Source organism: Tachypleus tridentatus, chromosome 13, assembly GCF_004210375.1.
Source record: "Tachypleus tridentatus isolate NWPU-2018 chromosome 13, ASM421037v1, whole genome shotgun sequence".
NCBI lineage: Eukaryota > Metazoa > Arthropoda > Merostomata > Xiphosura > Limulidae > Tachypleus > Tachypleus tridentatus.
The window spans coordinates 266,122,443-266,194,531 of record NC_134837.1 but is presented as its reverse complement, the minus strand read 5'-3'; the positions used below and the strand labels follow the sequence as shown (position 1 = coordinate 266,194,531).

The 72,089-nt window shown below is 35.5% G+C and overlaps 4 long non-coding RNA genes across 5 annotated transcripts in view; 1 reads left to right on the top strand and 3 right to left on the bottom strand.

Moving 5' to 3' along the window:
- LOC143237959 (uncharacterized) overlaps positions 1–320 on the bottom strand; it is a 4,024-nt gene extending 3,704 nt beyond the window's left edge. Inside the window, exon 1 of the long non-coding RNA XR_013020352.1 lies at positions 169–320. This is a non-coding gene — a long non-coding RNA (uncharacterized LOC143237959). The remainder of the gene's footprint in view (positions 1–168) is intronic.
- A 13,556-nt stretch (positions 321–13,876) lies between these two features.
- On the bottom strand, positions 13,877–18,502 carry LOC143238499 (uncharacterized). The gene is made up of 4 exons (XR_013020606.1): positions 18,350–18,502; positions 17,459–17,566; positions 14,188–14,295; positions 13,877–14,051 (listed from the first exon to the last, which is right to left on the bottom strand). It is a non-coding gene; the product is annotated as an uncharacterized LOC143238499 (long non-coding RNA).
- Positions 18,503–34,202: 15,700 nt separating this feature from the next.
- Positions 34,203–38,765, bottom strand: LOC143238326 (uncharacterized). Its single transcript, XR_013020528.1, has 4 exons — positions 38,658–38,765; positions 37,764–37,871; positions 34,514–34,621; positions 34,203–34,377 (listed from the first exon to the last, which is right to left on the bottom strand). It is a non-coding gene; the product is annotated as an uncharacterized LOC143238326 (long non-coding RNA).
- Positions 38,766–63,444: 24,679 nt separating this feature from the next.
- On the top strand, positions 63,445–67,445 carry LOC143238206 (uncharacterized). Of its 2 annotated transcripts, none has more exons than XR_013020456.1 (4): positions 63,445–63,578; positions 64,320–64,412; positions 67,028–67,135; positions 67,272–67,445. It is a non-coding gene; the product is annotated as an uncharacterized LOC143238206 (long non-coding RNA). The 2 variants fall into 2 exon arrangements; XR_013020455.1 differs by having other exon boundaries at positions 64,320–64,427.
- Positions 67,446–72,089: the final 4,644 nt, after the last annotated feature.

Genomic DNA, 72,089 nt, shown 5'->3' with positions numbered 1-72,089 from the left:
TTAAACCAAACTCTGATACAAACATTTATTAATCGAATTCAACTTACATTTAGACTATCACTACTTCTCTCAATACTATTTAACACAAATTAATTACCAAATAAACTAGACGTACACCTTAATATACCCATCATAACATAACAAAACAAAACAAAACTTCAAACCTACCACCACACTGACAAGCTACGTCCGTCATTATTTACAACTTAAAACGTTATTACAATACGTCCTCTTCAAACTGTAATTCCCATCTCAACTTACTGTGGTTGAAGTTTTTATTTTACTCGTGTAAACGATTCGTGTGCAAAATGAACAACAACGTACCGTGTGTTATTTCTAACCAATCGTGATGAACAAACATTTCTTAATTACCATAAACAGTAATATATCTAAATATTTCATATAACTGGTCTGACCTTGTAAAATAAAGTTTAAAACTAGTTCACTATAACGTCTACTATTGGTGATAAAACACACGTAACTACACAAGTTAGATGTATTGGTTTCTAATGTTTTTTTGTTTTTTTTTCCATTTTCTAGTGTTAAACCTAAAGATGATACAAATACCTCATGTCCACCTCATCAGTTGTAAGATTGTAGTCTCTAAGAGCTAAAAACCGGGTTTGAAAACAAACAAACGAAAACACAACGTAATAACTAGGACACAAAATTAAAAGGACGAAAGTTACTATGTAAGTGTCAAGTGATGTTAATAAAGTGTTACAAATCTCACGTCAGATTTATAATTTAATTTATTAACAATAATACAGTTACCAAGATCCAATCAACTGGTTACATAAGGATAGTCTATGATGTAAGAAAAGCTCCATTGTTAATAACATAAATAATTGACACATAAAACTGGTTAATATATAATGATGACAAGTTTATTAAAATTATTCTTTGAATTTCTTACTCAGACCGGTAAATTATTGTAACTTCAAACTGTTGACTTTATCCGCTGTATTAAATATTGGTGGACGTGTCATTGAACACTTTTAATATTATAACGTCTTTTGAGTTGTATCACCCCACACTCATATTTTCTAGTTTATCACAAAAAAGAGCAATATTTCACAAACTAAAGTTTGATTCCTCTGGTGTCCAGGTTTGTACTTATACAAACAGACAAACTGTTCTCATTTCTGTCATTTCAAAACAGGACTGCCACTTCCTCTGGTTTTTATTAGAATCATTGGTTTAGGTGTTTCTCTTCATTTTGACATTTGGTGATATTATGTCCGACAGTTGAACTTTGAAGAGTGTGTGTGTTTTCATATAGCAAAGTCACATCGAGCTATCTGCTGAGCTCACCGAGAGGAATCGAACCCCTGATTTTACGTTGTAAATCCGTAGACTTACCGCTATACTAGCGGGTGCGTACTTTAAAGAACAGAAAAGAAACGCCGGTAACACCCAGTATTTGTGTCCACATATGGACGTAGTTTCAACAGTTGTTGTTGTTGTTTTTGGAATTTTGCACAAAGCTACTCGAGGGCTATCTGTGCTAGCCGTCCCTAATTTAGCAGTGTAAGACTAGAGGGAAGGCAGCTAGTCATCACCACCCACCGCCAACTCTTGGGCTACTCTTTTACCAACGAATAGTGGGACTGACCGTCACATTATAACGCCCCCACGGCTGGGAGGGCGAGCATGTTTGGCACGACTCGGGCGCGAACCCGCGACCCTCAGATTACGAAGCGCACGCCTTAACGCGCTAGGCCATGCCAGGCCAGTTTCAACAGATCACCTAATGTTGTTGATTTGGTCACAAAGACTGATGTAGTTAGAGAGAATTTAGACTTTTAGTGTTTTTTATGTTCTGTGTCTGTGACAAATAACACTACTAATACCATACTAATAACAGTAGTAATACCGTACTAATACGTGTTTTACCTGATAATGGGACTGCTTAATCATTGTGGTAGAAGTTGGTATAGCTAAGTTTTCTGTAAAAAATTATAAAAAATGAAACTTAACTCTCCAAAATTATCTGCACCTTCTCAAAAGTTCGAGATGAATGTAAGTGAAAATCCGTGCAAGGCTCTTACTTTAATGTTGGATAATCGCCTATGTATTATAGAAATCACATTGTCCAGTGTTCCCACTTTACCTCCTATGTTGTCTAAACACAATCTGTCATTGAGGTGTTTAAAACGAAACAACCTGACGAGCGCTGGAACATCTAACCCTAATCACTGAATAGATTCAGATAAACTTCACAAATATAAAATGTCTCTTAATTACATAATGTTTTAACAAACTGTATGGCTTTAAAATGTGCTACACTAAACAGCACATTGTTGGACTATGTACATGATTTGAGATGGTTTGGTGATTTGGTGGACAGAGTAGTCTTTACAAGTCAAGATTCCAGCAACCACGAATGAACGTTCTGATGCTGCTAAGAAGTCTAAAGGTGTCCTCTTCCTTGGATCAAAATATTATTGTTGTAATGGTTTCTGGTGGTTAGTCTTAGGAATCCATTAACATGGTATAATCTTAACATTACCAAAACTGGTGACTGTAACTATAATAAGAAAGCAAAATTCGAATACATCAACCATGTAGTTTAGGTCTTGAAACAATGCACATGTTTTACGACATGTGATTATGACACAGTATAATAGCAAAATAATCAGAAGACATCAAGAACAATGATTAATGTACAGATAACTTAATTATCACTAAAATATTGGATATCGTGAAATATGTAAGTATGGTGGAACGAAGTCTATAATATAACCATCAAACAGGTGTTTCACTTAATAATATCTAAATCTTAGACGCTTGACTGTATTCCTTTGATTATCTGACCAAAGCTTTGCTAGAAGTTTTCAATAAGAGAAGCCATTGTCCACTTTACAGGACACCAGGAGAAAATACAACATATCTACTTTATAGATTACATTTCTAAGTTTATTTCTGGTGAAAATATGTATTATAAATAGAGATCTCTTTAATTTGTAGCTTTATAATTTTTAATTTGATTAACCTGTAGTTCTATGAATATTGTATTTATTATAGACTTTAAAAAACCCTGTTGGTGAAAGTCGGAAATATATTTGTGTGGCTATTCTTTTGTTAACTTTTCTATTCACTGATTCATCAATACTATTTATAACTTGTATATCAAATATGGGGGACTGATCCCCACTATGAACAAGTTCTACATAACTCATTTTATAACTTTAACACAAACGTTAAAACTAGCTTTTTACTTCCTCTAAGTAAATGTTTCGTTTCTTTCTGTAATTGGTCGAAGCCAATCATTATCAAAATGAGAGGTGCTTTTTATTTGTTCTTATTGTGATCATAATATATTTTGTAAAGATAAGTAAGTAATGTACATTATTTATATGCAAAAACGGCTCGTTTGGGTTGAGAAAATATTTTACATATATTAATATAATAAAATAAATAAAATTATATATTCAAACATCTAATACCGCCCTCTACGTTCCGACGCTCAGTTACACAACCCCTTTCAAACATGAGGTCAACTTCCGGTCTGTTACCTCTTTTCATGTTAACCTGACGATGACCGAAGAAGGTCGAAACGTTGTTCGCTCTTCTATGTAAAATATTTTCTCAACCCAAACGAGCCGTTTTTGCATAGAAATCTCTCAACAAGTGGGTTTCTCGACATCACTAATGCACATTATTCCCAAAGTGTAGTCCACATTTTCCGCTTCATAACCAGGATACAATTTCTCAGTAGAATTCACTGACAATTAACAGTCCATTGATGAGTGTAACTTGCGCCTCTGATATGTTGAGAGTCTGGATCTCAAATACTTTATTTATTGTCAAACTTTCTTCGTTTTTATTATCATGTTGTTGATTTCTTTGATGTTGTTATCTTTGACACTAACGCCATCTATCTTTCAATTTTTGTCACCAGGATTACGTATCACGGTGAGCGAAATCATTGTTTGAAAATCACCCGGATCATAAACTCAAATGAAGCTATTAAAACAATATATACTTTGTAGTGATTTTTACCTATTAGTGCGTCTCTCTACCAAAGTAAAATTCATCTAAAATAGCTAACTTCTTTTGTTGAACGATGTTAGTGAGGTAAGACACGAATACAAAATAGCTTGACAAAAGTATTGTCCATATAAGGAAACAAAATGCTTAAATATTTAGATCACGTTAACCAATTAAAATGCTCCTATATTTAAATTATCTTATTCTTGTTGATGATTAGACAGTTGAGTTTGTTAAAACTGCTTGTTTTTCCTATTACTCTTTATCATTTACTACAGGTGAGGATTTCCGAAACTGACAATTCAATGTTTCTAACAAATTAATCATAATAGTTATATTGAATGCTGTTCAACTATTTTTGACACAAAAGAGAAAAACAACAAATTGCGTCTTGTGTTTTTCTTCTTCTGAACTATTATACAAACTTTAGTTTTCAAACTTTTAACGCAAAGTGTAAAACTAATGTAAAGATTGTTTTGTTCTGAAATTCGCTGAAAGATACACGATGGCTATCTGCGCTAACCGTCTCTAATTTAGCAGTGTAAGACTAGAAGGAAGACAGCTAGTCATCACGACCCACAGCCAACTTTTCAGTTATCTAGAAATTGGTTGGCCTTCGGAATGGGTTATCTTCTGTTATTGAAGAAGCAGTAATTGAGAGTTTAGATACAATCTTTGATAAGTATATGAATGATAACGGCTGGTTTTAATTTTGTTTGAATTCTTCTAATTTCGTTTAGACGATGAGACAACCGACATTGACTAATGTTGTCCGAAAATGCTATGTTAACACACGTATTATTGTGTGTATGTCATATTGCAAAATCTGTGTTGTGAGAAAATTAATAAATTGTTACAAGAGATGTGTCCAGATTATTTTATTGTAATCATGTTACTGAAGATCATTATTGATTTAGTTTAATATTTAATATTACGTTTTAATAGTTCTACAGCATCATCCATTTACAGAATGATTTAATTGAATGGTAAGGAAAGGTAATTATCTGGTAAATTACTGATTTAAACTGATTGTATTAATTATATTCATGTTCATCAAATATGTACTAGTCCGGCTTTGTGGAACTATGACGTTTTGTCAACAGTTATGCTAACCTTGTAACACTTCCTCTGGTGACAAGAGCAAGACATAAAATTTGGCACATAATGATGCGAGACAGGGAAGGATATAACGGTACAACGATACGAGGGTATTCTAGTGACAACTGAACCAGGTATCTAAAGACAGTTACATTTTTTAATCAACTCGTCCGTCAGGGCTAAAAAACTGTTATACTCAGTGAAGCTTTGTTCAGAAATTATATTTCTTTCTAGATTAATTCCTCTGCAGCAAGTTGATTTTGAATTCTGTGGGTTGTATTTAATATTTTCACCAATAAAATCCGATATAAATTTGTGTAGAATACATTTAATACAATGAGGAATACAATTTAATCTTTTCTTAATTTATTATTTTACAATACTAAACATGAAACGTAACACATACAGGTGCACAGAGTATTACTATTTACAATGAAAACGCCATTCGAAGTTATTTTGCTTATTTGTGTATTCTGTTGTCTTTCCGATTCGAACGAGACAGGTTGTCAAACTTTCTTCGTTTTTATTATCATGTTGTTGATTTCTGTGATGTTCTTATCTTTGACACTAGCGCCCCCCGATAGTACAGTGGTATGTCTCCAGATATACAACGCTTAAATCAGGGGTTCGATTCCCCTCGGTGGGCTCAGCAGATAGCCCGATGTGGCTTTGCTACAACAAAAACACAAACACACTATGACACTATCCCCATCTATCGTTCGACTTTTGTCACCAGGATTACGTATCACGGTGAGCGAAATCATTGTTTGAAAATCACCCGGATCATAAACTCAATAGAAGCTATTAAAGCAATATATATACAATATGTACTTTGTAGTGATTTTTACCTATTAGTGCGTCTCTCTACCAAACTAAAATTCATCTAAAAATAGCTAACTTCTTTTGTTGAACGATGTTAGTGAGGTAAGACACGAATACAAAATAGCTTGACAAAAGTATTGTCCATATAAGGAACAAAACGCTTGAAGATTTAGATTGCGTTAACCAATTAAAATGCTCCCATATTTAAATTATCTTATTCTTGTTGATGATTAGACAGTTGAGTTTGTTAAAACTTCTTGTTTTTCCTATTACTCTTTATCATTTACTACAGGTGAGGATTTCCGAAACTGACAATTCAATGTTTCTAACAAATTAATCATAATAGTTATATTGAATGCTGTTCAACTATTTTTGACACAAAAGAGAAAAACAACAAATTGCGTCTTGTGTTTTTCTTCTTCTGAACTATTATACAAACCTTAGTTTTCAAACCTTCTAACGCAAAGTGTAAACCTAATGTAAAAATTGTTTATTTCTGAAATTCGCTGAAAGGTACACGAGGGCTATCTGCGTTAACCGTCCCTAATTTAGCAGTGTAAGACTAGAAGGAAGACAGCGAGTCATCACCACCCACAGCCAATTTTTGAGCTACTCTTTTACCAACGAATAGTGGGATTGGTCGTAGGTTGTAACGGCGTCACAGTTGAAGGGGCGAACTCTCGACCCTCGGATTACGAGTCGAATGCGTTAACCATCCGGCCATGCCAGATCCAAAACTATTAAAATGAAATTTAAAAACTTTAAGATAAAATTGTTTCAGTTACGATTCAAAACCTGCTACAGTAAATAATTAAATTCAAAACACAATAACAAGAAGTTATACACAAGGTTAATTATAACTTCAATAACTACATCATATCGACCTTTAATATGGCATGATCATCATCATTTCAAAATTTTTGTTATTTTATATTAACAGTTACCTTATTTTATACCGGATTGCGTCATGATAATTTTGCTACCTTATGTTATACCAGATTGCGTCATGATAATTTTGCTACCTTATTTTATACCGGATTGAGTCATGATAATTTTGCTACCTTATTTTATACCGGATTATGTCATGATAATTTTGTTTTCCCTCTAATTAATTAACCTAAAATTGATGTATGGAACACATAATTATTTCATCTTTGTTTAGATTTCCACTCACTAAATATATTAATATGCTAGATGTTTGGTGAAGAGTCTTTCAACGTATTTTGTTTCAATAACATATAAGAACAAAATGTTTTACATTTGTACTCTGTTCTTATTTTGATAATAATATATCTTTTGAAGTTAAGTAAATTATGACAAATAAATACCAAAGTCCAGTCCAGATTTTGCATTTCAGAATTATTATACAATTTGTCAATAGAGCTCACTGACAATTAGCTGTTCATTGCCAAGTATAACTTGCGCCTTCGATGTATTGAGAATCTGTATCTCATATAATATATTTGATAATTTGTGATGAACTATACCGTTTTAATATGTTCAATATATTATGTTTAGAATAAATGTCATGTAAAGTATTGCAAAAATTCTCACAATTTTTATTAATCAATCTGAGCCAGTAAATATATAAATCACATATAACAACTGGGTAAAGGAACATTTTAAATGAAAATGTTACATTGTTGTACTAAGTTTAATTTCATAATTACAGTTTTGATGGTGTTTGTATAATAGAAGAAAAATTAACATTTTCATAGGACGTTTCAAGACAGACATATTAGAAACAATGCAGTGTTTCTCTATTCGAATAAACATTTTGTTTGTATTTTTAGATACCACGAACAGTCAGAACATAAAGCACTATACCACAGATTCATCTGTGAATTCACACACCTGGACAATGAAATTGCAAAAACTTGCAAGTGATTGAAGATGTAAACAAGACACAACGACAAAGTCATTACACGTGCATAGTCTGCTTTTATCGTTCTAATACAAAAAACAATATTTCGCTTCCATACTCGTGACATCCATAAAATAACTTCAATGTTGCGGTTCCCATTTCTCCAATAAAGCTACCTTTCGTCCACACATGGCGGTGGGTGCAGGTGAGATTTGTGTTTCGTTCTTTTTGTAGTAAAGCACTCTTTCGATGACGTACAAGTGTTCACAATGATCACAAATATTTCTTTTGTGCGCACTTTAATTATTTATGTAGTTACAAGAGCAACTTGGAACGTCACAACTTGAAGCTTCATGGTATTCAAAAGAAAGTAATAAAAACAAAGGAGAAGAAGACGGGAACATCATCCACTCTACTTCAATCACCGAAAGATGAGCGATGTCCAGAAGATAGAAATTCACAGTTTATTCACACGTGTTCGTCAATGCCAGTGAATTTCAACAAAATTCTTTTATCTACTAAAATACGAACCATCTTCTACCAGCAACCTAGTGTATCGAATAAATCCAATGAACTATATCCACAATACAACTGAATGAAATAAGTGAACTCCAAGACTGAAATAATTTCTTCAGGAGTTTCAGAGAGTAAAATCTTTCGTTTCAGCAGTAAATACAATAGATGCAAAGTAACCTTTTCTTGAGAAAAGGACATTTATTAAAACAACTGAATGTCGATCAGTATCTTTACTATCTGAAGTCTTAACAGATTTTAAGATTCGCTGTGTATGATACGAACAATGATCAAAAATCATCGTACTGAAGATCACGTGCCACATCTTTAAACATTAGTTTCGATTCATAAAAATTAGAGGCTAGCGAGATTGACTGTATAACTTACGAGTTTCACAGTACTCCCATATGTATAGATAATACATCCCACCCAGTCAGTTAATAATAAGACATCCGAGCAGAATCATATATGGTCATCTTTGGGTCCTTCAAATCCTTTTCTCGAGAATTTGCCTGTTTTTTTCTGTTCGAGAGAAAGATATTTTCGGGAATATTGTTTCTTTCTGTGTAGTTACAAAATTCTAAAACTCCCCGAAGAAACCCATCTCCAATTGATCTTAGAATACAAAGATTTGCAGCTGGTTCTGCCACTACTGGACCGTTTTCTGAAGATACCTGAAATACATCGTCACATCTTACCATAGAGTTGAAAAGAGGATTCAAAAGAAATAAAGAAACTACATGTCAACATGTTCACTTGGTTTATAACAAAAATAATGACTTTATATGTTTGAAGATTTGCAGATGATATAATTTCTAAGAGTAAGAACTAAGAGGTGTGTGTACTGATTTTGTTAATCAAGTGTTTCTATCACTCGGTGTAGTAACAAAAACAAAACTCCTTTTTATACAGAGTCCATACCTGTAGTATTGGTAGATGTTGTGTGGGATAATGGAGTCGAGGGTGAAGTTATCAACTTCCCTAGTTCTCCTGTCCCTTTTGTACATTCTATTTGCCAGTTTGTATAACATGTCCTGAAATAATTAAGATGGTCCAGTGGTTATCAGAGTGACATGACCTCTCACCTTCCGCATCCCAGGTGGATGATTTTGCTAAGTTTATCAAATTAGTATGAAACGCATCTTTAGATAAATTGTTTAGGCAGAGTATTCATGATGAAACCTTGTAGAATGGACGGCAACTGTCTATTGTGGAGACAAGTGTGGAAGAAGACTTTCGAAACGACGTCCTCTACATTTGTGTCTCCACAATAGACAGTTGCCGTCCATTCTACAAAGTTTCATCATAGTTTGAAACGTGTTCACAACTCCTCATTACTCGATGTAACAATCACACTGAAAGGGTACATAGTTTGTTAAATGATTCTGTAATAAAAGCTGCACGTACTTTGACTGACTTAAATCGTCAATATTCCCGTAATTTGTCGTGTTTCGAAAAATATGCGACAATAGTTTCCTTTCCTTTTCAAAATGTATTCTTGTACTATTTTAATATACCAAACTTATCAGTGTATAAATTATATATATTAAAAATTATTGTTTTATGGTGTTATACGAACCTTCTCTACGTTTCTTTGTAATTTTCGTACTGACAAACATTTAAGATTCTGTAATATTACTTATTAATATAATATTTTATTCATTAGATTATCTCAAGTATCTCGAACTCTTATTGAATTACTTGCATATTTAACGAAAAGACAACTAATTATATTTGTCTGACATATCTATTCTATTTATACTATTAATAATATGTGGTAAGTGCGTTTTAAGGAAGACTTTGTCTCCTTACTAAACAAAGCAGGCATTTAGCATTAATAAACCCGCTACCTTATCCTACGAAGCAAGGATACTTTAACAGCTTTACTTCATCTCAGGGTAAATCAATGAATCAATAGATATTTTTACACATTGATTGGATTCAGGAGGACATACGCTTCGAATATATTAAGCTGTTCGGGTCTTCGAGCGTTTCTAATTCGATGGAGTCATTGAATCTCACAAATGTCAGTTGAGTTGTATTGTGCAAGGAACGGGAGATGTCTAAAAACAAACTTGTTGTGGGAAGGTGGTCATCTGTCCATTGTCCATGGACATGGCGGACGGACATCTTTGACACGTGTTTTGCCTACTATATGCCAGGCATGGCCAGGTGGGTTAAGGCGTTCGACTCGTTATCCGAGGGTCGTGGGTTCGAATTCCTGTCACACCAAATATGCTCGCCCTTTCTGCCGTGGGGGCGTTATAATGTGACGGTCAATACCACTATTCGTTGGTAAAATGTAGCCCAAGAGTTGGCGGTGGGTGATGATGACTAGCTGTCTTCCCTCTAGTCTTACACTGCTAAATTACGTACAGCTAGCGCATATAGCCCTTGAGTAGTTTTGTACCAAATTCAAAATAAACAATTGCCTCCTTTTGTCAAATATATTCAGCTTCCCCTGTGGATAAGATGATTTAACATGACATTGAACAATTGTTACCAGTCTTGTTACCCATTACCTTGGGTGTATGTTTGGCAGCTATCCACTCCATATCATTTTTATAAGTGTCTGGGGCCGGATTGTTTGCCAATGGAATTCTATTCCCACGTGTGGCATATTAATAATTAGAACTCCTGTTGTTAATTTTTAATGACTGTCTGATCCCGAGCTCCATTCTGTCGGTTAAACAGGATGTGTTATTTACATTAATTTTGTAAGGACCCCACCCACTCTGCAATTGTTTGTTCTTGATGTCCATATCACTCGTTCATGTAGATGGAAAAATTGTGTCCAGGGTTATGGGTACACGTTTCAGTACTGTTATGCCTAGTTCTGTTCTTAGCACTCGAACGTGTTTAGTGCTGGGTAGAAGTACCTAACAATATTCGATACTTCTGGGATATTTTTGGTTGTATCACACAGAAATATCTCGGCAATATTTGTTTCGCTCGACCAGATTTATGCCTTGTGATATGTTTTGGAGAGGTATGGGTTTTAATGAACTGATACTAAATGGCTCACTTTCACATAACTCAGGATGTTCGTCAGGGATGTCCACTATCACCTTACTTGTGATAAAGTACCTACTTTCTAGCTTGTATCCCATTCAGTGATGTCGAGAAAACCCACTTGTAGAGAAATTTATATGCAAAAACGGCTCGTTTGGGTTGAGAGAATATTTTACATATAAGAGCGAACAACGTTTCGACTTTCTTCGGTCATCGTCAGGTTCACAAAGAAAGAGGTAACTGACCGGAAGCTGACCACATGATTGAAAAGGGTTGTGTAACTGAGTGTCGGAATGTAGAGGGCGGTGTTAGATGTTTGAATACATAATCTTATTTATTTTATTATATTAATATAGGTATAAAGGCGTTCCATCAGATTGGTTTATTTTGGGTTTAAGTTGTTGTATAAGTAACGCTTCTTTAATTTTGCGTTGGTTTATGTTTGTTTCTTTATTTAGTATTTAAGTGTTTTCTATGGTTATGTTGTGTTTATTTGACTTGCAGTGTTCGAAAACGTGTGAAGGTGACTTTTGATGTTCTTTGAATCTGGTTTCCATTTTTCTACTTGTTTCTCCAATTTAGAAGTCGTGGAAGTTATCACATTGTATTTTATAAATAATGTTGGTGTGGTGTTTGTCAGTGTAGTTTTTACATAGTATAGACCTTAGTTTTGTGCCTGGTTTTTGAATAAATTTGATATTAACTGGAATGTCATTTTGTTACTAGTTTTTGCGAAATGTTGGTTATTTTTCTGCTGATGTCAGGAATATATGGTATGCAGCAGTATACGGTTTCGTGATTTTTTTAATTCGTGGGAAATACTTACTTTTGTGGGTTGATTTTGCTTTATGTCTAGGTGTGTGCGTATAACGATTTATACGGTTTGTAGAGGAAACTTATTGATGTTGATGAAGTATTGTTTTATTTTGTCTGATTCATCGTTAATTTTATCTGGTGAGCATAGATTTATGGCTGTGTTTATTTAGTTTCTTAGTATGTTGAGTTTTTGTCTCCGAGCGAGAGTAGCGGAACTGCGAGTGATACTGATAACTCGCAGGCCGGTTGAGAGTCCGTCATACCTCCAGTGGAAGAATGGTAAGCTTAACTCATGACAAATATAGTCCACTTTCCAGACAAGGAGAAATCAAGGTTTCACCGACTTTCAGGAGTCACAAATGCAAAACACGCTAATTATCCAGTTAACTTCTTCAAAACCTTGTACTTTAGATTATATTATACTAGTTATTGTTTATCGATTTATACTGCAGACGTGCCTGTAAGTTTGTTCTTTTCGTGATGGCAAGGGAAAGGTTCTGAATAGTATAACCTGTATGCTGCAGACTGAGGTCAGTCCTCAGCTCTATACGAGGAAAGATGGTGAGAACGATCCCGTCTACCGCCGATGGTTTTTTTAGTCTCAACCTGCCTGGCTTGAAACCCACGGAACGCAAAACAGTGGGATCCAGCACAAAACAGAGCGTTCAAAGTGATCTTGAGAAAGCTTTGCATGGTGGGAATGAGTTCAGTTCTTCCTTTTAACAGTTTGCACCCACTGTCGACCTTATCCGTTCCTTCTACTTGCACGGAAACGAAAAGAAATTTTTGCCCGATGCCGAACCGTTTTTTAAAACCATAAGCAACGCAATAAAACATGTTATCGTAAAATAAAGTAGCAATATCAAGACAAAAATAGCCTCAAAGTATGTAATCCTACAAAAGCACCGATAGATTTATATAAACCACCAGCATTGATAGGAACACAAGGGTCAGAGCACTACGAAGACCTTTTGGCAACTATTACGTCATAGTTGTAAAACGTCACGGCAACAGGCAAACGACCTAGAGGAATTCGAGTTCGAGGACACGCATATTTTGTTTTAATTTTTACTTAGAAACTGAAAGTGTTTAAAAATATGGTAACTAAAGGAATTATACCTAACCAAAGTACACTTTCTAATGCAATTATTAAATGTAATGAAAATTCACCTTTAACAACACGTTGCGTTTCGCTATTGCAAGTTAGGTAGTCTCCTCCTTTTAAAGGAGATTTGATCTATAGTGAATACAGCTATATCCTATTATCCATATGAAAAGACTGCACTAGTTGAAACAACCAGATATTAGGTAGTTTAATTCCGTCACAATGAATGTTAACCGTGACAAGTAATAGTATTTTATGTTCGGTATAGGTTGATACATGTTTAGCGTATATTAATATATAGAATTATAGGATGTATTTGTGCTGTATTGTTTGTTTGAAGGAGGAGGCGAGATATTAAAGAGGGTAGGATGTAGTTTAAACACTTTTAGTCGGAGCAAGAATATCTAGGAAAACAGATTTAAATAGAGATGAAATTGTGATTATGTTTGAACGTATTAGAAAACCATTTCTATACACTAGCTAATGGTTAGTGTTCTAACCAAACGTTAAGTACAAGTCTAATTTTGTATAGATTTCTAAAAAGGATGGAAGTCCTCGCTACCGAAGTAATTATATGTAGTATTGCTAAAACGATTAAGTCACATACAGTGAATGTTTATGTAGTTTCAGTTAAATGATTTTCAGATTAATAATTACACCGGAATAAAGTTAAATTTATTAAGTTCCAAAAGGAAAAATAGAAAGTAACAAATGTAATAAAGTAAACAATCTAATAAAATTCATTAAACAGGAACCAGACCAATACGTATAGGGAAATTCATTCCGTCTTACTACACGTGCAGGACGTACAGCCACAGGTTTCTCCTTCTATTGAGAGAATAAGATCACATGTGTAATAAAAATTGAAGTTTATAAGAACAAACATTAGTAACGAATGAAAATATAAACGTTTAGGGTTAAAGTTCAATTCCATACAGTATGGACTACATAAGATTACACATACCTGTGCACTTACATCGATCTTCAGTGTCGGATTTTTTGTTGCATGTAGTGCACTTACAACCGTCTTCTTTACCACAGGTGCACTTCTCGATACATGTGCACGTAGAATCTTAAAGAGAAATGTGGCACAAATTAATTTGGTGTAATCATAGATTGAAGTTCATTTTGATATTTGGTTATGTCAGGAACGTTACTTTGTGGTTCATATGATGTCAAACAACGAACGTAAAGTTTAATCTTCGTAATGCACACAATATTAACTCCCATACTGAATGCGAGTCTAGTGTAGTTGTGTTATGATACTTCGTTAAGGATACGTCATTATGATAAGATTGTTGAAACAGGAGGCGAAGTCGTGGTTTAGTAGAGTTACAACTGGAAGTTTTAACAATGTTAAAATTGCTAATGAAAAACTTGCACCGTCTTTTAGATCGAGATGTCAGACAACAGGATTAGCTTTCATGACCCAATATCACATTTAGATAAACGGGACAAGTTAAGTAGTGTTAAACCTTCGAAATCAGTTTATTTCAGTGGTACATTAGGAAGTCAGTGGGAGGGGAGAAATCCCGCTAAAGTGAGAGGATTACTATTGGTCCAACACAAACTGTCTTAATAGCTGTTGGTAAATAACAGTAACATTCCGTTAAAGCCACAAGAAATATGGTAATTCTGTGTATAATTTGTTACAAATATGACTCAGGTTGATAAACCTATTGTTTATATAAAGTTTGTCTGCCAGTTTATTTTGTAACCCAATTTCCATATGACAAACTACATCTATATCAACGGTTACAGCCCATGGTAATTAGGGCTGGTTGTGTTCTAAAGGTAGTTTAGGTGATAGTTCATTAAATATCTTGTTTCTGAATTTTATTTTCATATAAAACCTTATTACAGTAAGGGGTAACTGATAAATATTTAGTAAATAATGGATTCACGCAACTTCTTTAACTCTATGTTAAACTACGAAATCGTATAGAAGGACATTTAGACAGTATCGTTAAATAGGTAAGCTGCTAAATGTGAATATTTAGATTAATATAATTAAGAGACATCTGGTACTTAATTCTAGAGGGAGTAGGAAACACGACGAGAGAGAAAGTTGTGGAACGAAGTGCAGCAGTATACGTCCGAGATGAAGTTGTGGACAGTAACTGCCGACCTTCAGGGTAAGTAGTGTTACGAGATGCTGCACCTCTTATTCCAACCATTTAGGGCATGAACGAAAGAAAAACGGGAGAGAGCCGTTGTAATTGAGGCAATGAGTCCGATTTATACTTATACGCATCATTGTTCTTGCCACCACAAGGAGCACATGTAATGGAACCACATGACGTATTTGAGTCACTGAAACTCTGCAAGAGTTTTTGGTATGTATAGCCGCATGCTGGAATAACGATAACCTGTCTTGATGGTAACAGGTGGACGTGTTGCTTTAAATACATGAACGAGGATATTAATCGGCATCATAATTCCATATATGCGAATGGAAATACGCCTCACTGCAGAAACTTCTTCAGCATAGAAACCAGCGAGAATTTGACTCAATAGTTCTGAACCATGAGTCATTGTGATGAATTCAAAGTAGCATGAGGTGCAAGCTCAATAGGGGTATCCCCAAGTGACTGAATTCAAGAGGATTTCCCAGTGTTGTGGATGTTTCCACCAATATGTCACCAGATCAAACAGACGACAATTATTTTTTTTTTTTTTTTATTTACAGACTTTAGAAAGACACCGTGACCTTCCATTGCGTTCTAAATAAAAAGGGAGACATTTGCTTAAAATGTTTGTCTCCAAGAGAATGTAGGATTAGAAAATTAGGTACAAAAGATATAGATATTGAAGATTGCCGCTCAGAAACTTAAAGACTTAGTGGTTCAGCTCTGGACTGATTTTACTATTTTAAAAGGTTTTATTCGGAGGATCATTGATAAAAACACACGGAAATTTCAGTTTACACGTACCCCCTTCCCCACCACATAGTCCTTTCAGTGCACATGTACCCCCACCCTAGAGTCCTACGAGAGGATGCTCTAAAAATGTTAAAGGTCACATCAATAATGCGAATGTTTCGTGAATACTATAACCAAACACCAGCATCAGATAGGATGTCCCAAATATTTGTTAAGAACAACCCAATACTGGTGCTTTTTTGACACTAGCACAAGTGGACCAGCCAATTGACTAAGGGGCGGCCACAAGGTCGCCCGTCTACAGGAATTGAAGGCCAAATTTGTGGGCAAGGGTTGGAAAACCCAACCATAAGAATGCTCTCTTTTCACGTGGGGGGATCTTTAGGTCCCATAAGAGGTGAAGTGAACATTCCCTGGGGGTACGTCCCCTCATTAAGTACATGAAGCCACACCAAGGGGAAATATTTGTGGAAGGTTCGTTGTTAAATAAACCAGAAATATTCTTACCCCTTTCTATTTACATCTCCAAAGTTCTCACCACGTTACGAAAAGAATTAATAGACTAAAAGAACGAAAATATAAAAAATACAATAAAACATTTATTGTATGATATATACTGTAATAAATAAAAGAAATTATAGAGGAAACATACTTCAAGGAAAGAAAGCTTTCCATGTAGAAATACTCACCGCTTCTGCACCGGCCATTACTTCTATGTTTACCGTACAAATTATCCGAATTTCAACTAAACGAAATGTTTGGTAATGTCCATGTTACAGTACTATCGGTTCTTCTCCCCATTAACTAAAACGTATTAAAAGCAGGTCAGGGCTCTATGCAAATAGACATTTGGAGTTTATTTTTGAAAGATATGCCGTGTGATCAAAATCAGATATCCAGAGATACTTCTGATCATATTAGTAAGCCAGCCCGGACATAGATTCCTTAGACCGGGACGAATGGTTAGCTTATTTTTAAGAGTGTTCCTATACTATTGTTGTTGCAATGATTGGTTGACATTTACCATTGTTGCTACAGCGTTATTTAGTCTTCAATAGCGTTAGTTTATATTAACGTGTGTAGCTGTTATTAACCGATAGCTCTATCAGAAATTAGATTAGTTCGTTATTTGCGAGTAGAACACGCATTTCAGTGGACGTGCACAAGTGCAGAGGGATTACACTTAGCAGAGTAAAAGGAAAAAACAAAAAATCACATTTAAATAGTTAAATATGGAACTAAAAAATCCAAAACAAGAATATTGACAGTTATAAACCACAAAACGATTACAAACTAAATAATTCTTGTAAGTAAATGATATAACCATCTGTATATTGAGAAATGATTTCCTACCTTTACACTTACAACTTCTTTCAGTTCCGTCTTTTGTGTTGCACGCGTTGCACTTACATCCGTCTTCTTTGCCACACGTGCACTCTTTGATGCATGTGCATATTGGATCTTAAGATAATAGAAATGACAAGTGTAGCATAAGTAAGAGCAAGCTATAAATGCTACATTTCTTTACTATAGTTCTAATACCAAATTAATTAATAACAAACTAATAACAAATGTACACATTTAATGAAACGTTACCTTGTTATCAATATTTAGAAGTAATAAATATGTAGACATGTTACTGTGTAATACTTTCAATACATATTACCCATAACTCGGGTAGTAATCACTACACCTTAACATTCATTTATTGTCACATAAACATCAAGACTAGAATTACGTTTCATGAAAGAGAAAAGATTTAAATAAAAATAATTTGAGAAGTGTAGTTTTAGGTTATCTAATAAAGTTTCAGTTAAAACTGATGGTTAAGTGTAGCTTATGTTGCAACAAAATATATTATTGATAGATGTTTCAAATAGGAGATATTAGGTTCACTCTCATTGTAATCGAATGAATTGACTGAAAAACAAAAATACCAAAAAAGCTATTTATATCCAGATTTTCACATTAAAACAAAACCGATAACCTTAGATATACAATAACACCCTTGAACAAATGTCATTTAAATTTTGTTTATTACATTACCCTTACTTACACATATTTAAAACACTTCAAAATCATTACTTAAACCAAACTCTGATATAAACATTCATTCACCGAATTCAACTTACATTTAGACTATCACTACTTCTCTGTAATAATATTTAACACAAACTCATTACCAAATACATTAGACGTACACCTTAATATACCCATCATAACATAACAAAACTTCAAACCTACCACCACACTGACAAGCTACGTCCGTCATTATTTACAACTTAAAACGTTATTACAATACGTCCTCTTCAAACTGTAATTCCCATCTCAACTTACTGTGGTTGAAGTTTTTATTTTACTCGTGTAAACGATTCGTGTGCAAAATGAACAACAACGTACCGTGTGTTATTTCTAACCAATCATGATGAACAAACATTTCTTAATTACCATAAACAGTAATATATCTAAATATTTCATATAACTGGTCTGACCTTGTAAAATAAAGTTTAAAACTAGTTCACTGTAACGTCTACTATTGGTGATAAAACACACGTAACTACACAAGTTAGATGTATTGGTTTCTAATGTGTTTTTTTTTTCCATTTTCTAGTGTTAAACCTAAAGATGATACAAATACCTCATGTCCACCTCATCAGTTGTAAGATTGTAGTCTCTAAGAGCTAAAAACCGGGTTTGAAAACAAACAAACGAAAACACAACGTAATAACTAGTACACAAAATTAAAAGGACGAAAGTTACTATGTAAGTGTCAAGTGATGTTAATAAAGTGTTACAAATCTCACGTCAGATTTATAATTTAATTTATTAACAATAATCCAGTTACCAAGATCCAATCAACTGGTTACATAAGGATTGTCTATGATGTAAGAAAAGCACCATTGTTAATAACATAAATAGTTGACACATAAAACTGGTTTATGTATAATGATGACAAGTTTATTAAAATTATTCTTTGAATTTGTTATTCAGACCAGTCAATTATTGTAATTTCAAACTGTCGACTTTATCCGCTGTATTAAATATTGATGGACGTGTCATTGAACACTTTTAATATCCAAACGTCTCATTAGCTGGATCACTCCCCCACACACTTTCCAGTTTATCATAAAAAAGTGCGAGATCTTATAAACTAAAGTTTGGGGTTTGATTCCTCTAGTGTCCAGGTTTGTAATTATACAAACAGACAAACTGTTCTCATTTCTGTTTATAAAACAGGACTGCCACTTCCTCTGGTTTTTAGACCTTTAGTGTTTTTTATGTTCTGTGTCTGTGAGAAATAGCACTACTAATACCATACTAATAACACTAGTAATACCGTACTAATACGTGTTTTACCTGATAATGGGACTGCTTAATCATTGTTGGTAGAAGTTGGTATAGCTTTGTTTTGTGTAAAAAATTATAAAAAATGAAACTTAACTCTCCAAAATTATCTGCCCCTTATCAAAAGTTCGAGATGAATGTAAGTGAAAATCCGTGCAAGGCTCTTACTTTCATATTGGATAATCGCCTGTGTATTACAGAAATCACATTGTCCAGTGTTCCCAATTTCCCTACTATGTTGTCTAAACACAATCTGTCATTGCGGTGTTTAAAATGAAACAACCCGACGAGCGCTAGAACATCTAACCATAATCACTGAATAGATTCAGATAAACTTTACAAATATAAAATGTCTCTTAATTACATAATGTTTTAACAAACTGTATGGCTTTAAAATGTGCTACACTAAACAGCACATTGTTGGACTATGTACATGATTTGAGATGGTTTGGTGATTTGGTGGACAGAGTAGTCTTTCGAAGTCAAGATTCCAGCAACCACGAATGAACGTTCTGATGCTGCTAAGAAGTCTAGAGGTGTCCTCTTCCTTGGATCAAAATATTATTGTTGTAATGGTTTCTGCTGATTAGTCTTAGGAATCCATTAACATGTTATAATCTTAACATTACCAAAACTGGTGACTGTAAGTATAATAAGAAAGCAAGATTTGAATACTTCAACCATGTAGTTTAGGTCTTGAAACAACGCACATGTTTTATCACATGTGATTATCACAGAGTATAATAGAAAAATAATCAGAAGATATCAAGAACAATAATTAGTGTACAGATAACTTAATTATCACTAAAATATTGGATATCGTGAAATATGTAAGTATGGTGGAACGAAGTCTATAATATAACCATCAAACAGGTGTTTCACTGTATAATATCTAAATCTTAGACGCTTGACTGTATTCCTTTGATTATCTGACCAAAGCTTTGCTACAAGTTTTGAATAAGAGAAGCCATTGTCCACTTTACAGGACACTAGGAGAAAATACAACATATCTACTTTATAGATTACATTTCTAACTTTATTTCTGGTGTAAATGTGTATTATAAATAGAGATCTCTTTAATTTGTAGCTTTATAATTTTTAATTTGATTAACCTGTAGTTCTATGAATATTGTATTTATTATAGACTTTAAAAACCCTGTTGGTGAAAGTCGGAAATATATTTGTGTGGCTATTCTTTTGTTAACTTTTCTATTCACTGATTCATCAATACTATTCATAACTTGTATATCAAATAGGGGGGACTGATCCCCACTATGAACAAGTTATATATAACTCATTTTATAACTTTGGGTTAACACAAACGTTAAAACTAGCTTTTTACTTCCTCTAAGTAAATGTTTCGTTTCTTTCTGTAATTGGTCGAAGCCAATCCTTATCAAAATGAGAGGTGCTTTTTATTTGTTCTTATTGTGATCATAATATATTTTGTAAAGATAAGTAAGTAATGTATATTATTTATATGCAAAAACGGCTCGTTTGGGTTGAGAAAATATTTTACATATATTAATATAATAAAATAAATAAAATTATATATTCAAACATCTAATACCGCCCTCTACGTTCCGACACTCAGTTACACAACCCCTTTCAAACATGAGGTCAACTTCCGGTCTGTTACCTCTTTTCATGTTAACCTGACGATGACCGAAAATGGTCGAAACGTTGTTCGCTCTTCTATGTAAAATATTTTCTCAACACAAACGAGCCGTTTTTGCATATAAATTTCTCAACAAGTGAGTCTCTCGACATCACTAATGCACATTATTCCCAAAGTGTAGTCCAGATTTTCAGCTTCATAATCAGGATACAATTTCTCGGTAGAATTCACTGACAATTAACAGTCCATTGATGAGTGTAACATGCGCCTCTGATGTGTTGAGAGTCTGGATCTCAAATACTTAATTTGATAATTTGTGACGAACTATACAGTTTTTATAGCTTCAACATATTTTAGTGTTTGTAATAAATTTAATGTAAACAAATGCAAAAATTTGCTAATTAATGAAAGTAAATAAATAAATTATACACAAGAAATAAGAAAATGAATTTCTTAAATTAAAATCTTACGTTGTTATCATATGTTTAGTTTCATTTTTATAGTTTTGATGGTGTTTGTATGAAAGAATATAAATAATCAAAACAGTCCTATTAGAAACAATTCATTGTTTTTCTATCGGAATAAACTTTTTTGTGTATTTGTTTAGATACCATGAACACTCAGAATGTCGAGCACTAGACCACAGATACATCGGTGAATTCACACGCATCTGAATAGCCACATGATACAAAATTTAAAGTGGATGGAAACAAGATTCCACCAAGAAGTCATTACACGCGCATGCTCTGTCCTGATCAATTTAATAGAAAAACAACTTTAAACGACATCTCTCTTCCATGCTCATTACATACACAAAATTACTTGAATTTTGCTGTTTTCCACTTCTCCAATAAACCTGCCATTCTTTCACACAACAAGTCTGCACATGGCGACACAGAATGTTGTCGGTCATTCTGTGGCAAATCACTCTTACCACAACATGTGGCTTTTTCTCAATGGTCCCAAAGATTTTTTTTTTGCGCACCATAAATATTCATATAGTCACAAGAGTAATTTACAACGTGAAAATTTGAACCTTCATGGTATTGAGAACAAAGGAGAAGAAGACGGGAACATAATCCACTTCACTCTACTTCAATCACCGAACGGTGAGCAATGTCCAGAAGATAGAAATTCACAACTTACATTTTCAATAATCTTTATCCACAGTGAAGAATGGAAGTAGACATAAACAAAACTGTAACCTACACAACCAACACATAAACTATTCAATGAATTTACTCGTTCTTCCAAATCCAATGAATACAGCAAATACTCCTCTACTGTAATCCACGTCATTACTGTAATGTTGACAACAATAGTAATACAACAAATAGTCTACTGTATTCCACTTCATTACTGTAATGTTGGCAACAATAGTAATACAACAAATAGTCTACTGTAATCCATTTCATTACTGTAATGTTGACAACAATAGTAATACAACAAATAGTCTACTGTAATCCACTTCATTACTGTAATATTGACAACAATAGTAATACAACAAATAGTCTACTGTAATCCAGTTCATAACTGTAATGTTGACAATAATAGTAATACAAGAAATAATTATCTATAGTCCACGGACTAAAATTAGTGGTTAAATTCCCTCGGTGATCACGGCTGATAGCTACATGTGGGTTTGCTATTTAAAATATACTTATTAGGTTGATAGTGAAACCCCCATTAAATTAAGGTTTTTTTTTTTGTACAGGTGTAGAATTATTTTATTCTGTTAATGTAATAGAATTATGATGCATGGTTATTTAGTTTACTGTTATATTTTATTAAACAAGGAATAATTATTCGGTCATTCAAATACAAGTATAATAGAAATATTCTCTTGTTCAGAGGACACAATGAAATACAAGTTTACTAGTTTTTAGTTTATATTGTTAATTTTATTTCTGGTGAAAAGATCTCTTTAATTTATAGATTTATATGATAATGTGAAACAAGTACATTAATCTATAATTGTACATATATTTTATCTACAATTTTACTTTAAAGAACCCTATTGATAAAAGACAGAATTATTTTTGAGTGGCTATGCTTTTGTCTCTTCTCTTCAGTTATTAATTTAACACATTCTGTAGCTTGAGGAAAATGGGGAGGACTGATCTCCGCTGTAGACATGTTCCATTTAACTCATTTTACAGCATTGGGTTAAAACAAACTGGTTTGTATAAATGAATGTTTCATTTCTTTCTGGAAGGTATAGAATATAATTATTATCCAAATGTGATCTAAGTTTCATTTGTACTTGGCTCGAATTGTGATCATAACATACTAACTAATGTCAACTGAATCCATATCAGAATCATTATACTATATCTCAGTATAGTTCATTGTGTTGCTGGATGTAAATATCACTATCCGACGCTTTGACTCTGTAACTAAAATAATTTATTAGATACTTTGGGATGAACTATACAGTTTTTATAGATTCAACATATTGTAGTGTGTGAAATACATCAAACATAAACAAATGCTAAAATTCTCATAATGTTTATTAGCCAATCCAGGTGGCAGTAAATAAATAAATTACATATAACAAATGAGAAAGAGGAATTCCATAACTGACAATCTTACGCTGTTTCGATAGATCTAATTCTATAATTATAATTTTTATATATGATCTATAACAGACGAAAAATGAATATTTTACCTACAACATTCCAAGACAGTCGTATTAGAAACAATTCAATGTTTCTGTGTTGGAGTAAACATTTTTGTGTATATTTTAAGATACCTTGAACAGTCAGAACGTAGAGCACTATACCACAGAGTCATCAGTGAATTCAGACTCATATGAAGAGTCATGTGTCAAACGCTTACATGTGATTGAGGATGGAATCAAGATACAACGATAAAGCTATTACACGTGCGTGTTCTGCCCTTATTAATCTAATAGAAAAAACAACATTTCTCTTTCATGCACGTTGCGGTTTCCACTTCTCGAATGGTGTGGTGGACAACAACTTTCGAGCCTCAGGATAAGAAATGTTGTGAACTGTTTTAAAAAGCTCTACATCTTTTTCTTCGACTCATCTTAGATATAAACGAAATGAAGGTGAGTGAAAGTCACTACAGTTTACATAATGAGGATCTGTTTCACACTTGTAGATATCATGGTCCTTCCCACTGCAATGTCCACATCTCAAGGAACCGCAACATGATGTCTTTGAGTGACAGAACCCTTGACATTGGAAACTTCTTAGAGGGTTCAGAATATATGGCATTTCTTTGGAATTTGCTTTGATATTGACAGGTAGAAGTGATGTAAACATTTAAACTAGGACTATACTTTTAAGGCAGCTAACAATAAAGATATAGAACTTTTATGTACAGCATGTAGGATTGAGGAGAAATTAAAGCCTATCCTAATAAAGTGAAGGCAGTAGATAAAGAAAAGAGCACACTGTTGGAAAGGGAAGCACGATTTCTGAAGGAACTTAAGTTTTTATCTGGAAGAAATACATCAGCTGACAGTTACTGTCAGGAAGACAGAAAGAGCAATATTTGAGTGAAAACTAATGAAATTATTTATAATGAACCTATTCTTTTCTATTGTTTACTCTTAATGAAAGAAGAGTTGTTATTGGTCTGATAAAGGTGTTTAAGGTTGAAAGTAGAGTTGTTATTGGTCTGATGAAGGTGTTTAAGGTTGAAAGTAGAGTTGTTATTGTGTTGATGACTAATTTTTTCTTCATATTTTCCAACTAAAATAGCTTACTTGAGAACACAGGTATAACTTATGGGAGGGTAGGACTCATCTTCACCTAAGGCAGTTTCAGTTATCTAGAAATTGGTTGGCCTTCGGAATGGGTTATCTTCTGTTATTGAAGAAGCAGTAATTGAGAGTTTAGATACAATCTTTGATAAGTATATGAATGATAACGGCTGGTTTTAATTTTGTTTGAATTCTAATTTCGTTTAGACGATGAGACAACCGACATTGACTAATGTTGTCCGAAAATGCTATGTTAACACACGTATTATTGTGTGTATGTCATATTGCAAAATCTGTGTTGTGAGAAAATTAATAAATTGTTACAAGAGATGTGTCCAGATTATTTTATTGTAATCATGTTACTGAAGATCATTATTGATTTAGTTTAATATTTAATATTACGTTTTAATAGTTCTACAGTATCATCCATTTACAGAATGATTTAATTGAATGGTAAGGAAAGGTAATTATCTGGTAAATTACTGATTTAAACTGATTGTATTAATTATATTCATGTTCATCAAATATGTACTAGTCCGGCTTTGTGGAACTATGACGTTTTGTCAACAGTTATGCTAACCTTGTAACACTTCCTCTGGTGACAAGAGCAAGACATAAAATTTGGCACATAATGATGCGAGACAGGGAAGGATATAACGGTACAACGATACGAGGGTATTCTAGTGACAACTGAACCAGGTATCTAAAGACAGTTACATTTTTAATCAACTCGTCCGTCAGGGCTAAAAAACTGTTATACTCAGTGAAGCTTTGTTCAGAAATTATATTTCTTTCTAGATTAATTCCTCTGCAGCAAGTTGATTTTGAATTCTGTGGGTTGTATTTAATATTTTCACCAATAAAATCCGATATAAATTTGTGTAGAATACATTTAATACAATGAGGAATACAATTTAATCTTTTCTTAATTTATTATTTTACAATACTAAACATGAAACGTAACACATACAGGTGCACAGAGTATTACTATTTACAATGAAAACGCCATTCGAAGTTATTTTGCTTATTTGTGTATTCTGTTGTCTTTCCGATTCGAACGAGACAGGTTGTCAAACTTTCTTCGTTTTTATTATCATGTTGTTGATTTCTGTGATGTTCTTATCTTTGACACTAGCGCCTCCCGATAGTACAGCGGTATGTCTCCAGATTTACAACGCTTAAATCAGGGGTTCGATTCCCCTCGGTGGGCTCAGCAGATAGCCCGATGTGGCTTTGCTACAACAAAAACACAAACACACTATGACACTATCCCCATCTATCGTTCGACTTTTGTCACCAGGATTACGTATCACGGTGAGCGAAATCATTGTTTGAAAATCACCCGGATCATAAACTCAATAGAAGCTATTAAAGCAATATATATACAATATGTACTTTGTAGTGATTTTTACCTATTAGTGCGTCTCTCTACCAAACTAAAATTCATCTAAAAATAGCTAACTTCTTTTGTTGAACGATGTTAGTGAGGTAAGACACGAATACAAAATAGCTTGACAAAAGTATTGTCCATATAAGGAACAAAACGCTTGAAGATTTAGATTGCGTTAACCAATTAAAATGCTCCCATATTTAAATTATCTTATTCTTGTTGATGATTAGACAGTTGAGTTTGTTAAAACTTCTTGTTTTTCCTATTACTCTTTATCATTTACTACAGGTGAGGATTTCCGAAACTGACAATTCAATATTTCTAACAAATTAATCATAATAGTTATATTGAATGCTGTTCAACTATTTTTGACACAAAAGAGAAAAACAACAAATTGCGTCTTGTGTTTTTCTTCTTCTGAACTATTATACAAACCTTAGTTTTCAAACCTTTTAACGCAAAGTGTAAACCTAATGTAAAAATTGTTTATTTCTGAAATTCGCTGAAAGGTACACGAGGGCTATCTGCGTTAACCGTCTCTAATTTAGCAGTGTAAGACTAGAAGGAAGACAGCGAGTCATCACCACCCACAGCCAACTTTTGAGCTACTCTTTTACCAACGAATAGTGGGATTGGTCGTAGGTTGTAACGGCGTCACAGTTGAAGGGGCGAACTCTCGACCCTCGGATTACGAGTCGAATGCGTTAACCATCCGGCCATGCCAGATCCAAAACTATTAAAATGAAATTTAAAAACTTTAAGATAAAATTGTTTCAGTTACGATTCAAAACCTGCTACAGTAAATAATTAAATTCAAAACACAATAACAAGAAGTTATACACAAGGTTAATTATAACTTCAATAACTACATCATATCGACCTTTAATATGGCATGATCATCATCATTTCAAAATTTTTGTTATTTTATATTAACAGTTACCTTATTTTATACCGGATTGCGTCATAATAATTTTGCTACCTTATGTTATACCAGATTGCGTCATGATAATTTTTCTACCTTATTTTATACCGGATTGCGTCATGATAATTTTGCTACCTTATTTTATACCGGATTGAGTCATGATAATTTTGCTACCTTATTTTATACCGGATTATGTCATGATAATTTTGTTTTCCCTCTAATTAATTAACCTAAAATTGATGTATGGAACACATAATTATTTCATCTTTGTTTAGATTTCCACTCACTAAATATATTAATATGCTAGATGTTTGGTGAAGAGTCTTTCAACGTATTTTGTTTCAATAACATATAAGAACAAAATGTTTTACATTTGTACTCTGTTCTTATTTTGATAATAATATATCTTTTGAAGTTAAGTAAATTATGACAAATAAATACCAAAGTCCAGTCCAGATTTTGCATTTCAGAATTATTATACAATTTGTCAATAGAGCTCACTGACAATTAGCTGTTCATTGCCAAGTATAACTTGCGCCTTCGATGTATTGAGAATCTGTATCTCATATAATTTATTTGATAATTTGTGATGAACTATACCGTTTTAATATGTTCAATATATTATGTTTAGAATAAATGTCATGTAAAGTATTGCAAAAATTCTCACAATTTTTATTAATCAATCTGAGCCAGTAAATATATAAATCACATATAACAACTGGGTAAAGGAACATTTTAAATGAAAATGTTACATTGTTGTACTAAGTTTAATTTCATAATTACAGTTTTGATGGTGTTTGTATAATAGAAGAAAAATTAACATTTTCATAGGACGTTTCAAGACAGACATATTAGAAACAATGCAGTGTTTCTCTATTCGAATAAACATTTTGTTTGTATTTTTAGATACCACGAACAGTCAGAACATAAAGCACTATACCACAGATTCATCTGTGAATTCACACACCTGGACAATGAAATTGCAAAACTTGCAAGTGATTGAAGATGTACACAAGACACAACGACAAAGTCATTACACGTGCATGTCTGCTTTTATCGTTCTAATACAAAAAACAACATAAAACAATATTTCGCTTCCATACTCGTGACATCCATAAAATCACTTCAATGTTGCGGTTCCCATTTCTCCAATAAAGCTACCTTTCGTCCACACATGGCGGTGGGTGCAGGTGAGATTTGTGTTTCGTTCTTTTTGTAGTAAAGCACTCTTCCGATGACGTACAAGTGTTCACAATGATCACAAATATTTCTTTTGTGCGCACTTTAATTATTTATGTAGTTACAAGAGCAACTTGGAACGTCACAACTTGAAGCTTCATGGTATTCAAAACAAAGTAATAAAAACAAAGGAGAAGAAGACGGGAACATCATCCACTCTACTTCAATCACCGAAAGATGAGCGATGTCCAGAAGATAGAAATTCACAGTTTATTCACACGTGTTCGTCAATGCCAGTGAATTTCAACAAAATTCTTTTATCTACTAAAATACGAACCATCTTCTACCAGCAACCTAGTGTATCGAATAAATCCAATGAACTATATCCACAATACAACTGAATGAAATAAGTGAACTCCAAGACTGAAATAATTTCTTCAGGAGTTTCAGAGAGTAAAATCTTTCGTTTCAGCAGTAAATACAATAGATGCAAAGTAACCTTTTCTTGAGAAAAGGACATTTATTAAAACAACTGAATGTCGATCAGTATCTTTACTATCTGAAGTCTTAACAGATTTTAAGATTCGCTGTGTATGATACGAACAATGATCAAAAATCATCGTACTGAAGATCACGTGCCACATCTTTAAACATTAGTTTCGATTCATAAAAATTAGAGGCTAGCGAGATTGACTGTATAACTTACGAGTTTCACAGTACTCCCATATGTATAGATAATACATCCCACCCAGTCAGTTAATAATAAGACATCCGAGCAGAATCATATATGGTCATCTTTGGGTCCTTCAAATCCTTTTCTCGAGAATTTGCCTGTTTTTTTCTGTTCGAGAGAAAGATATTTTCGGGAATATTGTTTCTTTCTGTGTAGTTACAAAATTCTAAAACTCCCCGAAGAAACCCATCTCCAATTGATCTTAGAATACAAAGATTTGCAGCTGGTTCTGCCACTACTGGACCGTTTTCTGAAGATACCTGAAATACATCGTCACATCTTACCATAGAGTTGAAAAGAGGGTTCAAAAGAAATAAAGAAACTACATGTCAACATGTTCACTTGGTTTATAACAAAAATAATGACATTATATGTTTGAAGATTTGCAGATGATATAATTTCTAAGAGTAAGAACTAAGAGGTGTGTGTACTGATTTTGTTAATCAAGTGTTTCTATCACTCGGTGTAGTAACAAAAACAAAACTCCTTTTTATACAGAGTCCATACCTGTAGTATTGGTAGATGTTGTGTGGGATAATGGAGTCGAGGGTGAAGTTATCAACTTCCCTAGTTCTCCTGTCCCTTTTGTACATTCTATTTGCCAGTTTGTATAACATGTCCTGAAATAATTAAGATGGTCCAGTGGTTATCAGAGTGACATGACCTCTCACCTTCCGCATCCCAGGTGGATGATTTTGCTAAGTTTATCAAATTAGTATGAAACGCATCTTTAGATAAATTGTTTAGGCAGAGTATTCATGATGAAACCTTGTAGAATGGACGGCAACTGTCTATTGTGGAGACAAGTGTGGAAGAAGACTTTCGAAACGACGTCCTCTACATTTGTGTCTCCACAATAGACAGTTGCCGTCCATTCTACAAAGTTTCATCATAGTTTGAAACGTGTTCACAACTCCTCATTACTCGATGTAACAATCACACTGAAAGGGTACATAGTTTGTTAAATGATTCTGTAATAAAAGCTGCACGTACTTTGACTGACTTAAATCGTCAATATTCCCGTAATTTGTCGTGTTTCGAAAAATATGCGACAATAGTTTCCTTTCCTTTTCAAAATGTATTCTTGTACTATTTTAATATACCAAACTTATCAGTGTATAAATTATATATATTAAAAATTATTGTTTTATGGTGTTATACGAACCTTCTCTACGTTTCTTTGTAATTTTCGTACTGACAAACATTTAAGATTCTGTAATATTACTTATTAATATAATATTTTATTCATTAGATTATCTCAAGTATCTCGAACTCTTATTGAATTACTTGCATATTTAACGAAAAGACAACTAATTATATTTGTCTGACATATCTATTCTATTTATACTATTAATAATATGTGGTAAGTGCGTTTTAAGGAAGACTTTGTCTCCTTACTAAACAAAGCAGGCATTTAGCATTAATAAACCCGCTACCTTATCCTACGAAGCAAGGATACTTTAACAGCTTTACTTCATCTCAGGGTAAATCAATGAATCAATAGATATTTTTACACATTGATTGGATTCAGGAGGACATACGCTTCGAATATATTAAGCTGTTCGGGTCTTCGAGCGTTTCTAATTCGATGGAGTCATTGAATCTCACAAATGTCAGTTGAGTTGTATTGTGCAAGGAACGGGAGATGTCTAAAAAACAAACTTGTTGTGGGAAGGTGGTCATCTGTCCATTGTCCATGGACATGGCGGACGGACATCTTTGACACGTGTTTTGCCTACTATATGCCAGGCATGGCCAGGTGGGTTAAGGCGTTCGACTCGTTATCCGAGGGTCGTGGGTTCGAATTCCTGTCACACCAAATATGCTCGCCCTTTCTGCCGTGGGGGCGTTATAATGTGACGGTCAATACCACTATTCGTTGGTAAAAATGTAGCCCAAGAGTTGGCGGTGGGTGATGATGACTAGCTGTCTTCCCTCTAGTCTTACACTGCTAAATTACGTACAGCTAGCGCATATAGCCCTTGAGTAGTTTTGTACCAAATTCAAAATAAACAATTGCCTCCTTTTGTCAAATATATTCAGCTTCCCCTGTGGATAAGATGATTTAACATGACATTGAACAATTGTTACCAGTCTTGTTACCCATTACCTTGGGTGTATGTTTGGCAGCTATCCACTCCATATCATTTTTATAAGTGTCTGGGGCCGGATTGTTTGCCAATGGAATTCTATTCCCACGTGTGGCATATTAATAATTAGAACTCCTGTTGTTAATTTTTTAATGACTGTCTGATCCCGAGCTCCATTCTGTCGGTTAAACAGGATGTGTTATTTACATTAATTTTGTAAGGACCCCACCCACTCTGCAATTGTTTGTTCTTGATGTCCATATCACTCGTTCATGTAGATGGAAAAATTGTGTCCAGGGTTATGGGTACACGTTTCAGTACTGTTATGCCTAGTTCTGTTCTTAGCACTCGAACGTGTTTAGTGCTGGGTAGAAGTACCTAACAATATTCGATACTTCTGGGATATTTTTGGTTGTATCACACAGAAATATCTCGGCAATATTTGTTTCGCTCGACCAGATTTATGCCTTGTGATATGTTTTGGAGAGGTATGGGTTTTAATGAACTGATACTAAATGGCTCACTTTCACATAACTCAGGATGTTCGTCAGGGATGTCCACTATCACCTTACTTGTGATAAAGTACCTACTTTCTAGCTTGTATCCCATTCAGTGATGTCGAGAAAACCCACTTGTAGAGAAATTTATATGCAAAAACGGCTCGTTTGGGTTGAGAAAATATTTTACATATAAGAGCGAACAACGTTTCGACTTTCTTCGGTCATCGTCAGGTTCACAAAGAAAGAGGTAACTGACCGGAAGCTGACCACATGATTGAAAAGGGTTGTGTAACTGAGTGTCGGAATGTAGAGGGCGGTGTTAGATGTTTGAATACATAATCTTATTTATTTTATTATATTAATATAGGTATAAAGGCGTTCCATCAGATTGGTTTATTTTGGGTTTAAGTTGTTGTATAAGTAACGCTTCTTTAATTTTGCGTTGGTTTATGTTTGTTTCTTTATTTAGTATTTAAGTGTTTTCTATGGTTATGTTGTGTTTATTTGACTTGCAGTGTTCGAAAACGTGTGAAGGCGACTTTTGATGTTCTTTGAATCTGGTTTCAATTTTTCTACTTGTTTCTCCAATATAGAAGTCGTGGAAGTTATCACATTGTATTTTATAAATAATGTTGGTGTGGTGTTTGTCAGTGTAGTTTTTACATAGTATAGACCTTAATTTTGTGCCTGGTTTTTGAATAAATTTGATATTAACTGGAATGTCATTTTGTTACTAGTTTTTGCGAAATGTTGGTTATTTTTCTGCTGATGTCAGGAATATATGGTATGCAGCAGTATACGGTTTCGTGATTTTTTTAATTCGTGGGAAATACTTACTTTTGTGGGTTGATTTTGCTTTATGTCTAGGTGTGTGCGTATAACGATTTATACGGTTTGTAGAGGAAAGTTATTGATGTTGATGAAGTATTGTTTTATTTTGTCTGATTCATCGTTAATTTTATCTGGTGAGCATAGATTTATGGCTGTGTTTATTTAGTTTCTTAGTATGTTGAGTTTTTGTCTCCGAGCGAGAGTAGCGGAACTGCGAGTGATACTGATAACTCGCAGGCCGGTTGAGAGTCCGTCATACCTCCAGTGGAAGAATGGTAAGCTTAACTCATGACAAATATAGTCCACTTTCCAGACAAGGAGAAATCAAGGTTTCACCGACTTTCAGGAGTCACAAATGCAAAACACGCTAATTATCCAGTTAACTTCTTCAAAACCTTGTACTTTAGATTATATTATACTAGTTATTGTTTATCGATTTATACTGCAGACGTGCCTGTAAGTTTGTTCTTTTCGTGATGGCAAGGGAAAGGTTCTGAATAGTATAACCTGTATGCTGCAGACTGAGGTCAGTCCTCAGCTCTATACGAGGAAAGATGGTGAGAACGATCCCGTCTACCGCCGATGGTTATTTTAGTCTCAACCTGCCTGGCTTGAAACCCACGGAACGCAAAACAGTGGGATCCAGCACAAAACATGAGCGTTCAAAGTGATCTTGAGAAAGCTTTGCATGGTGGGAATGAGTTCAGTTCTTCCTTTTAACAGTTTGCACCCAGTGTCGACCTTATCCGTTCCTTCTACTTGCACGGAAACGAAAAGAAATTTTTTGCCCGATGCCGAACCGTTTTTTAAAACCATGAGCAACGCAATAAAACATGTTATCGTAAAATAAAGTAGCAATATCAAGACAAAAATAGCCTCAAAGTATGTAATCCTACAAAAGCACCGATAGATTTATATAAACCACCAGCATTGATAGGAACACAACGGTCAGCGCACTACGAAGAGCTTTTGGCAACTATTACGTCATAGTTGTGAAACGTCACGGCAACAGGCAAACGACCTAGAGGAATTCGAGTTCGAGGACACGCATATTTTGTTTTAATTTTTACTTAGAAACTGAAAGTGTTTAAAAATATGGCAACTAAAGGAATTATACCTAACCAAAGTACACTTTCTAATGCAATTATTAAATGTAATGAAAATTCACCTTTAACAACACGTTGCGTTTTGCTATTGCAAGTTAGGTAGTCTCCTCCTTTTAAAGGAGATTTGATCTATAGTGAATACAGCTATATCCTACTATCCATATGAAAAGACTGCACTAGTTGAAACAACCAGATATTAGGTAGTTTAATTCCGTCACAATGAATGTTAACCGTGACAAGTAATAGTATTTTATGTTCGGTATAGGTTGATACATGTTTAGCGTATATTAATATATAGAATTATAGGATGTATTTGTGCTGTATTGTTTGTTTGAAGGAGGAGGCGAGATATTAAAGAGGGTAGGATGTAGTTTAAACACTTTTAGTCGGAGCAAGAATATCTAGGAAAACAGATTTAAATAGAGATGAAATTGTGATTATGTTTGAACGTATTAGAAAACCATTTCTATACACTAGCTAATGGTTAGTGTTCTAACCAAACGTTAAGTACAAGTCTAATTTTGTATAGATTTCTAAAAAGGATGGAAGTCCTCGCTACCGAAGTAATTATATGTAGTATTGCTAAAACGATTAAGTCACATACATTGAATGTTTATGTAGTTTCAGTTAAATGATTTTCAGATTAATAATTACACCGGAATAAAGTTAAATTTATTAATTTCCAAAAGGAAAAATAGAAAGTAACAAATGTAATAAAGTAAACAATCTAATAAAATTCATTAAACAGGAACCAGACCAATACGTATAGGGAAATTCATTCCGTCTTACTACACGTGCAGGACGTACAGCCACAGGTTTCTCCTTCTATTGAGAGAATAAGATCACATGTGTAATAAAAATTGAAGTTTATAAGAACAAACATTAGTAACGAATGAAAATATAAACGTTTAGGGTTAAAGTTCAATTCCATACAGTATGGACTACATAAGATTACACATACCTGTGCACTTACATCGATCTTCAGTGTCGGATTTTTTGTTGCATGTAGTGCACTTACAACCGTCTTCTTTACCACAGGTGCACTTCTCGATACATGTGCACGTAGAATCTTAAAGAGAAATGTGGCACAAATTAATTTGGTGTAATCATAGATTGAAGTTCATTTTGATATTTGGTTATGTCAGGAACGTTACTTTGTGGTTCATATGATGTCAAACAACGAACGTAAAGTTTAATCTTCGTAATGCACACAATATTAACTCCCATACTGAATGCGAGTCTAGTGTAGTTGTGTTATGATACTTCGTTAAGGATACGTCATTATGATAAGATTGTTGAAACAGGAGGCGAAGTCGTGGTTTAGTAGAGTTACAACTGGAAGTTTTAACAATGTTAAAATTGCTAATGAAAAACTTGCACCGTCTTTAGATCGAGATGTCAGACAACAGGATTAGCTTTCATGACCCAATATCACATTTAGATAAACGGGACAAGTTAAGTAGTGTTAAACCTTCGAAATCAGTTTATTTCAGTGGTACATTAGGAAGTCAGTGGGAGGGGAGAAATCCCGCTAAAGTGAGAGGATTACTATTGGTCCAACACAAACTGTCTTAATAGCTGTTGGTAAATAACAGTAACATTCCGTTAAAGCCACAAGAAATATGGTAATTCTGTGTATAATTTGTTACAAATATGACTCAGGTTGATAAACCTATTGTTTATATAAAGTTTGTCTGCCAGTTTATTTTGTAACCCAATTTCCATATGACAAACTACATCTATATCAACGGTTACAGCCCATGGTAATTAGGGCTGGTTGTGTTCTAAAGGTAGTTTAGGTGATAGTTCATTAAATATCTTGTTTCTGAATTTTATTTTCATATAAAACCTTATTACAGTAAGGGGGTAACTGATAAATATTTAGTAAATAATGGATTCACGCAACTTCTTTAACTCTATGTTAAACTACGAAATCGTATAGAAGGACATTTAGACAGTATTTAAATAGGTAAGCTGCTAAATGTGAATATTTAGATTAATATAATTAAGAGACATCTGGTACTTAATTCTAGAGGGAGTAGGAAACACGACGAGAGAGAAAGTTGTGGAACGAAGTGCAGCAGTATACGTCCGAGATGAAGTTGTGGACAGTAACTGCCGACCTTCAGGGTAAGTAGTGTTACGAGATGCTGCACCTCTTATTCCAACCATTTAGGCATGAACGAAAGAAAACGGGAGAGAGCCGTTGTAATTGAGGCAATGAGTCCGATTTATACTTATACGCATCATTGTTCTTGCCACCACAAGGAGCACATGGAATGGAACCACATGACGTATTTGAGTCACTGAAACTCTGCAAGAGTTTTTGGTATGTATAGCCGCATGCTGGAATAACGATAACCTGTCTTGATGGTAACAGGTGGACGTGTTGCTTTAAATACATGAACGAGGATATTAATCGGCATCATAATTCCATATATGCGAATGGAAATACGCCTCACTGCAGAAACTTCTTCAGCATAGAAACCAGCGAGAATTTGACTCAATAGTTCTGAACCATGAGTCATTGTGATGAATTCAAAGTAGCATGAGGTGCAAGCTCAATAGGGGTATCCCCGAGTGACTGAATTCAAGAGGATTTCCCAGTGTTGTGGATGTTTCCACCAATATGTCACCAGATCAAACAGACGACAATTATTTTTTTTTTTTTTATTTACAGACTTTAGAAAGACACCGTGACCTTCCATTGCGTTCTAAATAAAAAGGGAGACATTTGCTTAAAATGTTTGTCTCCAAGAGAATGTAGGATTAGAAAATTAGGTACAAAAGATATAGATATTGAAGATTGCCGCTCAGAAACTTAAAGACTTAGTGGTTCAGCTCTGGACTGATTTTACTATTTTAAAAGGTTTTATTCGGAGGATCATTGATAAAAACACACGGAAATTTCAGTTTACACGTACCCCCTTCCCCACCACATAGTCCTTTCAGTGCACATGTACCCCCACCCTAGAGTCCTACGAGAGGATGCTCTAAAAATGTTAAAGGTCACATCAATAATGCGAATGTTTCGTGAATACTATAACCAAACACCAGCATCAGATAGGATGTCCCAAATATTTGTTAAGAACAACCCAATACTGGTGCTTTTTTGACACTAGCACAAGTGGACCAGCCAATTGACTAAGGGGGCGCCCCCAAGGTCGCCCGTCTACAGGAAATGAAGGCCAAATTTGTGGGCAAGGGTTGGAAAACCCAACCATAAGAATGCTCTCTTTTCACGTGGGGGGATCTTTAGGACACATAAGAGGTGAAGTGAACATTCCCTGGGGGTACGTCCCCTCATTAAGTACATGAAGCCACACCAAGGGGAAATATTTGTGGAAGGTTCGTTGTTAAATAAACCAGAAATATTCTTACCCCTTTCTATTTACATCTCCAAAGTTCTCACCACGTTACGAAAAGAATTAATAGACTAAAAGAACGAAAATATAAAAAATACAATAAAACATTTATTGTATGATATATACTGTAATAAATAAAAGAAATTATAGAGGAAACATACTTCAAGGAAAGAAAGCTTTCCATGTAGAAATACTCACCGCTTCTGCACCGGCCATTACTTCTATGTTTACCGTACAAATTATCCGAATTTCAACTAAACGAAATGTTTGGTAATGTCCATGTTACAGTACTATCGGTTCTTCTCCCCATTAACTAAAACGTATTAAAAGCAGGTCAGGGCTCTATGCAAATAGACATTTGGAGTTTATTTTTGAAAGATATGCCGTGTGATCAAAATCAGATATCCAGAGATACTTCTGATCATATTAGTAAGCCAGCCCGGACATAGATTCCTTAGACCGGGACGAATGGTTAGCTTATTTTTAAGAGTGTTCCTATACTATTGTTGTTGCAATGATTGGTTGACATTTACCATTGTTCATACGGCGTTATTTAGTCTTCAACAGTGTCAGTTTATTTTAACATATGCAGTTGTTAAAGAGAATTTAGAATGGTTTGTTATTTGCGAGTAGAATAAAACATTTAGTGGTCGTGTACAAGTGCAGAGGGATTACTCTTAGTATGGGCAAAATAGTGAAAAAAAACAACATTTAAATAATTAAAAATGAAACTAAAATATCCAAAACAAGAATATTGACAGTTATAAACCACAAAACGATTACAAACTAAATAATTCTTGTAAGTAAATGATATAACCATCTGTATATTGAGAAATGATTTCCTACCTTTACACTTACAACTTCTTTCAGTTCCGTCTTTTGTGTTGCACGCGTTGCACTTACATCCGTCTTCTTTGCCACACGTGCACTCTTTGATGCATGTGCATATTGGATCTTAAGATAATAGAAATGACAAGTGTAGCATAAGTAAGAGCAAGCTATAAATGCTACATTTCTTTACTATAGTTCTAATACCAAATTAATTAATAACAAACTAATAACAAATGTACACATTTAATGAAACGTTACCTTGTTATCAATATTTAGAAGTAATAAATATGTAGACATGTTACTGTGTAATACTTTCAATACATATTACCCATAACTCGGGTAGTAATCACTACACCTTAACATTCATTTATTGTCACATAAACATCAAGACTAGAATTACGTTTCATGAAAGAGAAAAGATTTAAATAAAAATAATTTGAGAAGTGTAGTTTTAGGTTATCTAATAAAGTTTCAGTTAAAACTGATGGTTAAGTGTAGCTTATGTTGCAACAAAATATATTATTGATAGATGTTTCAAATAGAGATATTAGGTTCACTCTCATTGTAATCGAATGAATTGACTGAAAACAAAAATACCAAAAAAGCTATTTATATCCAGATTTTCACATTAAAACAAAACCGATAACCTTAGATATACAATAACACCCTTGAACAAATGTCATTTAAATTTTGTTTATTACATTACCCTTACTTACACATATTTAAAACACTTCAAAATCATTACTTAAACCAAACTCTGATATAAACATTCATTCACCGAATTCAACTTACATTTAGACTATCACTACTTCTCTGTAATAATATTTAACACAAACTCATTACCAAATACATTAGACGTACACCTTAATATACCCATCATAACATAACAAAACAAAACTTCAAACCTACCACCACACTGACAAGCTACGTCCGTCATTATTTACAACTTAAAACGTTATTACAATACGTCCTCTTCAAACTGTAATTCCCATCTCAACTTACTGTGGTTGAAGTTTTATTTTACTCGTGTAAACGATTCGTGTGCAAAATGAACAACAACGTACCGTGTGTTATTTCTAACCAATCATGATGAACAAACATTTCTTAATTACCATAAACAGTAATATATCTAAATATTTCATATAACTGGTCTGACCTTGTAAAATAAAGTTTAAAACTAGTTCACTGTAACGTCTACTATTGGTGATAAAACACACGTAACTACACAAGTTAGATGTATTGGTTTCTAATGTGTTTTTTTTTCCATTTTCTAGTGTTAAACCTAAAGATGATACAAATACCTCATGTCCACCTCATCAGTTGTAAGATTGTAGTCTCTAAGAGCTAAAAACCGGGTTTGAAAACAAACAAACGAAAACACAACGTAATAACTAGTACACAAAATTAAAAGGACGAAAGTTACTATGTAAGTGTCAAGTGATGTTAATAAAGTGTTACAAATCTCACGTCAGATTTATAATTTAATTTATTAGCAATAATCCAGTTACCAAGATCCAATCAACTGGTTACATAAGGATAGTCTATGATGTAAGAAAAGCACCATTGTTAATAACATAAATAGTTGACACATAAAACTGGTTTATATATAATGATGACAAGTTTATTAAATTCATTCTTTGAATTTGTACTTAGACCAGTAAATCATTAAAATTTCAAACTGTCGACTTTATCGGCTGTATTAAATATTGATGAACGTATCATTGAACACTTTTAATATTATAACGTCTCCGTAGCTGTATCACCCCACACACATATTTTCTAGTTTATCACAAAAAAACGCGAGATTTCAAAAACTAAAGTTTGAGGTTTGATTCCTCTGGTGTCCAGGTTTGTACATATATCAAACAGACAAACTGTTCTCATTTCTGTTTATAAAACAGGACTGCCACTTCCTATGGTTTTTATTGAAATCATTAGTTCTGGTTTTTCTCTTTATTTTGACATTTTATGATGTTATATCCGATAGTTGAACTTTGAAGAGTGTGTCTGTTTTCATTTAGGAAAGTCACATCGGGCTTCTGAATAGCCACATGATACAAAATTTAAAGTGGATGGAAACAAGATACCACCAAGAAGTCATTACACGCGCATGCTCTGTCTTGATCAATTTAATAGAAAAACAACTTTAAACGACATCTCTCTTCCATGCTCATTACATACACAAAATTACTTGAATTTTACTGTTTTCCACTTCTCCAATAAACCTGCCATTCTTTCACACAACAAGTCTGCACATGGCGGAGGGGGCAGGTGAGATTTTCGTTGTCGGTCATTCTGTGGCAAAACACTCTTACCACAACATGTGGCTTTTCTCACAATAATCACAAAGATTTCTTTTTTGCGCACCATAATTATTCATGTAGTCACAAGAGCAATTTTCAATGTCAAAACTTGAACCTTCATGGTATTGAGAACAAAAAAGAAGAAGACGGGAACATAATCCACTTCACTCTACTTCAATCACCGAACGATGACCAATGTCCAGAAGATAGGAATTCACAACTTACATTTTCAATAATCTTTATCCACAGTGAAGAATGGAAGTAGGCATAATCAAAACTGGAATCTACACAGCCAACACATAAACTATTCAATGAATCCACTCGTTTTTCCAAATCCAATGAATATGAATACAGCAAATAATCCTCTACTGTAAAGAGCCCAATGAACCTTAAAAATTAAAAGGTATTTGTAAGGTGGTCAGTGTCACTATCTTCAGGGGTAAGCCGGAAGGTAAAACATGTCCAAAATGGTGTCGTAGTTAAAAGTCGTAATGACAGCACGACAGTAAAATGTGGACTATTGTAACTTGAGTGTCACACTGACCACACACTGGTGCATCAGTCCCAGATAAGAGGAAACGTTGAGTTAAGAACGTTTCTTAACGTTCTTAAGCATTGTATACAGGACTATAGTCTACGTATGGAACAAGAACAGTAGTGATAGCCCCAGAGCAGACAAGGTCAGCTGATGTGTCATCTAGCTAGTTCTCGCCAGTATCAAAGTGGCCAACTGTCCAGAAGAACTAACCACCCTCTCTTAAGTCTTACAAATACAGCTTGGCAAAGTAATTGGACGGTTGTTTGAAGGAATCTTTGGAGCCTTTCCAGGCTAAGAGAAAACGTAGCACAATAGCCCTGCGCCAAGAATCGAGTAAAGCATTCTCCTACCAGATATGGTTTAAAACAACCAAAAGAATAGCAAGAGAAGCAGGAAAAATATGACACAGCATCTCCTTCTGTATATGATGAGGTCCAGCTTGATGAAGAGCAAACTAGAGTTTTATCAATTATAGTCATAGAGATGATCAGCCCAAAAGAAAAGAAGCGAATGCACCACCTAAGTCTTGATGGCTAAAGAGGTAGGAGATAAAACAGAAATGCTTGTTACCTTGTAAAACTTTCACCGAATATTGGGGATTATCTGGGCATCAGAAACTTTCTGGCCATTGGAAAGCAAGATCAAAAGTGGACAGAAGTATACTGACTGTTGATCTTTCGAATCATGTCACATATGACTTTGGAACTAGTGTTAGAAAACATGCTGGTTGTGAATTTATAATGCAAAATCTCATCTGGCTATCACGTCTTATGTATCGAGCGTAAATCTAATGAAAAGTGATTCAGTTCTATATTGTAGGATATCTACGAAGGGTATTCCAAGACCGTTCTTGAGCTTTCCTTGCCATGTGGCTGGTAGGATTCTATCAAGGACGAGTATAGCGTGAAAAATGTTTCATGTTTACGTATAGATTGCGCAGCTGGTGTGACAATACAGTCAGTAACTGCTACCACACAGTCGTTCATCAATGGCTTAGAGAAAAGCACAGGATCAAGTTCCGAGAGAGCAGTAAAATGGGTCAGTTGGCCTGGTTCAACTTCCACCTGGACACATGGGTCAAATAGCATCGACCACGACCAGTCTTCTTCAAAATAAGAAAATAATCACGACCTGGGTATTTGTTTGTTTTGGAATTTCGCACAAAGCTACTCGAGGGCTATCTGTGCTAGCCGTCCCTAATTTAGCAGTGTAAGACTAGAGGGAAGGTCATCACCACCCACCGCCAACTCTTGGGCTACTCTTTTACCAACGAATAGTGGGATTGCCTGTGACATTATAACGCCCCACGGCTGCAAAAGCGAGCATATTTAGCGCGACGGGGATACGAACCCGCGACCCTCAGATTACGAGTCGCACGCCTTAACACGCTTGGCCATGCCGGGCCACCTGAGTGTCACTGTCAACCCTTAAAGTAACTTGAGGAAAATGTGAAGAAGAGAATACAGATCAATAGTAGTAAAAGATTGACTAGATCCATGAAAATAAAAATAAACACCTTTATTGAAGAGAGAAATGTTGTGATCTATGTAGCGACCCCTGCCATCAATATGAGTACCTCCCCAAAGGGATTATGTCCAACACAGTCTATCAGAAAGCATTAAGATTTGATTGATCATAGGTCTATCCAAGAGACAAGTGAAAAGAACAAACAGTCATGGTATGACCCATGGAAATGCAGATGTCTAGAACCTCTAAGTCGAGTGTTAGAAGTGTTAGAGACTGTGCACATACTGATTAGCCAGCAGCTTCAACTCTCTGTGCACACAATCTGCTGAAGGGTGACTGTATCAGGAAGTTTTAAAAAATATTTCCTCTAACGAAAGACACAGGATGATGGCATCAGTCAGTACCTTAATATAATTTAAATTAAATTAGAAACGTCGTCAATTCCACTATCAATATGGCCATTTTAATTTACTTAGAGGATAATTGGTTGGAGAGACCTTCTGTTTTCGATCACGTATTTTCTCTTTACACTATTGAATAGAAAGAAGTCTCATGACCTCCATGGATTCTGTCGTGAGTTGAGTGGGCAGGTCTGTCTTTGGAAGAATATTTCAGGGACTGAGGGCATTTACGAATAATCTTCTTGCATCTTGGGGTTGGAGAAGGAAATGAACGTGGGAAGACGCCTGAACTTTGTCCAAGATAAAGTGGTGGACAACTACTTTACGTACTCATTGTAACAATGGAATAGAGTGCAGCAGAATACGTCCAAGATAAAGTGGTGGACAACAACTTTACATACTCATTGTAACAGTGGAATAGAGTGCAGCAGAATCCGTCCAAGATAAAGTGGTGGACAAAACTTTGCATACTCATTGTAACAGTGGAATAGAGTGCAGCAGAATACGTCCAAGATAAAGTGGTGGACAACAACTTTACATAATCATTGTAACAGTGGAATAGAGTGCAGCAGAATTCGTCCAAGATAAAGTGGTGGACAACAACTTTACATACTCATTGTAACAATGGAATAGAGTGCAGCAGAATACGTCCAAGCAAAAGTGATGGACAACAACTTTCGAGCCTCAGGGTAAGAAATGTTGTGAACTGTTTTTTAAAAAGCTCTACATCTTTTTCTTCGACTCATCTTAGATATGAATGAAATGAAGCTGGGTGAAAGTCACTACAGTTTACATAATGAGGATCTGTTTCACACTTGTAGATATCATGGTCCTTCCCGCTGCAAAGATCACATGTCAAGGAACCGCAACATGATGTCTTTGAGTGACAGAACCGTTGACATTGGTAACTTCTTAGAGGGTTCAGAATATATGGCATTTCTTTGGAATTTGCTTTGATATTGACAGGTAGAAGTGATGTACACATCAAAATTACGACTTTTCATGGCATAATAATTTCGTCTTTGCAAGAGGAGATGTATCACTGCAGAAACTCCTTGGGTGGAGAAACCCACGAGAATCTCCGACTCCAGTGCCTCTCAAAAATAACTCCTTTTATCGAATTCAAAGTAGCATGGAGAGTAACCTCAACTGGTATATCCCAATGCCCTTCTAGTGCATTAGGCGTTCACCTTGTTTAAGACTGTATTCTACACCAAGATATTTCCAGAACGTAGTTTTTGACCTACTTTTGAAAGCCATTTTCAATAAATAGGGAAACATTTGCCCTAGGTATTTATCATACAATGACTAATGTCAGAAAATGAGGTACAGGTGTTATAGATGTTGAAGACTGCTGCTCAAAATCTTGAAAACGTGGTCGTTTACTTGTGTTTCGTTTCTCACTATTTTAAAGTTTTTATTTGGAGAATTCATAGTGAAAAAACAAATGTTGAGAACGTCCAAGACTACAATATAAAGAAGTCGTATGTAACTTAGTTGTAATGATATGGTAAAACAGTTAAGACTGATAGGTTAAGTGAAGCTTAAACTTCAATAAAATATGTTATTGATAGTGTTACAATATAAAGATATATTAGGTTCACCCTATTATTGTAAGTGATAAAGTTAACTGAAAAGGGTTAGAAAAACAAAACAAATATTCATAAAGACTTTTAGATGGATAAGACTCATAATTTTCCATATTAAATAAAAATTACACAAATTCCATTTAATTATTTATTAATTAATATATTACCCATAGTTGCATATACCTAACTACAGATCATTATCCAGACATAACTAGTCTGACAAAAATAATACCAACAATATTTATTAACCAAACAATACAAATACTTCCAGCTCCATTACTTTCTTCTAATACTAATATTAGCACAATGAATCATGACAAAAGAAAAGAAACGTGATACGTACTATGAAAATATTATATATAAAACAACGTATACGTACTGTACATATATACATGTGGGAGTAAAAATAGTAAAACAAATAAAAATAGTTTGGTACAAAATATATACAAAATAATAAGAAATAAGAAACTCAGTTACATATATATACAAACTAAAAACGTTTTAACAATAACAACAAAGTACATATATATACAGAGTGAAAATAATAATAATAATAACAAGAAAATTAATTAGATATATATAGAGAGTGAAAAAATTATCATGAATGAAAATGATGATCATACAAATATATAGAAAATGAAAATAAGAGAAAGAATAATAAGAAACAAATACACTCATATATACAAAATAATAATAATAAAGAAAAACAAAACATACATTTTTAGAACTTCGAAAACCGAGAGCTGAGTTAGGCGGCTCAGAACCCGAGCTAAATCCGACCCCCAACAAAACAAACAAAACATCCGGCCGCCAATGAAGAAAAATGTACCCCGGAGATCAGCCGCCCAAATTTCGCCTCGAGACGGAGTTACAGCTTGTACCTTGCCTTACCAAGTATCTTAAAGTATGACACTGGTGCCTGCTGGAAAACAACATTGTTCTGAAGAAGCAACATTACATAAAGACAGTTGACGTATGTTAAGAAAATATCAAATGGCTGGGAACAGGGACAGTCACGTGATATAAAAAATGGTCCTAGCCTAGAAGGGCGGGGACGGAAAAGGCGTCCCACCTATTCTCAGATCTCCACCGACGTCGAACATAGGACCAACCTGTACATAATAGACTTCACCTGAGAGTGATACAAAGGACACAACTTAGTTTTATAAACATTCCACAGGAACGTACGTTTTGTTCTCTCATCGGAAAGATGTTTGTACAACACGCCAGTTGAAAGCCTGGAGTACCTATCAACATGACGCAGCACAACGTGGCTCCAAATAATGTCCCAAGGCACAGGAGGAGGGTGTTGCTTAATTCTGGGGTTGCTTTCATAGGCCAGCGATCGGTAGAGGGAACGGAAGTCTTGTTGGAACATCACCTGATGTGGCACGACATCGCCATATCGCCGCATCAGCGTCCACATACCAGAAAAGAAGATTAAAACATACTGGTGGTTGAAGGCTCAATGTAACATGAAAGAGCACGCGCCTTGCCAACCAAGAATCTAGTGAGCTGGCAAACAGGATTACCTTCAGAGGACAGATCGCAAAAGGTGGTAGACAGAAGGATAAAGACATTGGGTTTGAGCACGAGATGCCCAGACTTCTCCTGTGAGGCTATAAGATCAATAAAAGTAGAGACACAGCCTCAGGCCTGCCACCCCAGAGGAAGGTGAAGATATGGCAGTCAATAGACCATGCAGTGCAGTCATCCAGAGGAAGAAAAGGTACAAGACCAAGCTGAGTATCCTCCTCCTCATTACCTTCCAAACAAGTTAGCAGGGCAGTAGCGATAATCGTACACAGCCGAACCAACACGCTGCACCACGTCCCCCTGGCAACCTCGGGGTACGCGAGAAAACGAACACCAAAGCAAGTGACTGGTTAGGAGGTCCAGTCTAGTGCAAACAGGAATTCGGCAGCGAGCCCCATTTGCCCAACCACTGCACCCGAGACATAGCATAATTGAGCTGAGCAGCATTGGCCTGAGAGTAATGGTGAACAATGGCCAGCGCCGAACCTGAAGATGTTGAGTTCGCAACAAACAGGTTCACATCGCCTGCTGGTGAAACATACTTGACACTCATACCCCAAACAACTGGAGACCACATACTGAAACAGAGGGATACAGACAATAGAGTAGGCACTCGATCACCAACGCATAAAGCAAAGGGGATAACAGACAACCCTGACACACTCCCTGCAAGATGGAAAAGAAAGACGTCAGATATTCATTAATCAAAAGCCAACTTGAAATAGTTGCATACAAAGCTTGCACTTACTGGACAAAAACAGGAGGAAAACCACACCTCACCAGAACTAGCCACAATCTGTGGTGAACTCGATCAAAGCTTTGCTCTGGTCGAGGACACAAAGATTGCAGGGATATCCCAATCCATGATATAATGGAACAGGTCCCTGAGAAGTTTCGTGAAACTTCTGAAACAAAGAAATGAACAAAAGCATAATTACACAACTTTCCTCAGCCGCTTTATTCAAAGTACATATAACAAAAAAAATGACACTAATTCAACGGTACATATCAAGGTTAAAACGTTAGAAATTGAGTTTTATTACTGAAGAGAGATCAAAAGACGTGGCCCATTGTTCAGCTGTATGTACGATAACAAACAAACAAACTTTCATAACATTTTCACTAGAGTAACGTAATATAATGAAGATAGTAAGAGAAACTAAAATAATTGAAATAAAACAAATCCAGTTTATCGTACGACCTTCAAGAGATATCAGTACTCTGAATTAAAGGTTCAATACACGAAAGGGTAAAACAATCCGAGCTGAAAACAGCTTTGGATATGATTATTTCTTAACAGGCCCAACATGATTAGGTGGGTAAGGCGTTCATTTCGTAATGCGAGTATTGCGGGTTCGAATCACCGTCGCACGAAACATGCACGCCCTTTCAGCCATGGATGCGTGATGAAGTTATGGTTAATCCCACTATTCGTTGGTACCAGACTAGCCCAATAGTTTGTGGTGGCTGGTGATCACAAGCTGCCTTCCCTCTAGTTTTACACTGCTAACTTAGGATGGCTAGTGCAGATAGCCTTTGTGAAGCATTGAGCGAAATTTAAGCCAAAAGCCTCTGGTGTTACACTGCAAAATTACGGACAGCTGGCGCTGATAGCCCTCTTCTAACCTGTAAAACATGCAAAAAGAAAACATCTTTCTTAAGATAACAAGCGAGTAAAGTTTTGCTTTTAACACAACCATTTCATGTCTCAAGTGATCATCATCCATCTTTTCATTTTCTGGGAGAATGATGATCCTGGATTTTGATATTTCCAGAATATTATCCAGTTGTAAAGAACCAGATGATTCGCCTTGGCCTTACGGGGCGGTGGCCAAGAAACCACCAAGGCATACGTAGTCACATGCCTCGGGCAACGCGAGGGAGCGTAGCAACCACCACAAACTCACCACGCAAGAGGGCAATCATTATTTATAATACACACAATAAACACCCGTAACGAGCACGACAAAGAACGGCACAAGAATCCACGCAAAATTTGAAATTTGTTTACAACAGGATACAGTACAAGCAAACATGACAGGAAAGAGAAAACAATTAATAAGTGTAACATTAAATATATACAAAAGAAACAATTAATATTAACAACATTAAATGTATGCTAAAGAAACAAGTAATATATACAACATCAAATATATACAAAAGAAAAAATTAGCATATACACATGAAATATAGACACTGAGAAAAAAAAAGATATATGTATAAAATTAAATATATACAAAGAGAAAAACAACTAATGAGTACAACAATAACCAAAAAACAAATAATATTGACAACATGTAATATATACAATGAAGAAAACAAGTAAGAGGTACAACATGAAATATATACAATGAGATAAAAAACAATGAATATGTACAACAATAAATAGATACGAGAGTGGATTCAGGATTTTTTGTATAAACAAAAAAGGAAAAGAAGCGAGAGTGGAGGCAGGGTAGAAGCTGATTTCAACACGATCCCCACCACAGAAGCTGATTTCAACACGATCCCCACCAACGCACAAATGGGTGAGACGTCCGGACGCCAGAGTTGGTAAAAAGTCCCGGAACCCAGGCGCTGGTAGGCCGCTTCGAGGCGGAGCAACAGCCCATACCTGGTCCTACTCAGTATCGAAAAGTACGACACCGGGACATGCTCGAAGACCAGTTTGTTCCGGGTAAGCCAGATGACGTACTTAAAGATGGTTAATGTTTACTGGAAGGTGAACGCCAGGTGGCCAGGAACAGGGACAGGTACATGTTACAGGATGGTCTCCGCCGAGAGGGAGGGTACACGGAAAAGGCCCGCAACCTTTTCCCAGATCTCCGGCGACGTCGGACAGAGAACAAACCTGTGCAAGACAGACTCCACCTGTGCGTGACACACCGGACACAACTCAGTTGGATAAGAGTTCCAAGAGAGGAGCGGTCCCTCACAGGCAGAATGTTATGCACCATGCGCCAGTTGAAAGCCTGGAGGTGACGATCAACATGGTGTAGTGCAACGCGGCCCCAGATGACGTCCCACGGAAGAGCAGGGTGGTAGCGCTCAATCCTATGGGTACAGGCAGGACCAGCAATCGGTAGAGAGACCGGGAGTGCGTCAGTACCTCGGCAGACACGGCACGACACCGCCGTAACGCAGCAGCAGCAGCGACATACCAGGTCGTAGGGGCCAAACACATAGGTATATGCAGGCTCAAAGGAATACCAAGGAGTCTGCTCCCTGTGCCAACTAAGAATTGCATCAGGTGGCAACAGTGGTGATCCTCCATGGACAGACAATGTAAGGAGACAGACAGAAAAAAGGGAAAGTCACTGGGTCCAAACACATGGGATGTCCAGACCTCACCTATGAGGTGGCAGAGTCAAGGAGTGCCTCGACACCGTCTCAGGCTTGCCACCCAACAGGAAGACATAGACAATGCGCTCGATGGCCAGAGCTGTGCAGTCATGCAGAGGAAGGACGGCTCCCAGGTACCAGACCAAGGGGAAAATCCTCCTCTGCACCACTTCTGCCCTGTGAAACAGGTTGGAAGGGCAGTAGCGGTAATCATGCACGGCCGACCCAACCCGCTGAACCACTCTCTCCCAAGGAGCCCCAGGGCCAGCGAGAAAACGAACCCCAAAGCAGGTGATCAGGGAGGGGCTCCAATCCAGACCAAATGTGTAGTCGGCAGACGAGACCCATTTGCCAAAGCCCCTCGCACGAGACTTGGGGACATTTAGCTGGGCTGCGCAGGCCCGAGAGTAACAATAAACGATGGCTAGCGCTGAACCTAAGGATGTTACATTCTCAAGGAACAGGTTCACATCATCTGCATGCGCGACATACGTCATGCACGAATCCCCCAGCAGCTGGAGACCACGCACTAAGACCGAGTGGAACAGGTAAGAGAGCAGGCTCTCGATAACCAACACATAGAGTGTTGGGGACAACGGGCAGCCCTGACAAACCCCCCTGGAAGATGGGAAAGGAGGACGTCAGGTACCAGTTAACCAAGAGCCTGTTCGAAGCGGACGTGTGCAAGGCCTTTACGCAGCGGATAAAAACTGGAGGGAGGCCACACCTCTCCAAAACGAACCACTGAAAGCCATGATGAACTCGATCAAAGGCTTTGCTCTGATCGAGGGACACAAAGACCGCAGAGATATCCCGTTCTGAGATGAAATGAAACAGGTCCCTGAGGAGCACCAGATTTTGTTGGATACTCCTGCACTGCACGCCACATGGCTGAGTGCAGCGGACCAAGGAAGGCATGACTGCACCCAAACGGGCACACAGAACCTTTAGAGATGATCTTAGCATCCACGTTCAAGAAAGAAATGTGACGCCACGAGGAAAGATATTCAGACTGGCTGGGAGCCTTACATATAAGCGTAATTAACCCATCCAGCATTCCCAGTGGCAGAAACCCTGCAGTCATACAGTCGTTAAATAGTCGGACAAAGGAGGATTTGACGACATGCCACACGTTGCTGTGAAACTCCACTGGTAAGCCAAAAGGCCCAGGACACTTACCAAGCTGCATGGACCGAATAGCCAACCAACACTCACCCAAGGAGATTAGTTTCACAAGTTGGTCATGAAAGGAAAGATCGAGGGAGGGCAAGAACTGCGCAAAGAGGCCCCACAACCCTTCGTCCACGGGCGAGGCCGAAAACAAACGGCGAGAATAGTCATGGCACGTGTACATAATGTCAGAGATGTCAGATGACGTACGACCATTCTCCAACACCAGACTGGAGATGTGGCGGGTCTTAGCCATCTCCCGTGCCTTGCACAGTGGAACCCTGGTGGCAGCACTAGGATCGAGCGACTCAATCAGACTAGAGACGCTCGCTGCTCGGAACAACTTGGAATAATCCAAATCTATATCCTTACGTAGTGCCCCAATGTTCGAAAGAACCCAGCAATCTGACAGTCTGCCATGAAGCAAGGCAGCCAAGATGTCCTGCTTGCCCCGCAAAGCCCGGCGGCGAGCCTCGAAAGCCGCATGCCTGCTTGCCTTAGCAAACATGCACAGGCCTCCTTGAGACCCGTCCACCATGACCCGGTGAGAGACTCGACAGAACAGAGTCCCCGAACAAGGGCAAGCAAAGCATCTCCCACCCCATCCTCAACCAGGAGGGAGACGTTGAGCCTCCACACACCGGAGCTCCGACAAATGGGGACAAGATCCTGGAATGTAGCAAAAAATGCCCGATGGTCAGACACAGAAAACGAGGCATCCCCAACCCAATGAACACGAGCCCCTATTAGGTTCTGCTGCAGGCCAGGTGTCACATAGAATCGGTCAAGGCGAGATGAAATGCCACGACCGTGTGCCAGACATCACAAAAAGCGAAATCTGACAGCACTGCAAGCAGGGACCACATACTCCGATCACCAGTACCAGGTTCACCCCCAATGTTGTCGAGGTGAGGATCCAAAAGACAGTTGAAGTCGCCCCCAAGAACGATATCGACCTGTGTGACCATTAGCCTGTCCAATCCCGAGAAGAAGTCATCCCGCTCCCTGTGCTCGACAGGCGCATAGACATTGACAAGCCGAATCTTACGATCACCAGTGACAACATCAACGTACACCACCCATTCCCTCAGCATCACTATGTGACGCGAGGATGGTCCCAAGAAAATACGAGTGTAAAAGGATCCCCACCCCACGCGAACGCTTAGTGCCAAACGACCAGAAGGCACGTACAGGGTGTCGGGAGGAGAACGAGAAGTGGTCCCTTCGAGAGGCAAAATGAGTCTCCTGCAAGAAAATCATGTCAACCGCAAAGCAGTTGAACAGAGAGAATGCGTAGAATTGCCACAGCCTCTGGAACAACAGGTGCCCCCTCGGGTTCCCCACCCACAGGCACTGCAGTCGACCCAGTAGGAGTCGCTGCCGCCCCTGTCCCTTTCGCCCTGGTCTTACGGGGCATAGGTGTCGGCGGCGGCTGAGCAACCACCGAGGCATATGCAGTCACACGCCTCGGGCACGGCGAGGGTGCGTGGCCACCACCACACACAGCGCACTTAACGGTGCAGGCACTGTCCTCATGTCCGATAGTCTGACATAACCTACACTGCGGGGTCAGGTAGTCAGCCACCAAATGGCCCATTGTGCCACAACGGCGACAGAGGCGATGCATACCCGGGTAATTACATATTACCCATACCCCTACACCGTAAGAAAGTTTGGGACTGGCGTCTGCATGTCCATACACACCCGCCGGGTCCCTGTACACACCTGAGGACGCGACTGCTGCGCCTCAAACTCTATTTTCCTGACAGTCCCATACGCTGTCAACACGTCCTTGACGACGTCATGGGGCATTTCGAATGGGGCCGACCAGAGTGTTATCCACTTAATGTTCAGTCCGGCCGGCTCCACGAACACACGCTGGTCACCCAAGGGAAAGTCCACCTGGTCCAGAAAGCGACGGGCATGGGCGGCCGACGCGAACGTCGCCACATACTGCCCTTTTCTAAAATGTTGCAAACATTCAGTGGTGCTATCCCCGACAGCAGCGTTCAAGGCGTTAATAATCGCCGAGGATAGCGAGGCCGCGGGCACCACAAAGCGGATAGACCGCGGCCAAACAAAGTATGGCCGGAGGGCAGAAGCCATACCTACCTACGAGGATGACACACACAACACACACACGCGGCAAAGAACGACACGCTAATCCACGCAAACTCCCAGAGCGAGAAAGTGGCGCGAGCGAGCACTTCGACAGGAAAGAGCGTACCAAACTAAATGTCAGGGTCAAATAGGGCAAGCGTCATTCAAATTGCTTAGTAACGATCTTCTATTCACGTGTACCTGTTTTAATGGTTTAGTTATATTCCTATAATCTCTTAGTATTGTTAAAAGTGAGATTAAATATCTATATATCAAAAAATACACCGACTTTCATAGGATATCCCAACGTTGTCACATGGCTCTAGAATTTTCCTACAGTTGGGTTTTCTCGATGACTCTTGAGGTTCAATTTTATTAGAATTTATGAAATAAATTATTTTTCTTACATTTTTCAACACCGTTAATCTCACTCTAATATATCAACAGCTAGGCCTATATTAAACCTAAAGCCTTCCATTTCTACGACTATTTACTTTACGTGTAACTTTTCTTTGGAGAAATTATTTTTCACGCGAAAATCTATATTTCTGCGTAAATGACTTATAAACTTTACGTACGGCTCTTTCCAGTTCACGTAAATAAATTTGTCATGTGACTTACTTTAAAAAACCTGCTTGAACCTTTCTCGAAGGAAAGCGTAAGATATTCATTCACAAAATGAATAAATCGATAATATCTAATCAAACAGTCTCCTACGTTATGATATATTGAGATCAGTTTGATGAACTTTATTTACAATGTATGTCGTAAGAGCACATTTATTGAATAAAAGGAACTTCGAATACAAAATAATTAAAGTCCCATAGAATATTGAAAAACAACAAAATATATATGTAACGAAGCTATAATATTATTTTATATCAAACTTAAAAGCAGTTACTTTGAACACTAATAATGAATAATTTATAGTTCTGCAAGTTTAACAAGTAACAAAGAAATTAAATTAATGTTTATCTTTAGGAAGTAGCAACATAATTACGTACAATTTTGTTTGGGAAAGTATATTATGATACACAGTAGATTTATAAAAACCATAGTAAAATGCAAGCAGTAACATTAACTGCCCGGTTTATGCCAAACATAGGTTGATCAAACATTTACTTCATGTGTTAAATATTATTTTAACACTGTCGAAGAATCAATATTCTTTCATATATGAAATTCTTTCTCATTTTATACTATGTTGTAAGTTTTTGGTCTTCTCGGAGTTTCAGAAAACCAATTTAAAAACTTCTTAAACATTCAAATAACGATAAATATATTTTCATGTTTATATAGATAAAATCCAAAATTTAAAGGTAGAAAACTTTCAGCCACCGACAATTAGGTTGTTTACAGTTAAGCACAAAGTTATACAATGGGCTATCTTTTGCACGGCCCGCCATGGATATCGAAATTCGTTTTCTAATGTTTTATGCACACAGACATACTGCTATGCCACCAGAGCATCACGTAAAAAAATTATGTTCCCAAACTAGCTTGAATTTTTAATGTAATGTGTCCACATATTTTTCCTAAATAATGTATTATTTCGACTACCTAAATTAATGAACCTAAATGCATCAAATATTTCACTATTCTTAAAAACTTGTTTATATTGTTGCTTTTGTTGACAGTATGGTTGAGAAATGTGTTTATCAAAATTAAATTAACAAGAAATACTTATACCTCATATGTTGATACACAAAATAAAAATGTATATGTATATATAAAATGAATTAGATCTGTACTATTTTATAGAAATAAATAAATAAATACAAAACCTTTAATTTTTTCAAATACAAAGATTAAATAAACGATTTAAATGTTATAATTCACGTGGAAGAAGCTATAATAAAATCAAACCTATGTTAAATGTAGAAAAATATGATGTCTGACACTATGATCCTTTATTTATAAGGCCGGCATTGTCTGGTGGATTAAGGCGTTCGACTTGTAATCAAGACATACAGTTAAAACAGTCGTATCAGAAACATTTCAATGTTTATGTAATAGAATAAAACTTTATATTTTTAGATACAATAAACAGTCAGAATGAAAGAAATCTATACCACAGATCCATCAATGCGTTCATACGCATCTGAAGAGTCATTTGGCAAAAACTTACATGTGTTTGAGGATTGAAACAAAACAGAACACTGAGTCATTACACATGAAAACAATATTAAATGACATTTCGCTTCCATGCACATGACATCCACAAATTACTTCAATGCTGCAGTTCTCAATTCTCCAACAAATCTGTCTTTCGTTTATCCACGTAATCTGCACAGGGTGGTGAGTGCACGTGCAACTTTTGTTCTCGGTCCTTCTGTAGAAAAGCACACTTATGACGAAATATAAGTGCCAGCAATGGTCACAAATATTTCTTTTATGCGCACTGCAATTATTCAGGTAGTGACAATAGCAACTTGGAACATCACAACTTGAAGCTTCATGGTATTTAAAACAAAGAAATAAAAATAAAGGAGAAGAAGGGAACATCATCGACTTCAACTCTACTTCAACCACCGAAAGATGATCAATGTCCAAATGAAGAAAGATATTCACCAATTAAAGTTCCAGTAAATTCGTCGAGAATTTTACCATCAAATAATAATAGAAGTAACTATTCAGTGATTCCCATGTGTTCATACAAAGCTAGCGGATTTCAACTTGAGTCATTTTCTACTAAAATACAAACAATCTTCTACGAGTCACCTGGTATAAAATAAATGAACTACAAAATGGATGTTGAGTAAATTGTATGCATAACCGAGTCGGATAAAATCAACAAATTTGAAGACTAAAATAACTTCTTCAGGAGTTCCCTTAAGTAAGAATTTTCGTTAGAGCAGTAAATACAATACATTCAAAGTAACTTCCTGTACTTGTGAAAATAAGATTTATCGATACAACTGAAATCTTAACCCATGATCCACAACGTTTTAATGTAAATGACAGGAAACATTACATAGTTTCTTTGCCATCGGGACATCAATACAACAAATATCAACACTTGAATACAGTTTCTGTTCCAGACAGGAATGATATTTCGTCCACTGTCTCTACTGGTGTCACCAGGGCAATGATAAAAAATATTGCTAAAGCTCAAAACAACGATTTATACTAATTAGAGATTAGCAAGTCTGAATTTTCTTCCAACGGATTTCAGAGTACATCGATATGTCCAGATAACAAAAAGGCATCAGTCCAGAATCATTTGTGGCCATCCTTTGGTTATTAAAATCATTTTCTCAAGAATTATCCTGTTATTCCTGTTCAAGACGAAGAAAGTTTAGTAAATGTCGTTCCTCATTATGTAACCACGAGTTCTAAAACACTTCGAGAAAACACTTCTAAATTCATTTTAGAATACTTAGATTTACAGCGAGAGGTAAATTACAGTCACTTGTAGGTCATTTTCTTAAAACACTGGAAATATAGAATCACATCTTTCACTGAAGATCAGAAAAGGGATCATAAGAAATAAAGAGGATCCGTGTCCACCTGTTGACTGGATAAACCCCTAAGGAAGAATTGTCTACTTTCACTGTTGTTTTACTGTTATGTCAGGTAATGAGGAGTTGTGAACACGTTTCAAACTACTTTCTTTGAAACACGTAGCAACGCCATCTACCTGGAGTGCGAAAGGTGAGAGGCTATCTCACTTTGATAACCACTGCGCTATCTTATTATTTCAGAACATGTTACATGAATTGGCAAATGGGAAGAGTTAAATAAAGGGACAGAGAAAGCAGGAAAGTTGGTAACTTCACCTTCCACTCCATTATCCTCCATAATATCTGCTTATACTACGGGTATGGACTTTGTAGCGTGGGTTGTACCTCCATTGTAGACTGGGTCGCCGTCGTTACCTAGAAAGGAAGCTGAACCTATGTCAGTACCTGTGGTACAGTCTGTGTCACCGTGGGTTCTATCATCTTCTTTTTCGCTATCTTACCTGCAGCGGGGCCAAATACGCGAAATGTTATTACCGTTGTATCATCTTCTATTTCGCTACCTTACCCGCAGTGGGGCCAAATACGCGAAATGTTGTCACCGTTGTATATTTAACATGTAATTGAGCACATGTCACTGTTATTGCCAAAGACAAGCGTGTTTTACATTGTAACGTGTTACGCTAGTTTGACAGGTGGTCTTTTAGGCCACAACGGCAATATAAACAGCACATTCCTGGCTAGTTGATCATAATTGTAAATCTTTAGATTTAAATTAAATTCGGAATGTCTTCATATTGATACAAGTGGTTAAAACACCAGTTCTCGTTTGGTGACACTCGTGTTCTGTTTTAATTACACGAACATATGTTTGTAGCTCTGACGTTATTGTATCGTGAGGGAGGTTGAAAACGCGGATCGGAGTGTTGTCCATTTTATATTCTGCCTGACCGGTTCTACAGGGACTATTAAAGTTGAAGTTACCACTGCTCGATAGAGTTTGCGCAATACCAGATGATATAATGTTGCCTTTTAACGTTCATTACCAAAGTGTGGGAGACATTCCACAACTATTTACCTCAATAATTCATATACTGAATCAATAACTGTCAATGTAAAGAGTTTGGCGGTACAATAAAACTGACCGAACGCTGCCGGGTTGTGTAGGAATGAGTGGTAGTGACCATAACGTCTACCCTGAAGTCTATTGAGTTAACACTATTAAAACAATTTGCGCCACACAAGAAATACAAATTTAGTAAAAAACAACTTACTAAATTCCCTGCTCACGGAAAAAGGCGTCTTGTTTTTATAACCACACCGACTAGCAGTAACACTAACCTAACTAAATAAGTACACACACACCTCTTGGTTCTTACATCTTACCTTTCAAAATCAAATGATCTGGAAATATTCATGTATGTATTAAACCCCTTACAAAGTAACTATCTGGTTCTGACATCAATAATATTAAAAGTAAAACTAATTTAATTCTGGTGTCATTTGCTTTGTTAAAATTCTTTCTTACCTCGGTATACTTGTCAAGAATTCCACAAGAGTTGGAGATATTGTTATACAACCACATAAAGAAAATGGTATTGTCTTAATGAATAAAATATTATATTCATAAGTAATGTAACTGTATTTAAATATTTATGTACAAATAAGTATAATGAAGTAACATGGTGAAGGTTAGCATAAAACAATTTGCAAAACAAAATTAATTAGGTTTATTGTACATAATTTACACGGTTAAAGTTTCTCATTAAGTTAACATCATACTAATTTACATAATAAACAGAAAAGAAAAAAAACATTGAGTCATATTTTACAGTTTTGGAAGACGTCAAGAAAAACGTTTATTATCTTTCTTTGCTAATATGTCAGGTCATCCCAAAAGTATTATCCGAAAATTTAATACAGAAAGTGCATCATCATTTGTATCTTTGTATAAGGATGTAATAACTAAAATATGTAATAGGACGTGTATAAAACGTGTGACAAATAAAACAAAGTAACCCAATCTCACTTTTTCAGATCATTAATCAAATGAACAATTATGAATATTGATGTGTCTAAGAAGCACATTAGGTACATAATGTTTTATGAGTTAAGAAAATAGCAATAGTGCAGCAGAAAATACATGAAACATTCAAGGTGTTTATGGTGCGAAGTCTCTCAATGAAAGAAAATGTTGAAGGTTTGTTTGGAAGTTTCCATGATTTGACAGAAGCCAACCTAATAGCAAAAGTGGACTTTTGCACTTCTTTGCACTCTAGTGAACGAAACCCACCTTTTTTTGACAGGCTAGTGACTGGAGATGAGAAATAGACATTATATAAAAATGTTAAGCACTGCTCACAATGGCTCAGTGCAAGTAAACTGGCTATAGCAGAGCCCAAAATGGACCTCCACTCTAGGAAAGTCTTGTTAAACGTTTGGCGGGATATTGTTGGTGTGATCAACTTTGTGTTGCTGCCACTCAATGTTACAATTACACCAGACTGCTATTCTCAACTTTTAGAGCGCTTCAATTTTGCATTGAAAGAAAAGAGGCCTGCTTTGATCAATCGTTAAGATGTTGTGTTACACCAGGGTACTGCACGGGTCCATACAGCAAGGATCACATCTGCAAAGATTGAAGAGTTAGACTGGGAAAAAACTTTCACATCCTCCTTATTCTCCAGACCTTGCCCCATCTGATTATCATGTATTCCGAACTTTACAGAACTATCTTGATGGAAAAGAGATTGGAACATATAATGATATCAAGCTACTATCTCTACATTATTTTCCACCAAACCCCAAGAATTTTTTTAGAAGTGACATTCAGAAGCTTGTGAATCGTTGGCAGAAAGTAATTAATAGTAATGGAACATACATTATTTATTAAATAACATCAACAGCGTTTGAAGTCATTTCTCTTTTTCTGAACCTAACATCAGACATTACCTAACGGATGATTTGATATGTACAATATTAGTCAGTATTTTTGTTATAAACCCACTCACCAGGTGGAAATGAAGCTTCTTTATTTCTTTTGAACCTTTTATCATCTTCAGGTTGAAGTTGTGATTCTGTATTTCCGGTGTTTCTAGAAAACGACCCAGTAGTGGCAGAACCATCTGCCAATCTATGTATTCTAATATCACTTGTGGATGTATTTCTTCGAGGGGTTTTAGAATTTGTAACTGCACAAGAATAAAAAATATTCACAAACTTATCTCTTTCTTGAAGAGAATTAACAGGATAATTATCGAGAAACAGGATAGAATGACCCAAAGATAACCACAAATGATTCTGAACTGATGTATGATGTACTGTGTAACTCGTCAGTAATAGAGTCAAACTTGCTAGTCTCTAATATGTATGAATTATTACTAATGTTTAAAGATACGGGCACATGATATTCAGAGAAATGAGTTTAATCATTGTCCTCAACATACACAGCGAATCTGTCATCACCAGGAAAGATAGTTGATGTAATATCATTCCTGTCTTGGACAGAAAGTTTGTTAAACTGCTAACATTTGTTGGATGGATATCCAAATGGCAAATAAATTGTAAGATATTTGCTGTCACTTACAAATACATCAGAACGTTGTGGATTATCTGTTAAGACTTCAGATAGTAAAAATACTGACTGATTTGCAGTCGCTTAAGTAAATGTTAATTTATGAATAGAGGGCGTTTCTTGGAATGTATTGTATTTAGTGTTGAAAACAAATTTCCTACATAAGGAACCTCCTGAAGAAAGTATTTCACTATTGAAGTTCCCTGGTGTTATCCAGGTGGGTTGTGGATAAAGTTCAGTAAAACATCCATTTTCTAGTTCATTGGTTTTATTCGGTACATCAGGTTACTTGTAGAAGATAGTTTGTATTTTAAAAGGAAACGGCTCTTGTTGAAACTCATTGGATTTTGAAGAACGAATGGATTCATTGAATAGTTTACGTGTTGGCTGTGTAGATTACAGTTTTGTTTATGTCTGCTTCCATTCTTTACTGTGGATAAAGATTATTGAAAATGTAAGTTGTGAATTTCTATCTTCTGCACATTGCTCATAGTTCGGTGATTGAAGTAGAGTGAAGTGGATTATGTTCCCGTCTTCTTCTCCTTTGTTCTCAATACCATGAAGGTTCAAGTTATGACGTTGGAAATTGCCCTTGTGACTACATGAATAATTATGGTGCGCAAAAAAAGAAATCTTTGTGATCATTGTGAACACCCATATGTCGTCGAAAGAGTGCTTTATTACAGAAAGACCGACAACAAAAGTCGCTACCTGCACCCACCGCCATGTGCAGACTTGGTGTGTGAACGAAAGGTAGCTTTATTGGAGACATGGGAACCGCAACATTGAAGTGATTTTATGGATGTTACGAGTATGGAAGCGAAATGTCGTTTAATGTTGTTTTTTGTATTAGAACGATAAGGGCAGAGCATGTAATGACTTCTTCGTTGTGTCTTGTGTACATTCTCTACCACATGTAAGTTTTTACAATATCATTGTTCAGGTGTGTGAATTCACTGATGAATCTGTGGTATAGTGCTCATCGTTCTGACTGTTCATGGTATCTAAAAATACAAACAAAAATATTTATTCCGTTAGAAAAGTAGTGAATTGTTTCTAATAGGACTATTTTGAAATATACTAGATAAATATTTCATTTATATTCTTTCATACAAACACCATCAAAGCTATAATTATGAAATTAAACCTACAATAACAAAGCAAGATTTTCATGTAAGAAATTCATTTTCTTATTTCTTGTGTCTAATTTATTTATTTACTTTCCTTAATTAGCAAATTATTACATTTCTTTACATTAAATTTATTGCAAACACTAAAATATGTTGAAGCTATAAAAACGGTATAGTTCATCACAAATTATCAAATACATTATATGAGATCCAGACTCTCAACACATCAGAGGCACAAGTTACACTCATCAATAGACTGTTAATTGTCAGTGAATTCTACTGAGAAATTGTATCCTGATTATGAAGTGGAAAATCTGGAATGCACTTTGGGAATAATGTACATTACTTACTTATCTTTACAAAATATATTATGATCACAATAAGAACAAATAAAAGCACCTCTCATTTCGATAATGATTGGCGTCGACCAATTACAGAAAGAAACGAAACATTTACTTAGAGGAAGTAAAAAGCTAGTTTTAACGTTTGTGTTAACCCAAAGCTATAAATGATTTATATATAACTTGTTCATAGTGCGGATCAGTCCCCCCTATTTGATATACTTAAGTATGATGAATCAGTGAATAAAAAAGTTAACAAAAGAATAGCTACACAAATATATTTCCGACTTTCACCAATAGGGTTTTTAAAGTCTATTATAAATACAATATTCATAGAACTACAGGTTAATCAAATTAAAAATTATAAAGCTACAAATTAAAGAGATCTCTATTTATAATACATATTTACACCAGAAATAAACTTAGAAATGTAATCTATAAAGTAGATATGTTGTATTTTCTTCCGTGTCCTGTAAAGTGGACAATAGTTTCTCTTATTCATGATATCTAGCAAAGCTTTGGTCAGATAATCAAAGAAATACAGTCAAGCACTTCTAATAATTAGATATTATATAGTGAAACACCTCTTTGATGGTTATATTATAGACTTCGTTCCACCATACTTACATATTTCACGATATCCAATATTTTCAGTGATAATTAAGTTAGCTATACATTAATCATTGTTCTTGATGTCTTCTGATTATTTTTCAATAATATTGTGTCATAATCACATGTCCTAAAACATGTGCGTTGTTTCAAGACCTAAACTACATGGTTGATGTATTCGAATTTTGCTTTCTTATTATACTTACAGTCACCAGTTTTGGTAATGTTAAGATTATAACATGTTAATGGATTCCTAAGACGAACCAGCAGAAACCATTACAACAATAATATTTTGATCTAAGGAAGAGGATACCTCTAGACTTCTTAGCAGCATGAGAACGTTCATTCGTGGTTGCTGGAATCTTGACTTGGGAAGACTTCTCTGTCCACCAAATCACCAAACCATCTCAAATCATGTGCATAGTCCAGCAATGTGCTGTTTAGTGCAGCACATTTTAAAGCCATACAGTTTGTTAAAACATTATGTAATTAAGAGACATTTTATATTTGTGAAGTTTATCTGAATCTATTCAGTGATTAGGGTTAGATGTTCTAGCGCTCGTCAGGTTTTTTCATTTTCAACTGCACAATCACAGATTGAGTTTAGACAACATAGTGGGGAAAGTGGGAACACTGGACAATGTGATTTCTGTAATACACAGGCGATTATCCAACATGAAAGTAAGAGCCTTGCACGGATTTTCACTTACATTCATCTCGAACTTTTGATAAGGTGCAGATAATTTTGAAAAATAAGTTTCATTTTTTATAATGTTAACAAAACTATACCAACTTCTACCAACAATGATTAAGCAGTCCCATTATCAGGTAATACACGTCTTAGTACGGTATTATTAGTGTTATTAGTATGGTGTTCATATGGTATTATGAGTGTTATTTGTCACAGACACAGAACATAAAAAACACTAAAATTCTAAATTCTCTCTAACTACATCAGTCTTTGTGACCAAATCAACAACATTAGGTGATCTGGTGAAACTACGTCCATATGTGGACACAAATACTGGGTGTTACCTGCGTTTCTTTTCCGTTCTTCAAAGTACGCACTCCGCTAGTATAGCGGTAAGTTTACGGATTTACAACGCAAAATCAGGGGTTCTATTCCTCTCATTGAGCTCAGCAGATAGCTCGAGGTGACTTTGCTATATGAAAACACACACACTCTTCAAAGTTCAACTGTCGGACATAATATCACCAAATGACAAAATGAAGAGAAACACCTAAACCAATGATTCTAATAAAAACCAGAGGAAGTGGCAGTCCTGTTTTATAAACAGAAATGAGAAAAGTTTGTCTGTTTGTATAAGTACAAACCTGGACACTAGAGGAATCAAACCCCAAACTTTAGTTTTTAAGATCTCTCACTTTTTTGTGATAAACTGGAAAGTGTGTGGGGAAGTGATCCAGCTAAGGAGACGTTATAATATTAAAAGTGTTCAATGACACGTCCATCAATATTTAATACAGCGGATAAAGTCGACAGTTTGAAATTACAATAATTGACTGGTCTGAGTAACAAATTCAAAGAATGATTTTAATAAACTTGTCATCATTATATATTAACCAGTTTTATGTGTCAACTATTTATGTTATTAACAATGGAGCTTTTCTTACATCATAGACTATCCTTATGTAACCAGTTGATTGGATCTTGGTAACTGGATTATTGTTAATAAATTAAATTATAAATCTGACGTGAGATTTGTAACACTTTATTAACATCACTTGACACTTACATAGTAACTTTCGTCCTTTTCATTTTGTGTACTAGTTATTACGTTGTGTTTTCGCTTAGAGCGCTTTTTTTTAAGCGCTTAGAGACTACAATCTTACAACTGATGAAGTTGACATGAGGTATTTGTATTATCTTTAAGTTTAAACACTAGAAAATAAAAAAAAACAACATTAGAAACCAATACATCTAACTTGTGTAGTTACGTGTGTTTTATCACCAATAGTAGACGTTACAGTGATCTAGTGTTAAACTTTATTTTACAAGGTCAGACCTGTTAATATGAAATATTTAGATATATTACTGTTTATGATAATTAGGAAATGTTTGTTCATCATGATTGGTTAGAAATAACACACGGTACGTTGTTGTTCATTTTGCACACGAATCGTTTACACGAGTAAAATAAAAACTTCAACCACAGTAAGTTGAGATGGGAATTACAGTTTGAAGAGGACGTATTGTAATAACGTTTTAAGTTATAAATAATGACGGACGTAGCTTGTCAGTGTGGTGGTAGGTTTGAAGTTTTGTTTTGTTATGTTGGGTATATTAAGGTGTACGTCTAATGTATTTGGTAATGAGTTTGTGTTAAATAGTATTACAGAGAAGTAGTGATAGTCTAAATGTAAGTTGAATTCGGTGAATGAATGTTTATATCAGAGTTTGGTTTAAGTAATAATTTTAAAGTGTCTTAAATATGTGTAAGTAAGAGTAATGTAATAAACAAAATTTAAATGACATTTGTTCAAGGGTGTTATTGTATATCTAAGGTTATCGGTTTTGTTTTAATGTGAAAATCTGGATATAAATAGCTTTTGGTATTTTTGTTTTTCAGTCAATTCATTCGCTTGCAATGAGAGTGAAGCTAATATCTCTTACATTAAACTCCTATCAATAATATATTTTGTTGCAACATAAGCTACACTTAACCATTAGTTGTAATTGAAACTTTATTAGATAACCTAAAACTACACTTCTCAAATTATGTTTATTTAAATTCTTTCTCTTTCATGAAACGTAATTCTAATCCTTGTGTTTTTGTGACAAGATATGAATGTTAAGGTGTCGTCATTACTAAAAGAGTTATGGGTGATATGTATTAAATGTACGTTAATAATGTCTACATATTTATTACTTCTAAACATTGATAACAAGGTAACATTTCATTAAATATGTAAATTAATTTGGTATTAGAACTATAATAAAAAGCTAATATTCATAGCTCGCTTATGCTAAATTTTTCATTCTCTTAAGATCCAATATGCACGTGCATCAAAGAATGCACGTGTGGCAAAGAAGACGGATGTAAGTGCAACGCGTGCAACACAAAAGACGGAACTGAAAGAAGTTGTAAGTGTAAAGGTAGGAAATCGTTTCTCAATATACAGATGGTTATATCATTTACTTACAAGAATTATTTAGTTTGTAATCGTTTTGTGGTTTATAACTGTCAATATTCTTGTTTTGGATTTTCTAGTTTCATTTTTAATTTAAATGTTTTTTTTTCACTATTTTGCCCATACTAAAAGTAATCCCTCTGCACATGTGCACGACCACTACAATGTGTATTCTACTCTCAAATAACGAACTAATCTAATTTCTGATAGAGCTATCGGTTAATAACAGCTACACACGTTAATATAAACTAACGCTATTGAAGACTAACGCCGTAGCAACAATGATAAATTTCAACCAATCATTGCAACAACAATGTAGGAACACTCTTAAAAATACGCTAACCATGCGTCCCGGTTTGAGGGGTTTGTCCTGATGTCCGGTCTAGTTTACTAATTTGCCACAGAATTATGTCTACGTTCTGATAAAAAAAAAAAAAAAAGCCATATCTTCCAACAACAAACACAATCTTAATTTACATAGAGCCCTGACCTGTTTTTCATACGTTTTAGTTTATTGGGAGAGGAACTGATAGTGCTGTAACATGGACATTATCAAACATGTTTCATTATTCACCCGGATCCTTAACTCCGCATCAGTAAAGTTGTACTACCTGTAGTCCCTAAGATAGTTCTTGGGGCTTACCTTTAACCTTAAGGTAACCTTTTTTACCACACGTCTAGCAGCCATTGATCAAATATAGAAGAGCATTGAACATCCTCCGTGTCTCCCTCTTTCACCACGTGCGTAGTAGTTCAGTATTCTGTTTTACTCATATCTTACTCGATTTAAACTAGACCATAGACAGCTTGTCCATGGCTCTGCCAGACCCTCAACCTTAAAGATGCTTGAACGCATTTACGAAGTACTTCAGCTCTGCACTGGTGCTTTCTGCACTTCTCCAATTCAAAGCTTATACATAGTTTCATGAACCTTCTTTGTACCCCTTCCGTTTGTAACTGTCTTTACTATGCTTCGAAACTTCCTTACCAAAACATCCCACCTGGAGTTGTTTTTCTTCCTCAGTGGGTTATACTTTTCAGACCAGACGCTCTGCCATCGCTTTTTGTGCCTTCATATCCAGGCACAGTTATATAAACTTAGTCTGTTCTTAGATAACATTTATATATCCACTGGTGATCCCATCGTGGCTTCTTACAGTCCCAAACTATGACCTATATTTTAGTCACTAGAGAAAAATGGACACTCCCCATTGGAAATACTGACTGTTATTTCTTGAACATTTTAACTGTCCTTCCATTCCTATTTCTAGAAATGGTTCTAAATTAGGTGACTAAATGACCTCTGCAATGGTTTGTTGTGATTCAGTAGTTGTACACAGAATCCCCACTACTACTTCTGTATTCACTACCAGTATTCCTTTTTATGGCAGCATCACAACTCGAGGTAAGTTAGTTTACCACAATACTTTTTTATTATACCACTGTCATTACCTCTAATAAAATATAGAAACTATCCGGGTTTGTAAGTTATGGTTAGCCTACGTATTAATAAATCCAGAGATCACCACCATCTCTACTAACCTCCCCCCTAACATGTACTTAATGAAACTTCAAACATTATTTCACCGATCTGTGTTTCCTACTCCCTCAAGAAATAAGTACCAGATATGTCTCTTAGTTATGAATCTAAATATTCATATTTAGCGGCTTGCCTATTTAACAATACTGCTTAAATGCTCTTCTATACGATTTCGTAGTTAAACATAACGTTAAAGAAGTAGCGTGAATCCATAATTTACTAAATATTTATCAGTTATCCCCCCCCCTTACTGAAATAAGGTTTTATATGAAAATAAAATCTAGAAACAATAGCTTTAATCCAATATCGTCTAAACTACCTTTAGAACACAACCAGCCCTAATTACCTTGCGCTGTAATAGTTGATATAGATGTTTGTCATATGGAAATTGACAAAATTAACTTGTATATATACAATAAGTTTATCAGCCTGAGTCGTTGTATCAAACTATACACAGAAGTACCGTATTTCTTGCGGCTTTAACGGAATGTAAGTGTTATTTACAAACAACTATTAAGACAGTTTGTGTTGGAACAATAGTAGTTCTCTCACTTAAGCGGGATTTCTTCCCTCCCACTGACTTCCTAATGTACCACTGAAATAAACTGATTTCGAAGGTTTAACACTACTTAACTTGTCCCGTTTATCTAAATGTGATATTGGGACAAGAAAGCTAATCCTGTTGTCTTGCATCTCAATCTAAAAGACGGTGGAAGTTTTTCATTAGCAATTTTAACATGGTTACAACTTCCAGTTGTAACTCCACAAAACCACGACTTCGCCTCCTGTTTCAACAATCTTATCATAATGACGTATCCTTAACGAAGTATCGTAACAAAACTGCACTACACTAGATACGCATTCAGTATGGAAGTTAATGTATTGTGCATTACGAAGATTAAACTATGCGTTCGTTGTTTGACATCACATGAACCTCAAAGTAACGTTCCTGATATAACCAAATATCATAATGAACTTCAATCTATCATGACACCTCATTAATTTGTGCCATATTTATCTTTAAGATCCTGTATGCAAATGTATCGAGAAGTGCACCTGTGGTAAAGAAGACGGTTGTAAGTGCACTACATGCAATAAAAAATCCGACACTGAAGATCGATGTAAGTGTACAGGTATGTATAATCTTATGTAGTCCATACTGTATGGAATTTAACTTTAACCCTAAACGTTTATATCTTCATTCGTTACTAATGTTTGTTCTTATAAACTTTAATTTTTATGACACATGTAATCTTATTCTCTCTATAGAAGGAGAAACCTGTGGCTGTACGTCCTGCACGTGTAGTAAGACGGAATGAATTTCCCTATACGTATTGGTCTGGTTCCTGTTTAATGAATTTTATTAGATTGTTTACTTTATTACATTTGTTACTTTCTATTTTTCCTTTTGGAAATTAATAAATTTAACTTTATTCCGTTGTATTTATTAATCTCAAATCACTTAACTAAAACTACATAAACATTCACTGTATTTAACTATTATAGTTAAACCACAACTATTACATACCTTATTTCCTTTTAGATCAATAAGCTGATAATGATCCTTCAAATGTGACTGAATCGTTTGAGCAATACTACATATAATTACTTCGGTAGCGAGGACTTCCATCCTTTTTTAGAAATCTATACAAAATTAGACTGGTACTTAACGTTTGGTTACAACACTAAACATTAGTTAGTAAATAGAAGTGGTTTTCTAATACGTTCTAACATAATCAAAATTTTATTCTCCGAATAAAAGGTTTTAAACTACATTCTACACTCTTTAACATCTTGCCCACTTCTTCAAACAAACAATACAGCACAAATACATCCTATAATTCTATAAATTAATATAGGCGAAACATGTATCAACCTATACCGAACATAAAATACTATTACTTGTCACGCTTAACATTCATTGTGACGAATTAAACTACCTAATATCTGGTTGTTTCAACTAGTGCAGTCTTTTCATATGGATAATAGGATATAGCTGTATTCACCATAGATCAAATCTCCTTCAAAAGGAGGAGACTAGATAACTTGCAATAGCGAAACACAACGTGTTGTTAAAGGGGAATTTTCATTACATTTAACAATTTCATTAGAAAGTGTACTTTGGTTAGGTATAATTCCTGTAGTTGCCATATTTTTAAACATTCAGTTACAAAGTAAAACTTGAAACAAAATATGCCTGTCCTCGAACTCGAATTCCTCTAGGTCGTTTGCCTGTTACCGTGTCGTTTTACAACTGACGTAATAATTGCCAAACGCTCTTCGTAGTGCGCTGACCGTTGTGTTCCTATCAATGCTGGTGGTTTATATAAATCTATCGGTGCTTTTGTCGGGTTACATACTTTTTTGAGGCTATTTTTGTCTTGATATTGCTACTTTGTTTATTTTACGATAACATGTTTTATTGCGTTGCTTATGGTTGTAAAAACGATTCGGCATCGGGCAAAAATTTCTTTTCGTTTTCGTGCAAGGAGAAGGAACGGATAAGGTGACGACAGTGGGTGCAGACTGTTAATAGGAAGAACTGAACTCATTCACACTATGCAAAACTTTTTCAAGATCACTTTGAATGCTCATGTTTTGTATCGGATCCCACTGTTTTGCGTTCCGTGGGTTTCAAGCCAGGCAGGTTGAGACTAAAAAAAACCATCGGCGGAACTGTCCTCATCACTAGAACTTGTCAGATCTGTGTCAAAAGTAACTGTTCTAGGTTTGAATTGATATGGTGCTACTCAACACTGTTCAGAACACAGTCAAAACAAACTCCGCCACTGTTTTTTCGTATGCACTGGCTATGTTTATTTATATTCAACACGCTTGCGTTAGCGGTTTGTTTGGCAACTATTACGTCATAGTACTTTTCCTAGCGGCAAACGTACAAACTGAAAAGTTCGGATTGCCGCTCGCAAAGGGCTCTTTCTGCAGCAAAATTGAACTTGCAAACTTGATCAGTACGAATAGTTCTGACTGCAAAGTTATTTTTTTACTGTAAAATTCACCTTTTCAAACCTGACGTTAGAGTAATAATATGTTGAATTCAAGTTAACTAAATTAAACGTTAATACACGTTGTACAAAACTTTATTCATAACCTATTCTTAAAATTAGGAAACTCAAACGATTCGTTTGAAACAAATACTCGTTTTGATGTCCCTACTATTGTATAATTAGTTTAATAAAAGTCTCTTCTTGTTACGCCCACGGCTAACAAAAATTTCAGCCTAAAATATATTGCATTTTCCATCTTCCAATGGAGACTTCGACCCATGTAATTTAGTTATCCATGTTGTTCTTGAACTTTCCTTTACTACACTTTACCTTATTGGTTCACGAGTTTATGCTGTTTTCTATTATCTTCATTTGCCCACTATTTTTCGTGTGAATAATTTCTTACAATTCACGAAGAACGACGCATAACTTTGTTCAGCTTCTGAAGTTACCTATGTGTGGGTTGGACTTCAACCATAATATTTCCATGTCTTAATTTTCAGTTACTCTGTACATGAATAACACTGTTTTATTTGTACAATATATCCTTTCCCATATTTGGTTATTTCTCGAAAGTAAGTGAAATCGCGAATTTCCAAAGTGCTGGTATTAATACTTAAGGTTAACCTGATGATTACCAAGGAAGGTCGAAACTTTTGTGTTCTGTTTATCAATAAATGTTAATAGTAGCTGTTGTAAAATATTTTTATTTGAAGGATGTTTCTTTAAGAATTATAAGATGGTGTTTGTAATTTTAGAACGGTTAGTATTTAAAAATGAATGTATCGTATGTGGGTGGATCTTTAAGAATTGTGTATAATAAAGCTCAACTAGGACTAATTCGTCTTCAATCTGGTTATACCAAATTGACTACAACGTTAGTTGTGTGGAGAATGACTTCATACAATAATAGTGTAATAAATCAAATACTTCATGTACGTTCTGAGGTGTTGGTCAATATTGAATAAATTACGTCTGTAGCCGCAGTCTGTTTACACATCCGGAAAAACAAACTTGTTTCTTTACAGAAAGGTTTTCACGTATTCAGATTCACCTGAAAGGTTATCTTACTTGAAGTGATTCAGAATTTTTTTAATCGAACTCATCAGTCGGGCGTCCACCTACGAGAGATTATATCATTCAAAGTAGAAACCACATGCAGGTCTAGTAATCTCGTAAAAGTAATTATATTTACAAAGTAATTAAAATAACGCGATTTTTTGTCATCACTCAATTTAAGTATCTTTGTTTTATAAAGTTAACCAATGGGATATTTGTGTTCCCAACACGGCTATCGAACCTCTGGTTTCAGCATTACAAAGCCTTAGTATTTCATATTAACCAAATGTGGGCGGGTCGTTAGAAATTTACGTTGTTATAATAGTATATATTTTACATAAACTATATTCATAATTTTCACTGATAAAGCAACTAGCAACTTTTATTTCCATCATAACTTGTTTGTTGTTAAAATCGGAGCTACTCAACGAGAAGAAACCCAATTTGTAGTGTTACAAATTTACCGTAGTAAGTTTTCATTTGTGTAACACGTTACTTTATTTAGAAACTAGGCATCGGATTAAATAATTAAATATTTCACGTAACAAGATAAATGCTATACATGTTTAAGGTATAACGAGGATATCGTATATAAATATATCCCAGTTGTATTACTTTGTACATCTCGTAACATCTTAATTTTTAATCGTTCGCATTCCTAACCTACATCATATAACTACAGGTTTATTACTGGTGATATGTGAAAGTTGTAATCAGTTATTTATATTTAAATGACTGCTAAAAAATCAAATCAAACATATTGTACATAGAAAGTAGTGTTACTCTATTTACTATAGTATTTCATTCTACTGAATATACATGAAAAATAAGTCAAACAAGAAACATTTCACATAATTTCAATGAAACGTTTATCAAAATCCTCCGATCTTTTAAAACCTTTTGTAAAGTAAAACATTACTAATGTAAATTTTTTTAAGTTGTATATTTGTATACGTAACCATTAGCAATATAATAATTCATGTGTGGATATGGGCCCTCCGCTAGTACAGCGGTATGTCATCGGATTTACAACGCTAAAATCAGGGGTTCGATTCCTCTCGGTGGGCTGAGCGGATATCGGCCTGGCATGGCCAAGCGCGTAAGGCGTGCGACTCGTAATCCGAGGGTCGCGGGTTCACGCCCGCGTCGCGCAAAACATGCTCGCACTCCCAGCCGTGGGGGGTGTATAATGTGACGGTCAATCCCACTATTCGTTGGTAAAAGAGTAGCCCAAGAGTTGGCGGTGGGTGGTGATGACTAGTTGCCTTCCCTCTAGTCTTACACTGCTAAATTAGGGACGGCTAGCACAGATATCCCTCGAGTAGCTTTGTGCGAAATTCCAAAAAACAAACAAACAATGTGTGGATATGCGTTCAAAATTGTTCATATAATCGTTGTGTTAACAGTTATTTTGGGTAGTGGTGTATGAGAAAAGGACCACATGTCACTCTACATTACATATATTATACATACCAGAATGATATTCGTGTTAAGGGTTAGTGTACCTTTGTGTCTTTCGAGAAGAACCATATGTCGCTCCATATCACATACATAACACACACCAGAATGATACTCATGTTAACGGTTATATCTATATTTCTCTACAGAGAAGGACAGTATGTACATACATTATAAAGTTGTGGTATTGACAGTATTAGAGCAGTTACCACTTTAAGGTTGTAGATATTGACAGTACTGTAATAGGCAATGAAATAAAAAACACTGAAACAATGTGATACAAATATATATGCAAAAACGGCTCGTTTGAGTTGAAAAATTATTTTACATATAAGAGCAAACAACGTTTCGACCTTCTTCGGTCATCAGGTTCACAAAGAAAGAGGTAACTGAACGGAAGCTGACCTTATGTTTCAAAGGGGTTGTGTAACTGAGTGTCGGAATGTAGAGGGCGGTGTTAGATGTTTGAATATATAATTTTATTTATTTTATTATATTAATATAGGTATAAAGGTGTTCCTTTATATTGGTTTATTTTGGGTTTAAGTTGTTGTATAAGTAAGGC